Source organism: Homo sapiens, chromosome 10 (assembly GCF_000001405.40).
Source record: "Homo sapiens chromosome 10, GRCh38.p14 Primary Assembly".
NCBI classification, from domain to species: domain Eukaryota; kingdom Metazoa; phylum Chordata; class Mammalia; order Primates; family Hominidae; genus Homo; species Homo sapiens.
Window position 1 is genome coordinate 81,342,495 of NC_000010.11, and position 72,089 is coordinate 81,414,583.

Consider the following 72,089-nt stretch of genomic DNA (forward strand, 5'->3'; position numbering starts at 1 on the left):
CACTAATGTATATAAAATATTTATAAGAAAGCCTGATACATTATACTGATACAAAATAGGTGCTCAGTACATATTTGTTGAGTGAATACATGAGTGAATTTAAACAAAAGGGCATTATATGATTTTCTGAAGCTCCTGAATTAACCAACCCTGGAGCTGCCCTAACTCCGGCCATCTTATAAGGTAATAACTTCCTAATTGCTTGAGAAGTTGGTCAGTGTTTTATTTTACCTACAACTGAAAATACTCAAACTGATATAGAAGAATTTTGACTGGGACATATTGTTCTGATATTGGATTAATGCTTAATATGATTACAAAAACAAAAGTTTTAGAGCCTTAGATTTATCATAAGGCATGGGGAATAGAGACAAATTCCAGGTACATTTTACATGTAGAATTGACATGACATGCGGAAAGAATTAGGAGAGAGTGTTGCAAATAGTCATAATAAATGTATGACAATAAGTAAGATTTCAAAGCCTTGAAGTAGATAATTTAGCAAAAGAAGTAATTACACAAACTGGAAAGGTTGGACCTTGGAAAAATCTGAAATTTCTGATTGTTTAAGTAGGAAAAGACATCCTAGAATCTTTCCAGGAAGTCCCTTTTGTGATTCTACATCATTCAGAGAAATGAGACAACCTTTCTTTAAAAATATTTTTCAGTTTAGGTCCTAGTAGAAAGCAAGGCTAAACAAAAAGTTTAAAATGCATTGATGATTTTGCACTCATGCATTTCTAAAAAAATGTTAAATTTCCAACATCATAACTCAAAAGTACTAATTACATTAACAAAGAAATAATCATTTTTATGCAATTATACCACACCAGTGATGTTCCAATCAGATGCCACTTCTGGTAACAGATGTCACAGATGATATGATGAATTCTTGCAACTGTTTCTGATAAAATAGTTAAAACAATCTCCAATCAGGTCTTATCACATACAGCTATTTTTCATAATGCACAAAAGAGAATTTTCTTTACTTTACATGACAATAATAGCTATTTTCTAAACTGTTTTAAAGCACCTGAGAACCTAGAGCCACAGAAGTCGTTTGCTGTATTGATGATCACAGACCAATATTTTGGAAAGACTTGGAACCACATCTTGTTATCCGTGTACCTATACTCATACATATTCTATACTCTTAATAGAACTTTGTGCATTGTTTTATACCTTTTCTGCAAAATACGTAACCTGGAATATTTTTCTTTCTTTCTCTTTTTTTTTTTTCTTAGACAGAGTCTCATTCTGTCACCCAGGCTGGAGTGTAGTGGTGTGATTTTGGCTCATTGCAATCTCTGCCTCCAGGGTGCCAGCAATTCTCCCACCTTAGCCTCCCAAGTAGCTGGGACTACAGGCACAAAACATCACATCTGGTTACTTTTTGTATTTTTAGTAGAGATGGGGTTTCATCATGTTGGCCAAGCTGGTCATGTTGGCCAAGCTGGACTCTAACTCTTGACCTCAAGTGATGCACCCTCCTCGGCCTTCCAAAGTGCTGGAATTACAGGTGTGAGCCACCATGTCCGGCCAGTATTTTTCAATACTATGCGCTCCTATGTGCTATTTCCTAGTTAAGTCATGTAATAATTTGCTCCTCTTCTATTACCATAATATTGAGTAATTTTTCAATCTATATAAAGAGTGAAAGACTCCATCAAGTGTATTTAATTTCACCCATTACAAATAGTATGATCCAACTAGCTGAAGAATGGAAGAATCAGACAACCAGCATTTAAATTCAGAGCCCAGCACTACGCTAGCTACCATGAAAGATACAAAATATATAAATATCATCTCAGATATTTGAGCTTAATTCAGAAAATAAAACTCAGCATTATGGAAAGATGTAGTAAGCCTAAAAACCACAATAGTAAAGAATTGTGATGCAATTGTCAGAAAAATTATCACTGAAGTGATTTTAGATTGATTCTTAGTTTCTGTTCTTAATTCTAATTTATAAATATATGTTTTGTTATGTTGGAGCTTCAGAGCTAAAAGATAATTACAATGGGTCATTGAGATTAAGGATGTCAGTGCCTAGTATAGGATAAATTTTAATAACTAAACTTCTAAAATATTTATGGATAGAATACTTCAAGGAGATTAGAGGCATCAAGGTAGACTCTCTGAGGTGTGCGGTCATATGGTATCTGGATTCAAATAACGCTTTGAAATTTTCTGAGATACTGCAAAAGGATGTCAGATGGTGTATTTTAAAAGCACAAAACCAAAAGGGGTATTTGGAGAACTACTGAAAACTTTTACAGTGTCAGAGGGAATACAAAATATCTCATGTTTGCACATACCTGAATGTAGACTATGAACAGATTATGGAGTTACTTAATAAGAAAATAAATTTATTATTGACATATAAAATAATCCAAATTTTGTGATGTTGAGCAAGAAAAGTTTAGAAGAAAACTGGTGTTGAATAAATGATAATTATTAGAAAATACAAGGAAAGAAAGTGGATGAAAAGGATAAACCTGTAACACAATAATCTCAAATTAAAATGACAAAGGTTTTGATGTAGATGATGAAATGGAATCTAAGTACAATAAATTCATTGTCAATTCAATGGAAAAAGTCATTGAATAGAACCTGATAAATACACTGGCCAACAAACAATTCCAGTCACTGCTACATCCCATTTTAAATTATTAAATATAGCAATCATAAAGAAAAACCCAGAGAATAAGATTATGAACACCTGAATACCAATTACCTAGCTTTAAAAATTATTAATCCTTTTTTATATTCTCTTTATGTTTTTCAAAATAAAGTACTACATTTAAATTTTTTGTGGCCTATTGTAAATGAAGCTTAAAAAACTCCACTGAGATGGCAGAAAACTAACTCTTTTAAAAGACAAATCTACCACAAGAAGAAGAAAATTTGGGAAAGTGGGTCAATAAATGGTACCTAATATATCAGATAAGAAAGAATTGAGTGTTCCAGAAGTAGGCTCTAATAATCAAACTCAGTATAGCTACAGAAAATTTCAAACATTCGAGAATTGAACATAATGATACCCTAGAGGGAATCTTATAGCTTTATTTATCAAAAAGACATGCAAATAAATAAGAAAATATGGCCACATACAGAAAAAATAGCAGTCAATAGAAATTCCCCTTAAACAAACCCAGATGCTGGACTTACTGAACACGTCCTTAAATCAACTTCTTGAAGTATGTTCAAGGAACTAAAGGGAACCATGGCTAAAGACCCAAAAGAAAGTACAATAGTAAGTCTCAGTATGTGCAGAAAGTCAATAAGGAGATAACAATTATAAGAAGAAACAAAAAACTGGAGATTTTAAATACTAACATTTGGCAACCTTGGAAATTAGATTTTCCCTCTTCCTTAAGGTTTGGTGGTGGTGTTTGTTGTTGTTGACAGTTCATTGTGACTCCTGAAGTCTCTACTAGTTAGCTCAGTGGTCAGCTAATGATTTGATAGAGATTGATGTAAATGTCTGGAACAAAAAAGTCCTCATCCATACCGAGTGACTGTGTCTTGGGGCAGGAAGGAGTGGAGAGACAATGAAGCCTTATAGAGGCCAAGTATATATTCACCACTGAAATTAAATTGGTGTTAATCTGGACCAGATTGTTGTATGTTAAGATGTTAATTTAAATTCCCAGGTCAGCCACTAATTTAAAAAACTTAAAAAATAGAGCATATCAAATAACAATTGTATTTTTATATTGATCTTTTATCCTATGACCTTGCTGAACTCAGTTTTACAAGTTGTTGTTTTGTTGGTAATTCACTGGAATTATGTATCACGTCATCTGCAAAGAGAAAGTTTTATTTCTCATTTCCCAATGTGAATGTCTTTTATTTTGTCTTCTATTTAGTGTATATATATATACACACACACACACACACACACACACACACACACACACACATATATATTTAGTATATATACTAAATAGTATATATATAAAAGTATATATGTGTGTATACTAAAATATATATTATATAAATGACATTTGATATCATTTTTAAATATAATATATAGATTGTATTTTAGTATATACTATATATGTACGTATCCTAAAATATACTATATATTATATATGTACTAAATATACTAAATATATTTAACATATTTATTTATTTAGTAAATGTAGACTAAATATGTCTAGTATAATATTTAGTATATATACACATATATGTTGCTAAATATATGTTTATATACTATATTAATACACATACACACACACACACATACATGTATATACATATATATATAGAGAGAGAGAGAGAGAGACAGCAATAAGATCTCATTCTGTCACCCAGGCTTGAGTGCAGTGGCACAATCATAACTCACTGCAGCCTTCTGGGCTCAAGGGATCCTTTCACCACAACATCCAGAGTTAGCTTATAATTAAAAAGAATTTGAGTTATTAAATATTCTATTTTTCCTTCACTAGTTATGATATCTTTACATTTTTAAATAATTTTCCATTTCCTTCAGGCTTTTAACATTGTTGGCTTATATTGGAGAACTTAAACCAAGTAATCCTCTGTCCCTGTTACCCACTACTGGAAATAGGAATCATTTTTGATTCTGTGCTAAACAATTTTAGACTGACTTTTTTTAGACTAAACAAATTTAGACTGACTTTTTTTCCTATTTTTTAAAAATAACTAACACTGAGATCAGTAAAAAGTAAACTGCTTGCTGTAAGAAACACCTGCTGATGGAAAATAAGGTGTGAACAAATTAGCCAGAGTACCAAACTTATTAAGAGTAATAGCTCTCCTATCAAGAGTTGCTTTAGACTCTCACCTCACTGTACACACCAATAGCCAATCCAAAGCTATTATACCAATATACCACTCAATCCCAAATCATTCCCACCTTATAAGTCATACTCAGACTGTAAGTCAAAATTATTCAGCCCATGATCTAAAACCCTATAAATGCCTTTCTATGTTTTCTTTTCTAAAATTATTTTATTTCATATATTTTACATCTACAACATGATGTTCTGGTATATATATATATATATATATATATATATATATATATATATATATATATACACATACACATATACACAATGAAGTGGTTACTACAGTCAAATAAATTAACATATTCATTATCACACATGGTTAACTATTTTGTGATAAGGATATCTAAATTCTACTCTCAACAAATTTCAGTATATAGTAAAATATTAAATGTAGTTATCATGCTGTACACTAGATCCCTCAGCTTATTCATTAAGTCAATGAATTCCTCCATTTCTCCCATCCTCCCCACCCCTGATAACTACCTTTCTATTCTCTATTTCTATGTATTCAAGATAGTCACATTGGTGTATAGTTACAGAACTATAATAATAGGTAGATGTTGAGGCTATCATAAGATAGTCAACATCTTATCTATCAATGTGGTATTTAGTACTTAAACACTTTCTAATGCTGAAACATCTTTGCTTGTGTATGCATTTTTTTACATTGCTGAGTTTGATTTACTATTGCAAATATTTTATAGGTTAGATGAATCCATATTTTCAAAATTGGAAATTTCATTTTTAGAATTAGGTATCTAGTTTATATTAACCTCCTAAGTGTTTTAATTAGAATGTTGTTCATTATTCTCTGAAAGAGCTTGCATAACAGTTTATTTGTTCTTTGAAGATTTGCTCAAACTTGTGTATAAAGCCATCTAGTGGCCTTTTAGAAGGGATCATTCTGACACAAATTTGATGTCATTTTTAAATTCATTTACAACTTTTATTTTCTTAGTGTATTTCAGTACTATATCGCTTTAAAGCATATCAACATATTTTATTTTGCTATTCTTGTGTTATATTTAAAATCTTTACTTTTGACTGTAGTTATGTCCTTTGAATTAGTTCAAACTATCTGTGATGTTTCCCTGTTTCTTTATAAATATTGCCAGATATTGGTTTGTTGGAGTGAGAGGGAAAAGGGATGGCCTGGTCTCAAAGAATAAGTTCTTTTGGCTTTGTTCACCCTTTTTTTTTCTTGATTTCATTTTCTATTTTACACTTATTTTTACATCTTCCCTTTTACTTTTCTTAGTTTTGTTATATTACCCCTTTTATATAATTGTTTTATTAACACATGTACTTTAAAGTATTAACTTACTTCTAAATGCCACTGTGCAGAAGCTTTTTAGTTTGAAGCCCTTGAGTTTTCATGTGTGATAATTTGCTACCAATATAATGTGTATATTCTGTCGATTACATTGTATAATACACTTTAAGGTGTGAATAAATTGTGAATAACATGTGTTTATTGTATGCCTTTTATTTATATAGTTTTATTGTACACAAATTGTATGATATTGAATGAATTACGTGCAATTGCATTCCATTCAGTGCACTAGGTTTTATTACGTCAATGCTTGGAAATTTGTTCCATCGTGACATTGTCTCTAGACAATTTTATTTTTTGAATTCCATTTGATCATGAAATGAATGAGTTCAAATTATGTTATATATTTGCATATATATGAATACATATATATTGTAAATAAATTTATGCATATGCAGTATGGATAAATACATATACATGTATAAGTATATACACATATATAATTAAGCCTGGTTGAAATTATAATTGTTAATTATTTTAAAAATGGTTCTCTTTTAAACCACTTGTGGTATGATTGACATATAAACAGTTGTACATATATAAGTATATATCTAGATGAGTTTGGGAGTATGTATACAATCGTGAAACCATCACCATCATCCAGGCCATAATCATATCCATCACCTCCCAAAGTTTCTTTCTGCCCTCTTTAATACTTATTTTTTATTTTTTGTGTGTGAACATGTAACAGAAGGTCTACTCTCTTATGAATTTGAATTGTACACTACAGTATTGTTAGCTTACATGTACTATGCTTTATAGATCTCCAGAACTTTATCTGGCATTGCTGATAGTGAAACATTGTACCTTTTAACCATGACTTCTCCATTTCCTCCCCGCTCCAGCCCCTGGTAACCATCATTCTCTTCTTTGCTTCCATGTCTTTGACTTTTTTAGATTCCACGTCTAAGTGAGATCATACATTTGTTTGTATTTGCAGGGCTCCTTTCCCTCCAAGTCCATTTATGTTCTTCTAAATGATAGGATTTCCTTTTTTTCTAAGGTTGAATAATATTCCATTTTATATATATAATACATTTTCTGTATCCATTCATCTGTAATTGGGCATTTAGATTGATTCCATATCTTGGCTATGGTGAATAATGCTACAATAAACATGGAAGTGTTTCTTTATCTCTTCAGCATACTGATTTCATTTCCTTTATGTATACACCCAGTAATGACATTGCTGGATCATATGGTAGCTCTATTTTTAACATTTTGAAAAACTTCCATACTGTTTTTCAAAATAGCTGTATCAATTTATCTTCCTGCCAACAGTGTACAAAGGCTTCTTTTTCTCTACCTCCTCACGAACACTTATCTTTTTTTCAAAAAATACTAACCATCCTAACAGGTGTAAGGTAAAAGTATATCAGTGATTTCCATTTCATTGATGATTAGTTATATTGAGCACATTTTTATATACCTGTTGACAATTTTTATGTCTTTTTAAAGAAATATCTGATCAGGTCCTTTGCAATCATTTTTAAGATGGGTTATTTGTTTGATTTTTTTTTTTTTTTTTTGCTATTTAATTGTATAAATTCCTTGCATAGTTTGGATATTAACCCCTTATCAGATATATGATTTGCAAATATTTTCTCCCATTTTGTACGTTGACTTTTCATTTTATTGTTTTCCTTGCTGTGCAGAGGCTTTTTAGTTTGATGTAATCATACTTGTATGTTTTTGCTTTTGTTGTCTGTGCTTTTGGTGTCATATAAAAAAATACAAAAATCAATGTACAAAAATCACAAGCATTCTTATACACCAACAACAGACAAACAGAGAGCCAAATCATGAGTGAACTCCCATTCACAATTGCTTCAAAGAGAATAAAACACTTAGGAATCCAACTTACAAGGGATGTGAAGGACCTCTTCAAGGAGAACTACAAACCACTGCTCAATGAAATAAAAGAGGATATAAACAAATGGAAGAATATTCCATGCTCATGGGTAGGAAGAATCAATATCATGAAAATGGCCATACTGCCCAAGGTAATTTATAGATTCAATGCCATCCCCATCAAACTACCAATGACTTTCTTCACAGAATTGGAAAAAACTACTTTAAAGTTCATATGGAACCAAAAAAGAGCCCACATCGCCAAGTCAATCCTAAGCCAAAAGAACAAAGCTGGAGGCATCACGCTACCTGACTTCAAACCATACTACAAGGCTACAGTAACCAAAACATCATGGTACTGGTACCAAAACAGAGATATAGATCAATGGAACAGAACAGAGCCCTCAGAAATAACGCCACATATCTACAACTATCTGATCTTTGACAAACCTGAGAAAAACAAGCAATGGGGAAACGATTCCCTATTTAATAAACGGTGCTGGGAAAACTGGCTAGCCATATGTAGAAAGCTGAAACTGGATCCCTTCCTTACACCTTATACAAAAATTAATTCAAGATGGATTAAAGACTTAAACGTTAGACCTAAAACCATAAAAACCCTAGAAGAAAACCTAGGCAATACCATTCAGGACATAGACATGGGCAAGGACTTCATGTCTAAAACACCAAAAGCAATGGCAACAAAAGCCAAAATTGACAAATGGGATCTAATTAAACTAAAGAGCTTCTGCACAGCAAAAGAAACTACCATCAGAGTGAACAGGCAACCTACGAAATGGGAGAAAATTTTTGCAATCTACTCATCTGACAAAGGGCTAATATCCAGAATCTACAATGAACTCAAACAAATTTACAAGAAAAAAACAAACAACCCCATCAAAAAGTGGGCAAAGGATATGAACAGACACTTCTCAAAAGAAGACATTTATGCAGCCAAAAGACACATGAAAAAATGCTCATCATCACTGGCCATCAGAGAAGTGCAAATCAAAACCACAATGAGATACCATCTCACACCAGTTAGAATGGCAATCATTAAAAAGTCAGGAAACAACAAGTGCTGGAGAGGATGTGGAGAAATAGGAACACTTTTACACTGTTGGTGGGACCGTAAACTAGTTCAACCATTGTGGAAGTCAGTGTGGCGATTCCTCAGGGATCTAGAACTAGAAATACCATTTGACCCAGCCATCCCTTTACTGGGTGTATAACCAAAGGACTATAAATCATGCTGCTATAAAGACACATGCACACGTATGTTTATTGCGGCACTATTCACAATAGCAAAGACTTGGAACCAACCTAAATGTCCAACAATGATAGACTGGATTAAGAAAATGTGGCACATATACACCATGGAATACTATGCAGCCATAAAAAATGATGAGTTCATGTCCTTTGTAGGGACATGGATGAAATTGGAAATCATCATTCTCAGTAAACTATCGCAAGGACAAAAAACCAAACACCGCGTGTTCTCACTCATAAATGGGAATTGAACAGTGAGAACACTTGGACACAGGAAGGGGAACATCACACTCTGGGGACTGTTGTGGGGTGGGGGAGGGGGGAGGGATAGCATTAGGAGATATACGTAATGCTAAATGACGAGTTAATGGGTGCAGCACACCAGCATGGCACATGTATACATATGTAACTAACCTGCACATTGTGCACATGTACCCTAAAACTTAAAGTATAATAATAATAATAATAATATTGCCAAGGCCAATATCAAGGAGCTTATACTCTGTGTTTTCTTCTAGCAGTTTTACTGTTTCAGACCTTATGTTTAAATTCTCCAATCCATTTTGAGTCGATATTTGTGTATGGTATAATAAGTGTTCAGTTTAATTCTTTTGTATGTGGCTATCTGTTTTTAACACCATTTATTGACTATCTTTTCCCTATTATGTATTCTTGATGTCCATGTTGAAAATTAGTTTACTGTGTATGTCTGAGTTTATTTCTGGGCTCATCATTCTGTTTCATTGGTCTATGTGTCTGTTTTATGCTAATTCCATTTTTTTATTACTACAGCTTTGTTATATTATCTAAACTCAGGAATTGTGATGCTTTCAGCTTTGTTTCTTTTGCTCAAGATTACTTTGACTGTTTGGGGTCATTTGTGGTTCCACAAACATTTTAGGGTTGTATTTTTTTTTCCATTTCTGTAAAATCAAAACTAGAATTTTGATAGGAATTGCTCTGGAATTCCTATCCAGGAATTTCATCCCAAATTTTAGAGTTGTTTTTTCCGTGTCTGTTAAAAAAAAAAAAAAAACCATTGAAATTTTGATAGGAATTGAATCTGTAGAAGGTGTTGGGTGTAAGAATCGTTTAACATTCTTATATTTCCAATCTTTGAATAAAAATTTTTTTCTATTTATTTGTGTCTACTCCAATGTCTTTCATCAATATTTTATAGTTTCAATGTATAGATTTTTCACCCTCTTGGTTCAACTTATTTCTAAATGTTTTATTTTTTATGCTATTGTAAATGGGATTGTTTTCTCAATTTCTTTTTTGGAGAGTTTATTATTAGTGCATAGAAACGTGACTTATTTTTGTATGTGCAGTTTATAACTCACAACTTTACTGAATTCATGTATGAGTTCTAACCATTTTTTGGTGGGTTCTATAGGGTCTTCTATAAGGTTATGTTATCAAAAAACAGAGATAATTTTACTCCTTTTCTATTTGGTTGTCTTTTATTTCTTTTTCTTGCCTAATTTCTCTGGCTAGGACTTCTAGTACTATTTTGAATAGAAGTGGTGAGTGTGGGCATCTTTGTTTTGGTCCTAGTACTAGAGAAGAAGCTTTTACCGTTTCTGCCATTGAGTAGGATGTTAGTTGTGACCTTGCCATATACAGAATTTATTATGTTGTGGTACATTCTTTCCATACTTAATTAACTGAAAATTTTTATTATTAAAAGATGTTGAGAGGGCAGTTCCAAGATGGCCAAATAGGAACAGCTCCAGTCTTTGCAGGCACATGGATGAAGCTGGAAACCATCATTCTCAGCAAACTATCTCAAGGACAAAAAACCAAACACCACATGTTTTCACTCATAGGTGGGAATTGAACAATCAGAACACTTGGACACAGGAAGGGGAACATCACACACTGGGGCCTGTCGTGGGGTGGGGGAAAGGGAGAGGATAGCATTAGGAGATACACTTAATGTAAATGACTAGTTAATAGGTGCAGCACACCAACATGGCACATGTATACCTATGTAACAAACCTGCACGTTGTGCACATGTACCCTAGAACTTAAAGTATAATAAAAAAAAAGGAAAACAAAAGATGTTGAATATTTCAAATGTTTTTCTCCATCTATTTAAATAATCACATGATTTTTATTGCTCATTCTGTTAACATATGTCACATTATCAATTTAAATAAGTTGAAACAGCCTTGTATCCCAGGGATAAATCACACTTGTTTGTGGTGTGTAATCTTTTTAATGCAATATTGAATTCAATTTTCCTGTGTTTTTTAAAGGATTTTTGCATTTACGTTTGTCAGGGATACTAGCCTGTAATATCTTTCTTATAGTTTCCTTGTCTAACTTTGCTATCTAAGTAATGCTGGCCTCATAGAATAAATTTTGAAATGTCCTGTTCTCTTTAATATTTTGGAAGATTTTGAAAAGAATAGACATTAATTCTTTTTTAAACATTGTTATAATTCATCAGTGAAACCACTGGGCCATGGGCTTCTCTTTATTGGGAGGTGTTAGATTATTGATTCAATCTGCTTATGCGTTATTGGTCTGTTCATATGTTCTATTTTTTATGGTTCACTCTTGGTAGGTTGTATACGTTTCTCAGAATTTATCCATTTTTTTGTAGTTTATCTAATTTGTTGGCATATAACAATTCATAGTAGGCCTCATGTCCCTTTGTATTTCTATGCTACCATCAGGTGTTATGTCTACTCTTTCATTTACAATTTTATTTATTTGAGTCTTTTTTTTTCTTAGCCTACCTAAAAGTTCGAGAATTTTTAAAATATTTTCAAAAACGAACTACATTGGTCATTCCCCCACCCCCCCCCTTTTTTTTTGAGACAGGGTCTCACTGTGTCACCCAGAATGGAAAGCAGTGGCATGATCATGGCTCACTGCAGTCTTGACCTGCTGGGCTTAAGCATTCCTCTCATTTAAGTCATTAATCCATCTTGAATTAATTTTTGTATAAGGTGTAAGGAAGGGATCCAGTTTCAGCTTTCTACATATGGCTAGCCAGTTTTCTCAGCACCATTTTTTAAATAGACTTAAATGTCAGACCTAAAACCATAAAAACCCTAGAAGAAAACCTAGGCATTACCATTCAGGACATAGGCATGGGCAAGGACTTCATGTCTAAAACACCAAAAGCAACAGCAACAAAGGCCAAAATTGGGAAATGGGATCTAATTAAACTAAAGAGCTTCTGCACAGCAAAAGAAACTACCATCAGAGTGAATGGGCAACCTACAGAATGGGAGAAAATTTTTGCAATCTACTCATCTGACAAAGGGCTAATATCCAGAATCTACAAAGTACTTAAACAAATTTACAAGAAAAAATCAAACAACTCCATCAACAAGTAGGTGAAGGATATGAACAGACACTTCTCAAAAGAAGACATTTATGCAGCCAACAGACACATGAAAAAATGCTCATCATCACCGGCCATCAGAGAAATGCAAAGCAAAACCACAATGAGATACCAACTCACACCAGTTAGAATGGCATTCATTAAAAAGTCAGCAAACAACAGGTGCTGGAGAGGATATGGAGAGGATGTGAGATAGGAACACTTTTACACTGTTGGTGGGACTGAAAACCAGTTCAACCATTGTGGAAGACAGTGGTGATTCCTCAAGGATCTAGAACTAGAAATACCATTTGACCCAGCCATCCCATTACTGGGTATATACCCAAACGATTATAAATCATGCTACTATAAAGACACATGCACACGTATGTTTATTGCAGCACTATTCACAATAGCAAAGACTTGGAACCATCCCAAATGTCCATCAATGATAGATTGAATTAAGAAAATGTGGCACATATACACCATGGAATACTATGCAGCCATAAAAAAGGATGAGTTCATGTCCTTTGTAGGGACATGGATGTAGCTGGAAACCACCATTCTGAGCAAATTATCTCAAGGACAGAAAACCAAACACCGCATGTTCTCACTCATAGGTGGGAATTGAACAGTGAGAACACTTGGACACAGGGTGGGGAACACCACACACTGGGTCCTGTAGTGGGGTGGGAGGACGGGGGAGGGATAGCATTAGGAGATATACCTAATGTAAATGATGAGTTAATGGGTGCAGCACACCTACATGGCACTTGTACACATATGTAACAAACCTGCACGTTGTGCACATGTACCCTAGAACTTAAAGTATAATAATAAGAATAATGATAATAAAAAGCATCCCTCTCAACTCAGCCACCACAGTAGCTGGAACTACAGGTATGTACCACCATGCCTGGCTTATTTTGTTGACTTTTTGTAGAGACAAGGTCTAACTATGTTACCCACATTGGTCTCAAACTCCTGAGCTCAAGCAATCCTCCTGCCTAGACCTCCTAAAGTGCTAGGAGTACCGGAGTGCGCCACCTCACCCAGCTTCTATTGTTTTTATAATTTCTACTTTAATTACTGCTGCTCTAATCTTTATCTTCATTTAATAATTATCTTTTTCTTCTTTTTTTAGTTACTTCAGAATTCTTTTTTACAAAATCAAATCTTGTTTTCAATTTTATTCTTCTCCTTGAACATATTAAGTAGACATATGATATGGTTTGGTTCTGTGTCCCCACCCAAATCTCACCCTGAATCATAATCCTCATTATCACCATGTGTCGAGGGCAGGACCAGGTGGAGGTAACTCAATCATGGGGGCAGTTCCTTCATGCTGTTCTCACGATAATGAATGAGTTCTCACAAGATCTGACAATTTTATAAGCATTTGGCATTTCCTCCTGCCTCCCTGTGAAGAGGTGCTTTCTGCCATGATTGTAAGTTTCCTGAGGCCTCCCCAGCCATGTAGAAATGTGTCAATTAAACCTTATTTCTTTACAAATTACCCAGTCTTGGGCAGTTCTTTATATCAGCGTGAGAATGGACTAATACAACATAGGTTATTTTAATTGTGTATAAACTATTTATTTATCTTAATATTGCCTATTTTAAGTTTTTTAACTTTATTTTTATAATGCAAAATAATTTACTCTTTTTTATTGTCAATATTAAATAAAAGTTGCTCACACAATTTAAAATTTTTGTACTCTTCCATCTTCTAGCTCATCTCTTTTAAAGTTCATATTGTGTATTCCTTATTATTTCTACATTGAAGGTCTAGCAAAGCTATGTTACTTCTCCTGTATATCTACAAATGCTTTATTTTGCTTTCTTTCATTATTGATAGTATAACTGTGTATATAATTTTAGGTTGACAGTAATTTTCTTTCTGTGCTTTGTGGATGTTAACTACTATTGTTTCTTCTATTGTTGTTGATGAGAAGTCCATTGTCAGCTAATTACAAATTACTTTCTAACTGCCTAATTTTCTAATAGCTTTTAATATTTGTTCTTCTTAATATTTTACAGTTTTAATAAAATATAAGGGGATGTGGATATACTTTTTTTTCCAAAAAATTTCCTTGGTTTTCAAAGATCCCTTATAATAGAAAAGTGTGACATTTTTATTCTCAAGAATGTTCAACTATTATTGCCTTAAATATTACTTTTCCATTATTTTATTTATTATATTATTGTATCTTAGCAACTGTTTGATACTACTACACAAGTAAATGTTTAACTGAGCTTTTGAATCTGTTTGCCACATCTCTTAATGATATGTTTGTAATTTAGCAGTAAAAATCAACACATAGCTAGAATGTCAGGCCCATCCAGCCTTGACCTGCATGCCTAAGAGAAGTTTTCTAAGCCCTACTTCAATTAAGAGCAGTTGGGCTAAAGAATATTTTCTAAGGCTACCTATTTCTTAGGCAGATATGGCATTTCTGGCTCTGAAGCACAGACCTCTTTAGAGTGTGCATATGCCAGAAAAATGAAAGCAAAGGAGGAAGACTAGAGCCTACTCCTTCCTTTAATGCACTGTATAAATAAATAAATAGGACTTTAATTGTCCTCAGCCCAAAAATGTTTAGCATATAACCAATCTAATTTGGTTCCCCTCTCAACAGAGGGGCCATTAATGAACTTTATCTATGGGCAGATTTTTTTTTTTCTTTATCTGTGAGGCAAAACAGATAAAAGGAAAGAGGGAAGAGGGAGGGGAAATGATCCCTTTTCCATTAGTAGGCTTTAACAGGTATTGACTGTATCCCCACATCTTATCAGGCACGTCTACAAATATTCTGCTTATCCCACACAAACTATTTTGAGGCTGATTTTAGAATTAATTACATTGAAAGGATGAGAATCTGAAGTTTCAAATCATTAGACAGTTTCCAAAGTTCATAGCCATTAAGTTGAATAGATACGTTTGGAAACTGAGTTTATCTGCTTTCAAAGCCAATACAATTCTTCCCACATTGTTTTTCCTCCCAAGGGAGGAAGAAGTCTTGAACTCAGTCTGAAGGCAGAAATGAAATAAAATAAAAAGAGAGGCTTATAAATAGAGTTCATTACAAATCTGTGTTAGTATCACAGTAGGACCAACAAGTGTAGACTATGGTAAGAAAACCATCCTGATAGATAAAGTTAGTAAGAATGGATTGTGGGTTAAAATGAGAATTAGTTTGAGAAGAGAGGTAATATTTTAAAAATTTAAATTGTTAAGGAAAATTATCTTTGATTTCCAAGAAATATTTATGGAAAACACACATCTGGAAGAAGCTATACTGGTTCTGAGGGTATAACTGTAAAATAGATAAATATAATAACTAATGACCACTCTTCATGGGAATTTCATTCTGAGGGGAAAGTTAAGCATTGAAAAAGTAATCATCAACTGATAAATTAGACAAAGAAAAATAGAAGGTGCTATAAGACTATATGGCAAAGGAAATTAATTCATTAGTGAGTATCAGTAAGAGCTTTCCAGAGTAAGTGATGATTGAACTCTCAAGTTAAAAAGTAAGTAAATATTAGCTAAAAGTAAAGCTTGGAAACAGTGTTTGTAGATCAAAGGGGAGTGAATTAGTTGAGGAACATAGATCAGGTTATTAGGTTTTCTTGATGTGGAGGGCCCGGATTCGAGTTTTGATCTTAGACTTTTATCAGTACTCATCTTCTATTTCTAGTATTGTCTCCAATAACTCTTTTTCTTTTTCTTTTTTTTGAGATAGAGTTTCACTCTGTTGCACAGGCTAGAGTGCAATGGCACAATCTCGGCTCTCTGCAACTTTTGCCTCCCAGGTTCAAGCGATTCTCCTGCCTCAGCCTTCCAAGTACTGGGATTACAGTCATGTGCCACCACACCTGGCTAAATTTTTGTATTTCAGTAGAGACGGGGTTTCACCATGTTGGTCGGTCTGGTCTGGAACTCCTGACCTCAGGTGAACCACCTGCTTCGGCCTCCCAAAGTGCTGGGATTACAGGTGTGAGCCACTGTGCCCCGCCTCCATTAATTCTTAAATGGTCAATTGTGGCTGGAGAGAAGGGTGGTGTGATATTCCTCAAATGTTACAATTCTATGCTCCAAGGAAAGACAATGAAATAAGCAAGTTTAGGGATTTTTAAAGAAAGGATTGAAATAACCCAAGAGTTTAATCTGTAGAGAAAAAGAAGTGAAGACAAGGTAGTTATTAATAAGAATATAATGGAGTCAATGAGAAGATGATACCAAGGAGGTAGAAGAAAATATGGGGTTAATTAAAATGATACATGTTGTAGTTAGAGAGGATTGTTTTAATGAGAATTTCTGAGGTGGAAACGTTCTATCAGATGGAAATCCAGGATGTGGACAGAAGATTTGGTAGCAGGAGTGGAGTGCTTCTGAAGTTAATGGGAATGAAGAAGTCTGAAAAAAAAGAAGTCCAAATGAGAAAGACTGAAAGTTTTGGCAATTTATTCTGTTTTCCAGGTTGAGGTTGACCTTACTCTGCTATACCAGGATGTGAGGAGAGGGTATAGCAGGAAGCTAGGATGCAAAGTTGATGTATTGCAGAAAAGGTGGGCTAAAGAATAATATAGTCACACAGAATTAACCTCAGAGGAATGCAAAGATGTCTTTATAAAAGAAAGATAATTATTTCATTAAACAGATACATCTTGTACATCTACAGAGAAATAATTTGATTAAAGACAAATGAGAAAATACTTTTTGATAGAGAACATGAAAGAAGCTAATACTGTAATGATTTAATATAACAGAAGGCCAGGTGCAGTGGCTCACGCCTGTAATTCCAGAACTTTGGGAGGCTGAGGCGGGCGGATCATGAGATCAGGAGTTCGAGACCAGCCTGACCAACATGGTGAAACCCCGTCTCTACGAAAAACACAAAAATTAGCCAGGCGTGGTGGCACGTGCCTGTAATCCCAGCTACTCGGGAGTCTGGAGCAGGATAAACATTTGAACCTGGGAGGTGGAGGTTGCAGTAAGCCGAGATCACACCACTGCACTCCAGCCTAGGCAAGAGAGTGAGACTCCATCTCAAAAAAAAAAAAAAAAAAAAAAATTATATATATATATATATATATATATATATATATATATATATATATAAAATAAATAAAATGATGTGACTTGTTAAGTCAAATGTAATATAAGAGGAATGATCTTCTAATGGTAACATCAGGCAAGGAAATAAGAAAAGGAAATATAAATCTTTCAGTCTTGTTTTACAGGGCATGAGAAAATACACAAGACACATTTGAGGGGACTGGAGGGAAATGGTGTCTTCAAGAGAAACAAACAGGTGATGAAGTCACCAGTAAGTAGGCTAAGAACATAGAGTACTGTGATGATCATTAAAGAGAAACTCTAAACAGAAGGGTTCAGGAAGGAGTAAATTAGTGGGAGGTTTGGCTTAGAGAGTGTAGAAGTTTGTGCTGGACATAAATCATGAAATACAAAGATAAAGAGCTTATCAGATTTAGTTGACAGGTAGGGTTTACAATAATAAATGAGTAATCAATGTGAACTCTAAGGATTCCACTATATTCTGCAAAACATTCATAGAAGTTGTGTTGTTGATAGGATAATGCTTTTTTCTTTAGGACTTTGGAGTAAGAAAGGGCATAGGACTGTATGGGAGGGAGAAACCTAAGTAGCAAGTTGGGGTGGATGCATCATTTAGTGCCTCTCAATCTGATAGACAGATGCAAAAGGGTGAAAGACGTAAGTTGTGTTCATTTATTCAGTAGACATTACTGAACACCTACTGCAGGGTAGGCCCTGTATAAGCATTGAAAATACAACTGTCAGCAAAACCAACAGAAGATCATTGTCCTTTCATCCTGGAGAGGAAGGATAGTCAAAATATATTATAAAGATGGAAATATGTGTTATGAAGACATGTTAAAACACTAAAGAGGAGAGATATTGACAGCGTTGGTAGAAAGTTGTGAGAAAGCCAGGTGGCAGGGGTCCCTAGAAAAACTCCAACTGGCCTGCACACTGGGAGAAATGCTACCAGGCTGGAGCCACAGAGGTTTGTGCCCTTTGCGGTGGGGAGGAGCCTGGCCCCTCCTCTTCCTGCGTGGAACCTGGAATTCAAGCTGTGAGGCAGGAGGAACTCTAGCAGAGAACTCTGGCCTTGCAGAGAGTGCTTGTTCCCCCCTTTTCTTCCCTTTTACCAAATAAAACCCCACTTTACTCACGCTTCAAATTGTCTGCAAGCCTATACTTTCATGGCCGTGGGACAAGGACCCCGTGTTTAGCTGAACTAAGGAAAAGTCCTTCAACAGCTGGTTTCTTATGATGTGATCCTATAAAGCACTCCACCCCTTCCTGACCACCACCGCCACATACATGTTCATAAAGTGACATCTGAACCCAGAAAGACTTAATGCAGGTGACAGGGAAATCACAATGATATCTAGAAGAGTGGCCCAAGCAGGTCAAACATCAAGTGCACATTTCCAGGGATTAAAGGATATTTGGAGTGTTCCCAAACTGGAGTCCCATGTAGCTGAAGAGTGTGTGAAAGAGGAAGTGGGAGAAGTTGAGGTCACAGAAGTAGGAGAATAACATGAAATAATAAGGGGATGTTAGATCAATATAATGACTTTAGCTTTTACACTAAGGTTGGAAATTGCTGGAGTATTTTGACCAGGTAAGTAGCAGCACCGTTTTGTTGTTGTTGTTTTGTATTTTTATGACAGAGTCTCACTGTGTCACCCAGGCTGGAGTGCAGTGGCGTGATCTTGGCTCAGTGCAACCTCTGCCTTCCGGGTTCCAGATATTCTTGCGCCGCAGCCCCCCTCACCCCCGCCCTACCCCCTAGTAGCTGGGATTACAGGCGCCCACCACCATGCCCAGCTAATTTTTTTTATTTTTAGTAGAGACGGGGTTTCACCATGTTGGTCAGGCTGGTCTTGAACTCCCTACCTCAGGTGATCCACCCACCTCGGCCTCCCAAAGTGCTAGGATGACAGGCATGAGCCGCTGCGCTTGGCCAGCACCATTTTGTTTTAATAGGAAGGTTCTGGGTCTGTGGTGGTATCAGGCTCTTGGGCAGCAACGGGAGGAGCAGGGATGCTAATGACAACAATAAGCCGGGAGAGAGGAGGGAACTTAGTTGAAGGTGAAGTGGTGAAAGCAGTTTGAAGTGTTTGGAGCCTGAATGTATTGTGAAAGCACAGCCAACAAGATATGCTGATGTTCTGCATGTGAGAAAAAAAGAAAGGATTTAGGAAAGATACCAAGGTTTTGGTGTAAGCCATTTGGCAAGAACAGCTTACTTTATGTTAGGCTATTCTTGGAATCTCTTTTGTATAATTCTTTTGTGATGCCTTGGTGTTCTTTTGGAATGAACACTGTTTTCCATATCTGATCTAAATGTCCTCAGTCCTGATAAGAAGTTGTTAATTGACTGTCTAATTATAATTATAGAGAGATAGTGGTAGATACAAAAACTAATAATTAAGTATAAGTGAAACTCAAATTGAGTAAATATTAATTTCGACCACATCCCCTAAACATTATAACTTTCTCTATTTGAAAAATCAGATCGAATTCCCACATCTACACAATGATGAACTTGAGAACTATGAAATTAGAGCCATGGATATATTGCTGGTAACAAGTGGGGCTGTTACTACCAGAACTACATCATCCTGTTTTTTAGCCTGGTGACCCTTCCAATTTACCATGTCAGTTGATTTACTATAGAACATTTTGTTACTCTGAATAAGACTGAAAGTTGCTGAAGTATTTTGACCAGGTGAATACCGCCATTTTGTTTCAAAAAGATGGCTCTGGCTTTGTCATGCAGACTCCAAATTGTGTATTTTCATCCATTTTTGTTTGACTTGTTTCTTTCATTACTTATATTTTTATTTTCAGAGAGCCTAGTGTTTGTAATCTTACAACACAGGAATTTGTAGGATTCTGAAGCTTGTGCAACACAGAACTTAAGCTTTTCTCATCTCTCAAATCAGTCTTCTTAATTTTTCTTAATATTATAAGAATCTTCATAAGCCTGAAAGATGATTTAATAGATCATTTGCTTTGAAATTATCATATAGTGCTCCTGCTAAAGGTACTAAGATCACCAAAGACCAAAACACTACCGGTCTTTGATCACCTGTGCTAAAGGACAGGTACTCTGCAAACTGTTTCAGAGAAATTCTGTTCCAGGATCAAAGTGACTGTGTATATTGCTGTGAGTAAACCCTGGGTACTTTCAGGTGCTATGGAAACTGTTGTATCTGGGGGATTCTCTGCGACTTACCAAGCAACCTGCACCAAGTCCTGAGCAGTTGGTCTCATCGATCTTGAAACCTGGAGGTCCAGACTTAGGAAAAATCACCCTCTAGGGTTTTTTTGGATCCCCTGGCATAATTGCAGATTAGTTACAGATGCTCTATTCCAGCCACCAATTTGGAGCTCACAGGGAAAGGTGAAGACAATGGAAAGAATCAGAATTTCTGGCTGTTGTGTAGTCCTCAAGCTTCTACCACAGCTGCTATAATTAGGCCAGATGAAAGGGTTTGGAAATGAGATTTCCAGTTTTCTACCTGACATTTCTTCCTTGTTCACAATATTAGCTCATATGCCAATCCTGTATCTCCAAGTATTTTCCTGTATCTCCAAATATTTTCATAAGAGTTGCTATTATTTTGGCAATTTGATTTTTTCCAATTTTATTGAGATATATAAATATACACTTTGGAAATTTGATATATATATAAATATTTGATATATAAATATTTTTTTGGCAATTTGATTTTTTTCCAATTTTATTGAGGTATATTGACAAATAGGGATTGTATTTAGGTGTACAACAAGATGTTTTGATATATGTATATAGTGTGAAATGATTACCACCATCAGGCTAATTAACACATATATCACCTCACATAGTTACTATTTGTGTGTGTGAGAGAGAGGACAAACTTCAGATCTTTCTTTGAAAATTTCAAGCATAAAATGCACCGTCGTTATCATGTTGTACACTAGGTCTCCAGAACTTATAACTGAAATTTTGCTCTCTTAGACCAACATCTTTCCATTTTCCTCACCCCACAGTCCCTGCTAACCACACCTCTATTCTCTGTTGCTACAAGTTTCGCCGTTTCCACATTTCATTTACATGTGGAATCTATTTATAATAAATGAAATCACACAGTATTTGTATTTCTGTGTCCGGCTTATTTCACTTAGTGTAATGTCTCTCAGGTTCGTCTGTGTTATTGAAAATGACAGGATTTCCTTTCTTAAGGCTGAATAATATTCCATTGTATGTGCCTGTGTGTATGTATGTGTGTGTGTGGAGAGAGAGAGAGAGAGAGAGGAATTTGAGAAAGATTGGTATTAATTATTTAAATGTTTGGTAGAATTTACCAGTGTAGCCATAGATCCTGAGATTTACTTTGTTGGGGAATTTTTGATTACTGATTCAATCTCCTTACTCATTATTAATCTTTTCAGATTCTCTATTTCCTTTTGATTTTGTGTTGCTAGGTTTTATCTTGCTAAGAATTTACCCATTTCTACTTTAACCAATTTGTTGGTATATAGTTGTTCATAATAGTCTTTTGTATTTGTGTGGTATCAGTTCTAATGTCTTTCATTTATGTTTCATTTATTTGAGTCTTTTCCCTTTTTTTCTTAGTCTAGCTAAAGGTAACCATTTTTATGAAACAAACAAACAAAACAAAACAAAAAAACCCTACATTTTTCCATTTCTTCACTTTCAGCTGATATGTGCCTTAAAGCTAAAGTGTGTCTCCCACAGGTAGCATGTAGTTGGATCTTTATTTTTCATACATTCAGATCATTTGTCTTTTAATTGGATAATTTAATTCATTTACAATAAAAGTAATTATTCATAGGTAAAGACTTACTGTTGCCGTCTTATTGTTTTCTGCCTTTTTGGTGGGTCTTTTTTTTCTCTCTTTCTCTTGTTTCTTCCTTTGTGATTTGACAATTTCTTTTGTAGTGGTATGCTTTTATTCCTTTCTTTTTATGTTTTGTGTATCTACCACAGGATTCTTCTTTGTGACCATAGTGAGGCTTACATAAGACATATTACTGTTATAAAAGTCTATTTTAAGCTGGTAACATCTTAACCTCAATCATAATAAAAAAGTCTCCACTTTTACTTCACCCTCTTCCCATATTTTATGTATCGATGTCAAAATTTGCATCTTTTAATATTGCATATCCATTAACAAGTTATTGTAATTGTAGTTACTAACTTTTATTCTAAAGTTCACTATGATTTACTTAGCACCATTACATATTAGAATATTCAAAATTTGAATATGTACTTAAGTTTATTGTGAGTTTTATACCTTTATATGTTCTCATATTGCTACTTAGCATCCTTTTATTTAAACTTGAAGAATATCTCTTAGCATTTCTTATAAGGCAGGTCTAGTGGTGATGAACTACCTCAGATTTTGTTTTTCAGAGAAAGTTTTTATCTTCCATTCATTTTTGAAGGACAGATTTGTCAGGTATAGTATTCTTGACTGGCACTTTTTCTTTCAGCATTTTCAATGTATCATCCCATTCTCATCTTGCCTGCAAGGTTTCTCGGAAAAATTTTGATCACCTGATTGATAGAGATTTCCTTGTATGTAATGAGCCTCTTTTCCCTTGCTGCTTTCAAAATTCTCTTCAGTTCCTGATTTTTGACAATTTAATTATAATGCGTTTGGTAAAATCTGCTTTAGGTTGGACCTGCTTGGAGACCTTTGTGCTTCATTTACCTGAATAACTATACCTTTTGGCAGATTTAGGAAGTTTTCAGCCATTATTTTTTAAAATAACCTTTCTGCTCTTTTCTATCTTGTGTCCCCTTAGTGAAATCCTATAATGTGGAATAGCCTCTCCCAGCCACTCAGTTGCATTGGTCGCTTCAGTAATCTGGATGAGGCAAGAAAGAATTGGTTCTTCTGGGAAACATTCCACAAGGCTGGGGAACTGGTGATCATTCACTATGCTGTTACTTTCCTCTGTGGGTGAAATTTCAGGCTGGAATGTTCTCTCTTGGCACTGACCTGTGCCACCTTGGAAAGGGGTGACACAGGTAAGGTACTTTTTTTACCCTCTTCAATGTAGCTATTCCAAGAATTTTTGTTTCAACAGTGTGTTGGAAGCTTTCCACTGTACCCTCAGATTCCCACAAAAGTACTCTTGTCAATAGATAGTTGCCAGAATCTATGCTTCTGCTGGGGAATGATGGTAGAGAGTGCTTACTCTGACATCTTGCTAATAACATTTCCTTATTTTAGCATTTTGAAGTCGGTAATCCTGCACTAGGATTCAAGCATGCATATAAATCTACAGCACTTTTATTTGTAGGCAGACAGGAAATATTTATTTTATCACAATGTTAATTAATATTTAGTGGTTTCAAATAATACAGTAAGCTGATAATATAGCTTTATATTCCTATTATCAGAAAAGGGCCTATCACAACAAATCATTGTTCTTATTTAAAAATAGATCTTTGGAGTTTTACATCTTATAACTATTCAGTCTCCTAACTGACAAAATGACAGTTTTCAGGTGGACATTAAAATTTAACATAATAAAGTGCTATCATATGCTCTGATCTTTAAAATACTGATAATTAGAAGCATGATGTTCTTAATGAAGTTGGAATGCAATCTTTTAAATGTACAAACAAAACAAAAGTTGTTTGATGCACAAGAGTCTATCTCAGTTTTAAATGTTTATTTTTTTTCCTCTACATTTAAAAAATGTTAGGATTACATTTCAGAAACTTTGAGTAACTGGTCCAAGATTACACAACAAGTGAGAGATCTAGGATTCAAGATGAAGAACTCCTGGGTCTAAGAAGCCCAGAATGCTTCCTTATCCTACCCTGTCTCTCAGCTCCTTAGCTGGGGATTTGTAGCACATGTGTTACAAACACTTCTTGCCTCTTGCCCAAAACACAGTACAAATCCAAAGTGTGCCTTATATCACTCATTCATGCAGCCACTAACTACATTATTGATTTTTTTGACTCAAAAGACATGCAACTATTAATGTTCATCTACCAATTATAATCAAAGAAAGAAATGTCAGGAAGGATAGAGAAGATATGCCTTTGGTACCCATGCAAAATAAATATGCAAGGAGATTTCCTGGAACTCACTGACACATTAATAGTTATGTTGGATGTGTGGAGAGATTACTGGAACGACTCCCTGCTGCTCCTAGCTAACCTTTGAACAATTGCTGGCATTCTGACACGGGAAGAATGAAGCTGGAGATACTGGCTGCTGATCTTTCTGGCTATCCTAATCAGTCTGATACCATTAGAAATAAGAACAAATACATTGATAATTTAATGCATAATATGAATTTAAACTAGGGCTTAATACTTTAAAAAATTTTGTTTTTTGTATCATTTCAGATGATATTAAAATGAAAGCATCACATCAACCCAAACCTTTGAACCAGAAATGGCCATCAATATTATGAGGCAAATATTATTTGAGGCGTATATGTATGCAGATAAGTAGACAGGAAGACAGATAAAGGTAAGTTAGGAAAAGTATAATAAGTTTAGCTTTACTCCAATTGAGAGGAACAAATTGCTGAAGTAAAACTAATCACTAAACTTAGATGTCACCTAAAAGAAATGTGTCATTAAATGATGTTCTAAAGGTAATGAAGAAAAAATGATTTTTTAGAACATTATTATTTTAATCATATGGTTTGACTTTAGAGAATATCTATTATCTATCTTTTATAAAATATCAAGAAATTAGCAATTATGTTACCTTTCACCTTCTCTAAACTGTCATTCAAAATATTATTTTTATATATTTTAAAATATTATTATAAGTAAGTCATTATCCTTTCATTGCCAAGATTTATAACATATAAATTCTGTTTTGTAAACATACTTTCTTGGTTGTTTAGCCTTACTTCTATATTCACATAAACTAAATGCTAACCTTCTATTGATTTACTAATGTCTTGAATCCTGATTTTTTGAAAATTTTCTCATAAAGTATTTTTTCCTCATGAAGTACTAATATGTGCAGTTAGCCTTATTTTACTTTATTTTTTGGAATGCTTGAGAACATAAGTCAAAAAAGCATACGCAAAAGAAAACTTTACTGTAATTTTTTTTTATTCAAAACATTTCATTTTCTATTACCTTTGGGGGTATTTTAAAGGGTTCTACAGGTTTTAGAATTCTCTTTTATTAACATAGAGAAAGTTTATAGTTATTGATGAGTTCCCATAAGTCATTTGGCATTTTGAATGAATGTATATATTAAAGTTATAAATATATAACTTATTATGTAAATAACGAAGTCACACTTCTTTGCCTCCAAATTTGGAAGGCACACTTCTTTGGGTCACAATTCTTTGCCTGGGTCATACTTCTTTGCCTCCAAATTTTGTGGGCATGGTAACATTTTACAATTGTTTTCTGGGACTGAATGTTGGTGGAGAACTCATGCTAGCTTGACTTGGTTCTCTCAGTAAATGACCATTTTTTCCTCACTATTTGCATCTTATGTTAGTATTTGCATTTCAATAACCTAAGTAGGATATATTTTCTTGTTCACGATTCTCAATTTTTTTCCTGAAACAAATTATATTCTTGAATTACAGGGTCAGTTCTCTTTTAATAATATACTATTATGTATTTCCTTTTTCTTTTATATATTTTATGAACTTTAAAAAATTTTAGGGTTAATTATTCTAAAATTTGATAGTCTTATTCTCCACTTCTTTTATGTTATCTCTTACTGGTTTCAAATTGTTATTTTTCTCAGCATTCAGTATAAGTATCTCGAGTCATTTATTATTGCTGTAATTCAATTTTCAATGAGATTCCATTTGAATTTTCTTTTTTAAAAACATTCAATAGCATTTTATATTTTTAGTCTTTATATTTTCTCATAGTTGAGATTATAATGTTTTAAAATTTTTTACTTCTCCTTTTACTCAAAATTGTCATAAATATTTTCCATGTTATTCAATATTCTATGCCATTTTTTAAAATTTAATTTAAAAATATTTCTAGACTTAATAGAAAAATTGAAGAGATAATACAGAGCTCCTATATACCCTACATCTATTTTCACTTATTATTATTTTTTCCAATGTTTATTTTAAGTTTAGAGTTACATGTGCAGGATGCGCAGGTTTATTACATAGGTAAATGTTTGCCATGGTGGTTTGCTGCACAGATCATCCCATCACCCAGGTGTTAAGCCCAGCATCCACTAGCTATTCTTCCTGATCCTCTCCCTCCTCCAACCCTCCACCCTCTGACAGCCAACAGTGTGTGTTGTTCCCCACCATGTGTCCATATGTTCTCATAATTTAGATTTAGCTCCCACTTATAAGTGAGAACATGTGGCATTTGGTTTTCTGTTCCTGTGTTAGTTTGCTAGGAATAATGATTTCCAAACTCCATCTGTGTCCCTGCAAAGAACATGATCTTGTTCCTTTTTATAGCTGCATAGTATTCCATGGTGTATATGTACCACATTTTTTTATCCAGTCTATCATTGATGGTATGCCATTACTTTTAATGACTGCATGATATTTCATCATATGCAATGAACCAAGATTTACCCATCCACCCCTGATTGTTGATATTTAGATTGCAAAAAGTCAATCCTCATTCCCATTAAATTTTGTTTGTTCACTTTTTCCAGTCAAGTTATTTTCTTTCTTTTTTTTTTTTTAAGAACTCATTTTTTTTTGGTTATTTTTATGGTTTCAGGACTTAGGTCACCAGGTCATCTGTTTGCTTGGGCTGAGGTTGCTTAGTCTTTTCATACCGTTTCTCTTTCTTATCGAAAGTGGAGCGTCACTGAGAGAGAACTTTACTACTCTATTTAGAGCTCTCTCCACTCCAAGTAGTCTCCATATATTACCCATGTATTTTTCATTTATTTATATGACAATATCAGTCACTTTTTTATTTTAGATTATATTATTGTCAGCAAATATATACTTTTTAATTTCAATAGGTTTTTGGGGAACTGGTGGTGTTTAGTTACACGAATATATTCTTTAGTGGTGATTTCTGAGATATTGGTGCACCCATTACCCAAGCAGTGTACATTGTACCCAATGTGTAGTATTTTATCCCTCACTGGCCCCACCCTTTCCCCCAAGTCCACAAAGTCCATTGTATCATTCTTATGCTTTTGCATCCTGATAGCTTAGCTCCCACTTATAAGTAAGAACACACAATGTTTGGTTTTCCATTCCTGAGTTGCTTCACCTAGAATAGTGTTCTCCAATTCCATTCAGGTTGCTGCAAATGCCATTATTTTGTTCGTTTTTATGGTTGAGTAGTATTTCATGATATAGATATATATATATATACACACACACACACACTATATGCTATACACACTATATGCATATATGTGTATATATACTATATACTATATATGTATATTGTATATACTATATATAGTATACATATATATACTATACTATATACTATATATAGTATACATATATAGTATATAGTATATATTATACTGTATATATATTATACTATATATTATATTGTATATACTATATATACTTTATATAGTATATACAATATAATATATAGTATATATATACTATATATAGAGTATATATATACTCTATATATAGTGTATATATGTATATAGTATACATATACTTTTTATGGTTGAGTAGTATTTCATGATATAGATAGATATATATATACACACACACACTATATGCTATATATACACACTATATACATATATGTGTATATATACTATATACTATATATTATATAGTATATACTATATATAGTATATACTATATAATATATAGTATATTATATATTATATATAATATACTATATGTATATAGTATATACTATATATAGTATATACAATATAATATATAGTATATAGTATATATTATACTGTATATATATTATACTATATATTATATTGTATATACTATATAGTATATACAATATATATAGTATATATATAGTATATATATACTATATAGTATACATATACTTTTTATGGTTGAGTAGTATTTCATGATATAGATATATATATATACACACACACTATATGCTATATATACACACTATATACATATGTGTATATATACTATATATACTATATACACATATATGTATATATAATATATATAGTATATACTATATATAGTATATAGTATATCCTATATATAGTATATACTATATACATGTATATATATACTGTATACATGTATATATATACTATATATACATGTTCTTTATCCACTCACTAATTGATGGTCATTTGGGCTGGTTCCATATTTTTGAAATTGCAGACTGTGCTGCTATACACATGTGTATGAAAGTATATTTTTCATATATTTTCATATATTTTTCATATAATGACTTCTTGTCCTCTGGGAAGATACCTAGGAGTGAGATTGCTGGATCAAATGGTAGATCTGCTTTTAATTCTTTGAGGAATCTCCACGCTGTTTTTCATAGTGATTATACTAGTTTACAGTCCTACTAACAGTGTAAAAGTGTTCCCTTTTAACTGCATCCATGCCAACATCTATTATTTTTTTTATTATGGCCATTCCTGAAGAAGTAAGGTGGTATCACATTGTGATTTTGATTTGCATTTCCCTGATGATTAGTGATGTTGACTGTTTTTTCATATGTTTGTTGACCATTTCTATATCTTCTTTTGAGACTTGTCTATTCATGTCATAGCCCACTTTCTGATAGAATTGTTTGGTTTTTCTTGCTGATGCCTTTGAGTTCCTTGTAGATTCCAGATATATTAGTTCTTTGTTGGATGTATAGATTGCGAAGATTTTCTCCCACTCTGTGGGTTGTCTGTTTACTCTACTGATTATTTCGCTTGCTGTGCAGAAGTTTTGTAGTTTAATTAAGTCCCATCTGTTTATCTTTGTTTTTGTTGTGTTTGCTTTTGGGTTCTTGGTCATGAAGTCTTTGCCTCAGCCAATGTGTAGAAGGGTTTTCTCCAATGTTGTCTTCTAGAATTTTTACGGTTTTAGGTCTTAGATTTAAGCCTTTGATCCATCCTGAGATGATTTTCATATAAGGTGAGAGATGAGGATCCAGTTTCATTCTTCTAAATGTGGCATGCCAATTATCCCAGAACCATTTGTTGAATGGGGTGTCTTTCCCCACTTTCTGTTGTTGTTTGCTTTCTTGAAGATCAGTTGACTCTAACTATTTGGCTTTGTTTCTGGGCTCTCTATTCTGTTTCATTGGTCTATATGCCTGTTTTTATACCAGTACCATGCTGTTTTGGTGACTATGGCATTAGAGTATAGTTTGAAGTTTGGTAATATAATGCCTTCAGATTTGTTCTCTTTGCTTACTCTTGCTTTTGCTATGCAGGCTCTTTTTTGGTTCCATATGAATTTTACAGTTGTTTTCTAGTTCTGTGAAGAATGATGGTGGTATTTTGATAGGAATTGCATTGAATTTGTAGATTGATTTTGGCAGCATGGTCATTTTCAAAATATTGATTCTACCCATCCGTGAACATGGGATGTGTTTCCATTAGTTTGTGTCATCTATGATTTCCTTCAGTGGTGTTTCATAGTTTTCCTTGTAGAGGTCTTTTACCTTGTTGGTTAAGTATATTCCTAAGTATTTAATTTTTCTGTAGCTATTGTAAAAGGGGTTGAGTTCTTGATTTGATTCTCATCTTGGTTGCTCTTTGTGTATGGCAGGGCTAATGATTTGTGTACATTAATTTTGTATCCCTAAACTTTGCTGAATTCATTTACCAGTTCTAGGAGGTTTTTGGATGAGTCTTTAGGGTTTTCTAGGTATACAATAATATCATTGGTGAACAGTGACAGTTTGACTTCCTTGTTACTGATTTGGGTGCCCTTTATTTCTTTCTCTTCCTGATTGCTCTGGCTAAAAGTTCCCCTACTATGTTGAACAGAAAAAGTGAAAGTGGGCATCCTTGTCTTGTTCTAGTTCTCAGTGGGAATGTTTTCAACTTTTTCCCATTCAGTATAATGTTGGCTGTGGGTTTGTCATATATGGCTTTTATTACCTTAAGGTATTTTGCTTCTATGCCAATTTTGTTGAGGATTTTAATCATAAATGGATGTTGGATTTTGTCAAATTCTTTTTCTGTGTCTATTGAGATGATCATGTGATTTTCATTTTTAATTCTGTTTATGTGGTGTGTCACATTTATTGACTTGCATATGTTAAATCAGCCCTGCATTCCTGATATGAAGCCTACTTGTTCTTTGTTGACTATCTTTTAAATATGCTGTTGGATTCAGTTAGCTAGTATTTTGTTGAGGATTTTTGCATCTAGGTTCATCAGGGATATTGATCTGTAGTTTTCTTTGTTGTTATTTCCCTTCCTGGTTTTGGTATTAGGGTGTTGCTGGCTTCATAGAATGATTTAGGGAGGATTCCCTCTTTCTCTATCTTTTGGAATAGTGTCAATAGGATTGGTACCAATTCTTCTTCAAATGTCTGATAGAATTCAGCTGTTAATTTGTCTGGTACTGGACTTTTTTTGGTGGTAACTTTTTAGTTACCATTTCAATCTCACTGCTTGTTATTATTGGTCGTTCAGAGTTTCTACTTCTCCCCAGTTTAATCTAGGAGGGTTGTATATTTCCAGGAATTTACTCATCTCCTTTAGGTTTTCTAGTTTATGTGTGTAAAGTTGTTCATAGTAACCTTGAATTATCTTTTGTATTTCTGTGGTATCAGTCATAATATCTCCCATTTTGTTTCTAATTGAGCTATTTAAATTTTCTCTCTGCTTTTCTTGGTTAATTTCCCTAATGGTCTATCGATTTTATGTGTCTTTTCTAAGAATCAGCTCTTTGTTTCAATTATCTTTTGTATTTTTTGTTTCAATTATCTTTTGTATTTTTTGTTTCAATTATCTTTTGTATTTTTTGTTTCAATTTAATTTAGTTCTGCTCTGATCTTGATTATTTATTTTCTTCTGCTGGGTTTGGATTTGGTTAGTTATTGTTTCTCTAGCTTTTTATGGTGTGACCTTAGATTGTCTATTTGTACTCTTTCAGACTTTTGGATGTAGGCGTTTAATGCTATGAACTTTCCTCTTAGCAGCACCCTTGCTGTATCCCAGAGGTTATGGTAAGTTTTGATAAGTTCTTTGTTTAGTTCAAAGAAGTTTTAAATTTTGGTTTAGATTTTATTGTTCACTCAATGATCATTCAGGAGCAGGTTATTTAGCTTCCATGTATTTGCATGGTTTTGAGGATTCCTTTTAGAGTTGATTTCCAATTTTATTCCACTGCGGTCTGAGAGAGTACTTGCTATAATTTAGATTTTCTTAAATTTGTTGAGACTTGTTTTGTGGCCTATCACGTGGTCTATCTTGGAGGATGCTCCATGTGCTGATGAATAGAATGTATATTCTTCAGTTGTTGGGTAGAATGTTCTGTAAATACCCGTTAAATCCATTTGTTCTAGAGATAGTTTAAGTCCTTTGTTTCTTTGTTGACTTTCTGTCTACTCCTGCTTGCTTTTGTGTCCACATCTTCTTCCGCCCCTTTAGCTTAAGTTTTTGTGAGTCTTTATGTGTCAGGTGAGTCTACTGAATACAGCAGATACTTGGTTGGTGAATTCTTATCCATTCTGCCATTCTGTATCTTTTAAGTGGAGCATTTACATTGAGCGTTAGTATTGAGATGTGAGGTACTATTCTATTCATGGTGCTATTTGTTGCCTGCATACCTTGGTTTCATTCATTGTGTTATTGTTTTATAGGTCCTGTGAGACTTATGCTTTAAGGAGATTCTATTTTGGTGTATTTTGAGTATTTATTTCAAGATTTAGAGCTTCTTTTAGCATTTCTCATAGTGCTGGCTTGGTAGTGGCAAATTCTCTCAGTGTATGTCTGAAAAAGACTGTATCTTTCCTTCGTTTATGAATTTTAGTTTCAATGGATACCAAGTTGATAATTGTTTTATTTAAGGATGCTAAATATAGGACACCAATCCTTTCTAGCTTGTAGGGTTTTTGCTGAGAAATCTGCTGTTAATCTGATAGGTTTTCCTTAATAGGTTGCTTGATGCTTTTGGCTCACAGCTCTTAAGACTCTTTCCTTTGTCTTGACTTTGGATAACCTGGTGACTATGTGCCTAGGTGATGATCTTTTTGCAATGAATATCCCAGGTGTACTTTGAGCTTCTTGTATTTGGATGTAAGGGTTTGACTCTTCTCATTGACAGATGTCTAGATCTCTAGCCAGGCCAGGGAAGTTTTCCATGATTATTTCCACAAATATGTTTTCCAAACTTTTAGATTTTTTTTCTTCCTCGGGAACACCAATTAATTTTAGGTGTGGTCATTTAACATAGTCTCAAATTTCCTGATGGCTTTGTTAATTTTTTAAAAAATTATTACCCATTTATTTTTGTTATACTTCTCAATACCTCTCAGTACATGAGCTGTCATTGAAAAATGAATTAATTAGTACACTTATTACCTTTCTTTCCTCCTCACCACTGTCGCCTTTAATATTTAAGGTTAAATTCGTTAGTGGAATAACTTCTTTTACCAGTGACTTGCACAAAATAGGTGCTTAATAATTTTGGTGTTAGTAAATTGTTGACAGAAATCCTATACAAGTAAAGGAAATGTAGAATCTTCTAGAAATTGAATATTATATTCGAAAGTCTGCTTTTTCATCCAATTTGCCAATCTTTACGCTTACCTTATGTGTCAAATATCATTCTAAACCTATTAGCTAGAGTCTAAAACATTTGTCCAAATTCACGTAACTAAGAAATGTTATATTAGTGATTCAAAATAACACCTGTGTAATTCAAAAGTCCTGATTTCTGTTTATCTCACATCAGTAAGCTACCAATATTTATAGATAAGGAGAAAGAATAATAAAATATTTTAAGATGACTTTTGCATTTTATATTAAGTCAATTTCTTATAATTGTCCTAAGGGGAAGATATTGTTCAGAGTCTCTAATTCTACTTTTTATAGTTGGATAATGCAATAAGTAAAGCATAAAAAACAAAATTAAAAATTGACTTTTAAGAATAATTAATTATAATTAATATTTACCAAATACATGAACTAGTATATGAGAAACCTTCAGAAACTGGAAAATATAAACACCTTAATGAAGACATTTCAAAGAAATGATATTTAAAGAAGTTTTTTAAAAAAGAAATAAAAATGGTCAATTATCATGTAAAAAGTTTTTTAAGCTCAATGATATGAAAGAGATGAAAACTGAAATAATTTTTTCTACCACATTAGTAGATTAGTAAATAATGATAATACTCAATGATTGTTTGGATGTGAATAAACTAGCAGGAATATATGCTTCCACTTGGAATGTAAACTACAACATTTCCGTAAAGAAATTAGCAATATATCTTAAAATTTTAATTATGAAAAAATGATATCGCCCTTTATTTCTGCTGGAAATTTTTCCCAACCAATAATTAAACAAATCGCCAAATATGTATGGTGTGTGGTGTGTGTGTGTGTGTGTGTGTGTGTGTGTGTGTGTGTGTGTTTAAAATCTGGCCACTGCAATGTTTTTCTAATCTGCCAATTTATAATGGAGTTTTTTTTTCTTGTTGACTTGTTTGAGCATCTTGTAGATTCTGGATATTAATGTTTTGTTGGAGACATATTTGTAAATATATTCCACCATTCTGTAGGTTATCTGTTTATTCTGTTGGTTATTTCCTGTCATGTGTAGAAGCTTTTTAGTTTAAGTCCTATTTGTCTATTTTTGTTTTCGTTGCAACTGCTTTTGGGGTCTTTGTCATATGTTTTTTATATAGGCTAATGTCCAGAGTTTATCCCAGGTTTTCTTTGAGGATTTTTGTAGTTCTAGGTCTTACATTTAGGTGTGTAATCCATCTTGAGTTAATTTTTATATGGTGAGAGACAGAAGTCCAGTTTCATTCTTCTGCATATGGCTAGCTAGTTTTTCCAGCACCAATTATTGAATAGAGTGTCGTTTTTCCACTGTTTATTTTTGTTAACTTGTTAAAAAATCAGTTCGTTGAAAGTATGTGGCTTTATTTCTGGGTTCTCTATTCTGTTTTGCTGATCTATATGTCTATTTTTGTACCAGTTCCATGTTATTTCAGCTATTATAGTGTTGTAGTATAATTTGAAGCCAAGCAATATGATGTCTCCAGATTTTCGTTTGTTTGTTTGTTTTTTTAGTTTTTTATTGCTTTGGCTATTCAGGCTTTTGGGTGAGGGGGCTTCCATAGAAACTTTAAGATTGTTTTTTCTAATTCTGTGAAAAATGACATTGGTAGTTTGATAGGAATTGCTTTGAATCTGTAGATTGCTTTGGTTAATATGTTCATTTTAATGATAATCTATTCTTTTTATCCATGAGCGTGGGATATTTTTCCATTTACTGGTGTTGTCTACAATTTCTTTCATCAGTGTTTTGTAATTCTCCTTGTAGAGATCATTCACCTCTTTGGTTAAATGTATTCTAGGTATTTTTTTGTGGCTATTGTAAATGGAGTTATTAATTTGGTTCTATGCTTGAACTTTACTGGTGTATAGAAATGCTACTGATTTTTGTATGTTGATTTTGTATCCTGAGACTTTACCAAAGTCACTAACGAGGTCTAGCAGTCTTCTAGATTAGTTTTTAGGGTTTTCTAGATATATAATCATGTTGTCAGCAGATAATTTGGTTTCTTCTTTTCCAATTTGGATGCCTTTCATTTTTTTTTTCTCTTACCTGATTCCTCTGGCTAGGACTTCTAGTATTATGTTGAATTGGAGTAGTGAAAGTGGGCATCCTTGTCTTGTTACAGTTCTTAGGGGAAATATTTTCAACTTTTCTTCATTCAGTATGATGTTGGCTCTTGGTTTTTCATATGTGTCTCTTATTATTTTGAGGTACATTCCATCTGTGGCTTGTTGGTTGAGGGTTTTTATCATGAAAGGGTGTTGGGTTTTATTGAGTGATTTTTCTGCATCTACTTAGATGGTCATATGGTTTCAAAATATCTTAAATACAATAAAGTATGAATTCAGGCTTATTTAATTTTAGGAATAATTTTACACTGTTGGTGGGAATGTTAACTAGTTCAACCATTGTGGAAGACAGTATGGCAATTCCTCAAGGATCTAGAACCAGAAATACCATTTGACCAAGCAATCCCATTACTGGGTATATACCCAAAGGAATATAAATTATTCTACTCTAAAGACACATGCACACATATGTTTAATGCAGCACTATTTACAATAGCAAAGACATGGAACCAACCCAAATGCCCATCAGTGATAGACTGGATAGAGAAAATGTGGTACTTATACACCATGGAATACTATGCAGCTGTAAAAAGGCTGAGTTCATTTTCTTTGCAGGGACATGGATGAAGCTGGAAGCCATCATCCTGAGCAAACTAACACAGGAACAGAAAACCAAAAACCGCATGTTCTCACTGGCAAGTGGGAGTTGAACACTGAGAACACATGGACACAGAGAGGGGAACAACACACAGCAGGGCCTGTTGGGGGATGGGAGGTGAGGAGAGGGAACTTAGAGTGCAGCAAACCACCATGGCACATGTATACATATGTAACAAACCTGCAAGTTCTGCACATGTATCCAATTTTTTTTAGAACAAGTAAAGGGAAAATAATAATAAAATAAAATAAAGTAAAATAAAATACAAAATAGAATGTAGTCTATCAATGACATTTTATGTAGCTATTCAATATTGTTTTATATATTGATCTAGGGAAATATTAATAACTCTATACTATGACATTATTTAAAGAGCATGGGACAAAACTTGTAAATTCTTAATATTTTTGTCAGAAATGTGATGTTAGCTTTTTCTTATATCCAGTGTTAAATTTTTCTAGGAAGGCTATGTATTTTGCAATAAGAAAAAATATGTATATGTTTCAATTTTCTTTCCACCAGTTGAAACCTTAGACTTTCAAATGTTTCTCAAAATTTATTTTAAATTGAATTAATCCTTGCCTCTTATGACATGCATTTACTTATGTGCTTATTTTTACCTTTTGAAGTCATTTATCTTTACATCTTTCATTAGGATAAGTGACTCAGTTTATATGTTCTCACCGTCCATTAAAGTGTAAATTAAAAAAATAATAATTGTGGCAACAAGCCTCTTTATATAAATTCATAAATTTTTACATGATAAGATTTTGATTTTTAAAAATTTATTTTATAGGTTATATTTTTAATATGTTTAGTGTGGAGTTTGCTTTTAGCTAACTGTATTTTTGCTACAGTATTCATGTTGAAGGAGGCAGACAAAATTAGTTTAAAGCATTTAAACTAATTTTGCATTTTGCATTGCTTTTCCTTAAGCTGTTGTTTTCTGTATTCCTCATTCTCCATTAATAACCTTCTCTGTTTCATCAGATGCAAAGCATTTTCCTTCTGTGGCCTAAAAACATTTTCAAATACACACTAACATTATGCCACAAAAGCATTTTATAATGAATAGCCCATGTTTTACAAGGTTTAACATTTTCTTCTGTTGTGTATTTACAATGGCTACAGTAATGTACAAAGATTTCTCAAAGACATCTGTGAAAACTGCTTTGTTAATGTATATCCACATTGCAAGCAATTTCCTCTCTATCATGTCAGTATTGTTGAAAACATGTGTTAGAGGTTGGCTCACAGGACATCACTTACTCTGTTGGACTGTGGAGAACAGAAAGAATGGCAAGACTGTGAGTCCATAATATAAGAGGGACTGTGGTTGGCATCAACCTAAAGTCGCTTAAAGTATAGTTTTTAAAAGTTAAAAAGAAAAACTGTTGAGCTGTTTTCCAGAATGGCTGTATCATTTTACAGTCTCATTGGCAATGTATGAGTGATCAGTTTCTTTACATTCTCTCCAACATTGTGTTTTCTATATTTTATTTTAGCCATTTTGATTGGTGTGTGGTTTGGCAGTTACATGAATATTTATTGCAGCTTTATTTGTAAGAGCCAAAACTCAGAAACAAACTGGAGGCCCATTAACAGGTAAGCGGTTAAACAAATTGTGATACCTGCACTGCATGGAATACTACTCAGCAATAAAAAGGAGTGTACTATTGCTATGTGCACCCACTTGAATGAACCGCAGGGGATTAGACTAAGTCAGAAAAGCTATCTACTATATGATTCTATATGACTGTATGATTCCATTTAAATACATTCTTGAAATGGCAAAATTATGAAAATGGAGAACAGATTAGTGGTTGCTAGAGGTTAAAGGAGAAGATAGGCATGGGAGGAAAGTGAGTGTCATTTAAAAACGGCAGCATAAAGAGTCCTTATGATGATGGAAATATTCTATATTATGAGTATGTTGTTAAACATATAAACATATACATGTGATAAAATTTTATAGAACTAAATACCTGTGCAGATACACACAACAAGTAAAACTGGCAAAATCTGAACAAGATCAGAATATAGTATCATTGTATCAATGTCCATATCCTCATTATGGTACTATACTATAGTTTCACTATTATCACTGGATAAAGTATACATGAGATCTCTCTGTATTGTGCCTTATAATTATGTGAATCTATAATAATTTTAATATAATTTATTTAATTTTTTAAAAAGTTCCAAAGAGAGTGACCACTCAATCATACATAAGTAGCTTATAAGAAGATGGTACATCAGTTTTCAGGTTTCCGTCCTATAGGTGGTGGACTCTACATTTTCCAGGGCTCAGTCATGACTTTGGACATTATCTTTCCCAGAATGGTAAGTTTTAAATTCTTAGTGAAGCTTAAGGTAAACTATGATGTAGAGGTTCTGTTCTGCCTACCATTTTCCTTACTTATATAGACTTGTGTTTGCTATTCAATTTTCTATTCATTCCGTTAACATACAGGATTCAGTTAGAGAAAATAATAAAATAAAGCTCCTATTTTTTTATTTACTAAAGAGAATTAGTTATGTAAAGACATTGGAAGGAAATAAGGGGGAAAAAGAGTTTTGGAGGAGAAGAAATAAACAAGAGAGCTATCTAGAGATTAGTAACTTCAGGAAGCCACTGCCATTCTTAGAACTGGGAAAGGTGAGTAAAGAAAGGAGATGGTGTTAGTAGGACCCCAGACATTTGGTTCTGCGCTGCTGGGGTTCTGCCCAGTTAGTCCTAGAATTGGAAAGGAAGGGCCCACCTTCAATCATAGTAGAGCTCCATATATGATCCACCAGACAGGAAGTTCTGGTTGAAATTGGGAACACAGAAGGAGATAACTACTTTTATAGGTGCCTCTAGAAGCAAGAAAAGGAAGGAGAAACTAGCTTTTCTTCTCGTCCTATTTTCTGGTCTACTGTGTTTTTTCCTACTGGCAAAGTCTGGTAACTAGCTGTAAGGTGAGAATGGGCAATGTAGTTTGCAGACTATCAGACTTAGTGTTACAGACAAATCTTAGTTAAGATCAGTGCATGTCAAGCTGAGAAAGAACAGGAGAAAATAGACAAGATTATCTTTTACATTTATTTATATGTAAATAAATATTGATAAAATATTAAAATATTTAACTAATTATACAAAAATCAGAAAGAGGACATGTCATCTTTTAGGGTCTATGAATTTGAACACTACTAATACCAACATGGGGCTATGTACACATGTGTATTCATATTGTTGAGCATAACTTACGTATAGCTCCTTTACTGAATAAAGATATATCTTCAGCAGTTGTCTTCAAACATTGGGATGTTAGCCCTTAGGGAAACACTAACGTGTTGTAAGGGGCATATAAGCATTGATTGTTTCAACATTTTCAATTTACAAATCTTCAATTTCAATATGTAGCTTTTCTTAAAATTGAGATGTTCCAGAGTGCTCATTTTGGAAATGTCTCAGGCTAGCTCTCCCTTATCACTCTTTTCACCTCATGCTTTTAGCAATATACAAAACAAAGGCAAGCCTTATCTAATTTGTATTGTAGTGCATTGCATTGCCTTGGAGGTTATAAATTCATATTCATGCTTACGTGGATGCAAGTATACTAGTCTCTTTAAACATTTGCCAATTTCTTTCTTTATGCTTCCCAAGCCCTTCCTTGGTTAGTGAGACTATTTTAAAGATATTACTATAAATAACAGCAACCATTAATACACCTTTAGTAAGCCCCACACTAAGGACTCAAAGCCTTATTTGCTCTCTGCTATTAATTTACACAAAATAAGTTTCCGTCCTAAAAGCAGAATATATGCATAAAAGCATCTATAGTATCAGAATATTTCTAATATTCCACCTGGAATTTATAGTCCAGAAATTTAGAAAGCAACTGCATCTATTTAGGATTAGCTTATATAAGGTTTTATTTTTTATTGCAAATATTATTTTCAACTGTGAATTAAAATTATTAACATATATGTAATTATTATTAGGTGTCACATTTGTCACTTCTTGTTACATCTGTTTTAAACAATTTTAGTTTACTTACAAAATTAAAACTGGGCAGAAACTATGATATTTCTAATATCAAACAGTTATTTTGGTCCCAAATTCACCTAGTTTCAGTTCCATTTATAAGGTTTCTCTAAGTGAAAAATTATACTTCTTTGATAAGTCTCGCTTAATCCACAATGTATTAATTTCTAGAAACTGACAAAAATGATTTATGACTGTGTCACAAACATTTCTTCAAGACCTATAATTTTCAATACTTTGCTTTCAGCAAATTGAGTAGTTGGAGAGCACCTAATTGAGTTATCAGCTGATTAAAATCTTTTTGATGATATATCTTTATGCAATATGTAATTATAACTCAGAAGAACTTTAGAGAACTGAGTGACACTGTATTGTCAAATGCCATCTAACCCAACCATACATATAAATGTTCTCAGTTTTAAAATATATAAAAAAAGGAATAATTGTTACTTAACTTTATACCATTGTAGAAGTACTTTTAAATTGTTTTAATTTTACACTGATACAGAACAAAATATTTATTGCCCGTGTTCACAGAAAATTATTTAAAATTTTTCAGTTCAAAAAGATTTTGTTGATTTCTATGATGGGCAGATCAACAAAAAGCTTTCAAGAATAAAAATATTTTGTCTTAGTATACAATTCCAATAACGTCAATCTCCACCAAACCTTCAGGCTTATGGGTGGTGATAACTCTGCTGAGACTAGTTTCCAGTTCATGAGTTAACACGGAAGGTCTCCCAATACCACCCATACTTTTATAATTAAAATTTGGTAAATATGCTATCCTTAAATCCTAATGGATTATGCCTTAGGTTTCAAATTTGGGATTCTGATTTACATGGTATGAAACTGGAACTATGTGAGAGACTAATACTTTTTCAGTATTCATTAATAATAAATAAATAAAATAGACAAAAACAAAATAAAAAATAATAGACAAAAACAAAGTTGCTAGAATAAATGCTTTGAAAATAAATATGTAATAGAATAATAGATATGGAAAGGGATTTAGGGAGTACCTACTCTACCAACTGCTACTTCCTCTATAATACTGCATGAAATGTTTTCTTTATTTAAAATTTATATTCAACACTAAGAAACTGAATTAGGACACATTGTCTAACTGCCATCAATGGAAATTGCACTTTTTGCATAATCAATTCAAGAAAAAATTCTTTACCTCAATTAAATCTAAGTTGTGAAAATTTAAAACAATAAAATTAAAACACTGTATAAAATGACAATATTTAAAACTTTTAAGATATTATATACCTGTATGTATTAAACTGGACAGAGGAAAGATCAGGTTTCTGTTGAGACTAGATGACACAGTGCCCTCTCATCCTTTGAATTCATTCAAAGCATCCCCTGAACCTCTACCCTTCTTTTATGTAAGGAGAGGAATAAAGAGATGGTTTCTGAACTTTTTTTTTTTAATCCTAGTAACTCCTTTAGAAATCTAATGCTATCTTTAAATTGTTGGAGCCCTTGTCATGTATGTGTTTCAACTATGAGACTTCAGCTGCATGAAAGTATGATTAAGGAGGAAACATACTTTTTTGGCATTCTGTTACATGTATGAATTGTACACTGCTGTTTTTGCATAGAGAACGGATTTATAAGCAGGAACACATCAATCCTACTCTTACTGTTAAATATAAAATCTCAAATTTAAGTGATTTAACTTTCTGAAAAACTACCCTAACACCTATGAGAGAGAAAGGTGAATAAGCAAAATGGTCATATGAACAGTATAAATGTTCTACATTGTGTTTAAGACAAATGACAAAAAGGGGGAGACTTTATGTAACAGATTTATTGAGATACAATTTATATGCATTTGATCCTTGAACAACCCGGGTTTGAATTGCACAGGCCCACTTATACACCGGATTTATTTTTAACCAAACGGAGATTAAAAATACAGCATTAGGGATGGCCATGATGACTTATGCCTGTAATCCCAGCACTTTGCATAGTGGAAGGATCCCATGAGTCCAGTTATTTGAGCCCAGCCTGGACAACATAGTGAGACACTGTCTCTACAAAATATAAAAAATTAGCTGGGTGTATGGTGTAGTCCTTGCTACTCCGAAGGTTGAGGATAGAGGATGGCTTGAGCCCCAGTAGTTCAAGGCTATAGTGAGCTGAGATCACGCCACTGCACTCCAGCCAGGACAACAGAGTGAGAGCCTGCATGCATGCTCTGAAAGCATGCATGCAAGCAAGCAAGCAAGAAAGAAATTACAGCATTTGCAGGATGTGAAATCTACATATAATATGGAGGACCAACTTTTTGTCTTTGCAGGTTGAGGATGCGTGGATTTTGGCATACACAGGTTGGGTAGGGTTTCCTTTTAGTGAAGGTAATTTTTCTCTGGTGATAGGATTTAGTTTCTCACTTTATATTTCGTGTGCATTAATTATATGGTTTTTGGTTTGAGGTTACTATGAGGCTTGCAAATCTTATTTTATAATCTATTATTTTAAGCTGATAACAACTTAACACTGTTTGCACAAGCAAGCAAGCAAGCAAGCAAAAAGAAAGCTTATATTCTATGCCTTAACTTCATCCCTTTGTGTTTTAACCTTTTATTGTTTCTTTTCATATCTTATTGTACTTGTCTATGTCTTGAAGATATGTTGTAGTAGTTATGTTTGATTGATACATCATTTAATCTTTCTACTTAAGAGTAGTTGATACATTACAATCACAGTGCTATAAATTCTTTTTTTTTTTCTGTGTACCTACTATTACCGGTAAGTTTTACACCTGCAGATGATTTCTTGTTGCTCTTTAACATCCTTTTCTTTCTGATTGAAGTACTCCCTAAAGCATTTCTTATAGGACAGGTCTGGTGTTGATGAAATCCCTCAGCTTTTTTAGTCTGGGAAATATTTCTCTTTCATGTTTGAAGGATATTTTTGCCAGATGTACTATTCTATGTTAAAAGTTTTTTTTCTCCCCATCAGCACTTTCCTCTCTCCTGATTTGTAAAGTTTCACCAAAAGTCTGCTACCAGACATATTGGAGCTCCATTGCATGTTACTCGTTTCTTTTCTCTTGTTGCTTTTGGGATCCTTTCTTTATCCTTGACCTTTGGAAGTTTGATTATTAAGTGTCTTAAGGTGGTCTTTGTGTTAAATCTTAGTGTTCTATAATGTTCTTGTTCTTGGACATTGATATCTTTCTCTAAGTTTGGGAATGTCTGTTGTTATTTCTTAGCATTAACTTTCCACCTCTATCTCTTTCTCTACCTCCTCTTGAAGGCCAATAACTCTTAGATTTGCCCTTTTGAGGCTATTTCTAGATCTTGTAGGCATGCTTCATTGCTTTTTATTCTTTATTATTTTCTCCTCTCTGTGTATTTTCAAATAGCCTGCCTTCAAGCTGACTAATTCTTCCTTCTTCTTGATGAATTCTGCTATTAAAAGACTCTGATGTGGCCAGGTGTGGTAGCTCACACCTGTAATCCCAGCACTTTGGGAGGCCGAGGTGGGTGGATCACCTTAGGTTAGGAGTTCAAGGCCAGCCTGGCCAACATGGTGAAACCCTGTCTCTACTAAAAATACAAAAAAATTAGCTGGGTGTGGTGGCAGGCACCTGTAATCCCAGCTACTCAGGAAGCTGAGGCAGGAGAATCACTTGAACCCAGGAGGCAGAGGTTGCAGTGAGCTGAGATCGTGTCATTGCACTCCAGCCTGGGTGACAGAGAGAGACTCTATCTGAAAAAAAGAAAAAAGAAAAAAGAAAAGACTCTGATATTCTTCAATATGCCCATTGCATTTTTTCAGCTTCAGAATTTCAGCTTATTTTTAATTATTTCAATCTCTGTTAAATTTATCTGATTGAATTCTGAATTTCTTCTCTGTGTTATGTTGAATTTCTTTGACTTTCCCCAAAACCGCTATTTTGAATTCTCTATCTGAATGGATACATATCTCTATTTCTCCAGGATTGGTCCCTGGTGCTTTATTTAGTTCATTTGGTGAACATTATGTTTTCCTGGATGGTCGTGACACTTGCAGATGTTTATCTGTGCCCAGGTATTAAAGAATTAGGTATTTATTGTTGTCTTCTCAGTCTGGGCTTTTGTGCAACCCTCTTTCTTGGGAAGGCTTTCCAGATATTTGAAAGAATGTGGGTGTTGTGATCTAAGCTGTATCTGCTTTAGGAGAGAATCCCAAGCCTAGTAATACTGTGTGTGGTTCTTGCAAACTCATAGAGTCACCTCCTTGATGGTCTTGGACAAGATCCAGAAGAAATATCTGGATTATGAGGCAGAGACTCTTACTCTCTTCCCTTACTTTCTCCCACGTGAATGGAGTCTCTCTGTCTGTTCTGAGCAACCTGGAGCTGGGGGTGGAGTGGCACAAGTACTCCTCTGGTTGCCAAGACTAGGACTGTGTTGGGTTGGATCTGAAGCCAGCACAGCACTGACTCTTGCCCAAGACCTGCTGTAAGCACTCCCTGGCTACAGCCTATGTTCACGCAAGGTCCTGCGGCTCTACCATTGGCAGGTGGCAAAGCCAGCCAAGCTTGTGTCCCTCCCTTTAGTGTGGCAAGTTCTCCCAGGCCCCAGGCATGTTCAGAGATGCCATCCTGAAGCTAGGGACTAGATTCAAAAACCTTGGAAATCTACCTGATGTTCTATTATACTGCAGCTGAGCTGGCACTCAACAATACTTAGTCCTTCCCACTCTTCTTTCCTACTTCCAAAGGCAGAGGATCCTCACCCCATGGCCACTGACACCACAGGTCAATAGGGTATACTGCCAGACTATGACTAATATTCCCTTAAGGTCCAAGGGCTGTTCAGTCAGCTTGTGGTGAATGCTGCCTGACCTGGGACTCAGTTTTCAGGGCAGCGGGTTCCCCTCTGGCCCAGAGAAGGTCCAGAAATGCCATCCAGGAGCCAAGTCATGGAACTGGGGACCCCAAGAGCCTGCTTGGTGCTCTACCCGCCTGTGGCTGAGCTGGTACCTAAGGTACAAGACAAAGGCCCCTTTACTTTTCCCTCTGCTTTTCTCAAGCAGAAGGAGTCTCACCCCATAGCCATCACAGCTGGGAATGTGCTGAGTCTTATCTGAAGCCAGCAAGGGCAATTACCTATAAGTGGAAATAATGAATAACTCTAGGTTTGACTTTTTGAGAATTTAGAATAGTGTTTTCCAAAGCCACTATACTTTATGTTCCTACCAGATTATGTCTCTTATTGTATTAATATTATTTATTTTACTGTTTGATTCAATATGCTACATCAACTTTTTTTTTTTTTGAGCTGTAGCCAAGGAGTGGTTACAGCAGGTCTTGGGCAAGACTCAGTGCTGTGCTGGCTTCAGATCCAACCCAACACAGTCCTAGTGGTGGCGGCCACAGGAGTGCTTGTGCACTCTAGCTCTGTTGCCCAGGCTAGAGTGCAGTGGTGTGATCTCGTTTCACTGCAACCTCCGCCTCCCGAGTTCAAGTGATTCTCCTGCCTCAGCCTCTTGAGTAGCTGGGATTACAGGCGCCTGCCACCGCACCCGGCTAATTTTTGTATTTTTAGTAGAGACAGGGTTTCACCATGTTGGCCAGGCTGGTCTAGAACTCCTGACCTCAGGTGATCCACCCGCCTTAGCCTCCCAAAGTGCTGGGATTACAGGTATGAGCCACTGCCCCCGGCCATCAACTCTTTTTTCCTGGAATAAATCCCACTTTTCCAGGGTGAATAATTCTTTTTACATGTTACTGGATTTGGCGTGTAGTATTTTGCAACTTAAGAATTTTTGCATTAGTGTTTATAAGATAGATTTTTAGACGTTTCGTTATGGCCTTATCTGATTTTGATGTCAGGGTAATAGTGGTTTCGTAGAGTGAGTTGAGACTGGCTGCTTCTCTTCCATATTTTTGGAAGAGTTTGTGAACAAATGATATTAATTTATCTTTAAATGATTATAAAATTTCACCAGTGAAGCTATCTAGACCTTGTTTTATTTGTACAGGAGCTTTCAAATTACTAATATAATTGGTTTACTACTTGTGCATCTATTCAGAGTCTATATTTCTTTTAAAGTAAGGTTTAGTAGTTTGTGTCTATTTGTGAATTTCTCCATTTCATCTAAGTTATCTAATTATTGACATATATTTGTTCATACTACTTTGTTTTTTTGTCTATTTTATTATTTATTTTGTTTTTATCTGTCTATTTTATTTATTATTAATGAATACTGAAAAAGTATTAGTCTTGCACATAGTGCCAGTTTCATATCATCTAAATCAGAATCCCAAATTTGAAACCTAAGGCATAATCCATTAGGATTTAAGGATAGCATATTTACCAAATTTTAATTATAAAATATGGGTGGTATTGGGAGACCTCCCGTGTTAACTCATGAACTTGGAACTAGTCTCAGCAGAGTTATCACCACCCATAAGCCTGAAGGTTTGGTGGAGATTGAAGTTACTGGAATTGTATACTAAGACAAAATATTTTTCTTCTTGAAAGCTTTTTTGTTGATCTGCCCATCATAGAAATCAACAAAATCTTTTTGAACTGAAAAATTTTAAATAATTTTCTGTGAACATGGACAATAAGTAGCATGGTGGAACCCTGTCTCTCCTAAAAAAAGAATGCTTTCCATTTCTCTAAGATCAGTAGTGATGGCTTCTTAATTTCAGTGATTGAAGTTTTCTTTGTTTTTTAAAAATCTGTGTAGCTAAAGATTTGCTGATTTTTTTCTTTTCATAGAACTTTTTGGTTTTATATTTTGCATTGTTTTTCTCTTGTCTATGACATTGATTTCCACTCTAATCTTTACCATTTCCTCCCTTCTGCTGATTTTAGTTTCAATTTGTCCTTTCAGTGTGTTGAAGTAGAAGAGTCCATTATTGATGTGAGATCTATCTTCTTTTTAAATATAGGTTTATAGCTCTAAATTTCACTACAGTCACTTAACTGCATTCCATATGTTTTGGTGTGATGTGTTTTATTTTCATTTATCTTAAAGCAATTTAATGTGATTTACCTTGTGATTTCTTCGTTGACCCATTGGTTATTTAGAAATGTATTATTTACTTTTCATGTATTTTTGATCTCTGAAAATTCAAACCACTCCTTAGTGAGTGGTAATTACATTTTATTTTGAGTGAAGAACATATTTCATATTAATTCAATGCCTTTAATTTTACTGAGGCTTTTCTATGGCCTAGCATATGGCCTACACTGGAGAATATTCCATGTGTACTTGAGAAGCATATGTGTTCTGTTTTTTTTGTTTGTATGTTTGTTTATTTGTTTTGATTGTATGCTCAATTCATGCCTGTTTCAGGCCTTTTATTTTCTTGTTCATCTTTTGTCTAGTTGTCCTATCCACTACCTAGAGTGGAGTATGAAGTCTTTATTATTGTTGAATTGTCTATATCTCCCTTTAGTTTTACTTCATAGTTGGGAGTCTATTGTTAGGTGCATATTTTTAGAATTGTTATATATTCTTGATGGATTGAATCTTTTTATCAATATAGAATGTGTTTCTTTAGTAATTATTTAAACATCCATTTTGTCTAATGTTAATTTAGCCACACCATCCCTGTTATGGTTGCAGTTTACATAATGTATATTTTCCATCCATTTATCTTCAACTCATTTGTTTCTTTGAACCTAAAGTGTGTCTCCTGAGGACACCAAATAGGTAAATGTTATTTTTTTTACTACGATCTGACAATCTCTGCATTTTGACTGAACTGATTAATCCATTATTATTTAATGTTATTATTGTACAGTTAGATTTACCTCTGCTGTTTTCTTTCTGTATATGTTTCATGTCTATTCCATCTTTATTTCTTTTTATTAATTAATAGACTATTTCATTTTAATACTTTTAATAATTTTTTTACTGTGGGTTTTTTTGGTTATTTTATTAGAGATTTCTCTAGGGCTTACTATATGTATGTGTGTGTCTATGTATATATAGACACACACACATATATACATATATACACACATATATATTATATTAGATATTATATATATATATTAGAACCTACTTCAGACTTATACTAACTTAATTCCAATGAGATAGAAACTTTCCTCATACGTGCTGTATATATAACCTCCTCCCTTTTCTGTGCTATTTTATACATTTTACTTCTGCACACATATATAATACGTATGCGATACACTGATTTCATATAATTGTATGCCTTTTAAAGAAGCTAGGGAAAAAAGAAGAACATGTATGTATTTTCAGTATATATTTATAGGTTTATATTAGCCATATCATTGTTTCTGGTTCTCTTTATTTGTTTCTTTGGATTCAAGTTACTATCTGGAGTTATTTGTTTTTCTCCACGGAACATTGCTTACAAATGACCCTTTCTTATGGCGTTGTCAAACATATTGTATTTCTATATGCAAAAGTGTCAACAATGCAAGTATAGATATATATTTTATACATTTGCTTTTTTAATCAAGTAAGGGAAGTAAAGTAGAAATATGCAGTTATACATTTCTCTATAATTACCCATATAAGTACCTTTACTGGCACTCTTGGTTTTTTTTGTGGCTTCAAATTACTCTCTGGGGTAACCTTCTCTCAACCTGAGGATCTTTCTTTAGTAGTATCTGGTAAAGTGGCTCTGACAGCAAATAAATTCTCTCAGGTTTTTGTTTTTGCTTGGTTGGGATTTTGTGTGTGTGTGTGTGTGCATCTGTAAATGTCTGTATTTCAGCTACTTTCCTCTGAATATAGAATTCTTTGTTGGCAGACTTTTTCTTTCAGCTCTTTGCATATATTATTACCTGTCTTTGGTTTCCAGGGTTTCTGATGAGAAGTTGGTTTTTATTATCATCAGGGGTCCTTATAATGTGATGAGTCATTTTCCTTTTACTACTTTCAAAACCCTGTCTTTGTGTTTCAGAGATTTTATTATGATGTGTCTGGGTTTAATTCTCTTTGCATTTATCCTACTTGGAGTTTGTTTGGCTTTTTGGATGTGTAGACTATTTTTTTTTATCACATATGAGAAATTCCCAGCCATTATTTCTTCAACTATTTGTTTATGTTACTTTCTGGTACTCCTATTATGCATATTTTGGTGTGCTTAATGATGTTCCATATTTCTCTGAGTCTCTGCTCATTTTTCTCCATTGTTTTTTTTCCGTTCTTCAGAATGTATCATTTTTATTGAACTATTCTAAAGCTGACTGTTTCTTTTGCCAGCTTAAATCTACTGTTGAGCTCCTCTAGTGAATAAATTGTTTTATCCACTCTAACAATCTCTGTGTTTTAATAGGTGTTTTTAGACTATTCACATTTTAAATGTTATAAAAATGTTATACAGTCATTGAAATGGATTATTATCTACCACTTTTATCACTGTTTTATATTCACTGCATTTGTTAATCATTACTTTTTCCCACATTTTGTCTGTCTTTTGGATCTTAATTGAGCATCTTATGTGACTAGTGTATCTACTCTCTTATTAAAAGTGCCTTAAACTTTTTTTCATATTTAGCTTAGACTGTGCAATATACATTTTTCAAAACATGTTATTTGTTAAAAACAGTTTAGGTCAATATCAAAATTGAGAGGAAGGTAACAACATTTTCCCATATAATCCTAGCCTTCACACATGCATTGCCTCCATATAACCAAAATCCACCATTAGGGTGGTACATTCGTTATAATTGATGAGCCTATATTGATGTGTCATTATCAGCCAGAGTCCAAGGTTTACATTAGTGTTCACTCTTGCTGCTGTACGTTCTATGAGTTTGGACAAAGTGTAATGACATATGTCCATCATTATAATATAATATAGAGTATTTTCACTGCCCTAAAAATCCTGTGTTCTGCCTTTTCAGCCCTCCCTCACCCAACCCTGAGCAACCACTGATCTTTTAACTTTAGCCATAGTTTTGTCTTTTTCTGAATGTCATGTAGCAAACTCACATAGTATGTAGCCCTTTAGGTGATCTTATTGCACTTAGTGCTAGACATTCAAGTTTCTGCTATGTCTTTTCATGGCTTGATAGCCCTTTTTTTTTTTTTAGCACTGAATAATGTTCCATTGTCTACATCTACCACAGTTTATTCAGTCACTTTTTGAAGGACATGTTGGTTGCTCCCAAGTTTGGAAAATTATGAATAAAACTGCAGTAAAAATCTGTGTACAGGTTTTTGTTTAGATGTCAATTTTATTTAATTTTTAAAAATTTTTGTGAGACACAGTCTCACCCTGTCTCCCAGGCTACAGTGCAGTGGTGTGATCTCAGCTCACTGCAACCTCTGCCTCCTGAGTTCGAGCGGATTCTCCTGCCTCAGCCTCCTGAGTAGCTTGGATTACAGGCACCTGTCACTAGGCCTGGCTAATTTTTTTTTTTTTTTTTTTTGAAGGAGAGACAGGGTTCCACCATGTTGGTCAGGCTGGTCTCAGATCTCAAACTCCTGATCTCAAATGATCCGCCCACCTCGGCCTCCAAAGTGCTGAGATTACAGGAGTGAGCCACCGTGCCCAGTTGGACATCAATTTTAAACTCTTTTGGGTGAATACCAAGGAGTGCAATTGCTGTACTATATGGTAAAAACAAATACAGCTGGAAAAAAAAATCTGTCACACTGTCTTCCATAGTGGCTGCATCATTTTGTATTCCCACTAGCAATAAATGAACATTTTTGTTGCTCCACATTGTAACCAGTATTTGGTGTTACCAGTGATCCAGATTGTGGTCATGCTACTAGGTGTATAGAAGTATCTAATTTCTATTCTAATTTGCATTTCCCTTATAACATATGTAGAAATTTTTTAAATATACTTACATGCCATCTCTATGTCTTCTTTGAGGAATTGTCTGTTAAGATATGTAGCCTATTTTTTATTGGGTTACTTCTGAGATCCCTATTCTGGGCTATTCATCTATCTATTCAAATATCTCACTGTTCTGATTACTGCACTTTCTTAAAAAGTCTTAGAATCAGGTAGTGTCAGTCCTCCAACTTTGTTCTTTAATATTGTCTTGTCAATTCTGTGTCTTTTGCCTTTCCATATCAATTTTATAGTTTGTTGATATTGAAAAAAATAACTTGTTAGGATTTTGAATGGAATTGCATTGAATCTACAGAATCTACAGATCACATTGGGAAGAACTGATATCTTGACAATATTGATTCTTCTTTTTGATAAACACGAAATATCTCTCCATTTATTTAGTTTTCCTTTGGCTTTATTCAATACAGTTTTGTGGTTTTCTGCCTATAGATCCTGTACACATTTTATTAGATTTATAACCAAGTATTTCATTTTTTTGGGTTCTCATGTAAGTAATATTGTGTTTCTAATTTCAAATTGTCCATTTTCATTGCTGCTGTACAGGAAAGCAATTGACTTCTGCATACAATCTTGTATCCTGCAGCCTTACTGTAATTCCTTAATAGCTCCAGGAGGTTTTCTGTCAGCTCTTTCAGATTTTCTACAAAGATGATCATGATGATGTCATCTGTAAACAATGAGGTTTTATTTCTTCCTTCCCAATATGAATATATTTTATTTCCTTTACTTTTTTATTGCATTAGCATGAACTTTAGTATGATGAAGAAGAGCAATGGTGAGAGGAGACATCCTTGCCTTATTCTTGATCTTAGCAGGAAAGCTTCTACTTTTCATCATTAAAGATGATGTTAGTTACAGGGTTTTGCAGACATTGTTTATCACGTTGTGGAAATCCCCTCTTACTTGCTTACTGGGAGTTTTATTATAAATGAATATTGGATTTTGTCAAATTCTTTTTCTCCATGGTATAATTGATTTAGGTATGTGATATAGTTATGTGATTTTTGATATAGTTATGTGATTTTTCTTCATTAGCCTGTTTGTACACTGATAGATTTAAGTTGCTAATATTTCACTGAAGATTTTTAAACCTATTTTGATGAGAGATATCAGTCTGTCATTTTCTTTTTTTGTGATGTGTTTATGTGTTTGAGGTATTTTGGTAATGCTGGCTTACTAGAAGGAGTTAGTCTCTGTTTTTATCTTCTAGAAGAGATTGTAGAAAATTTCTTTTCTAAAGGTTTTGTAGAATTCATAGTGAATCCATTCAGGCCTCGTGCTTTCTGTTTTGGAAGATTATTAATTGTTGATTCCATTAATTTAATAGATATGGGCCTATTTAGATTATTTATTTATTTTTGTGTGAGTTTTCACTGATTGCAAGGATTTGATCCATTTTATATAACTTATCAAATCTGTGGGCCTAGAGATGTTCCCAGTACCTTTTATTATCCTCTTAATGTCCACGAGGTCTTTAGTTATGTCCTCACTTTCATTTCTGATATTAATAATTTGTGTCTTCTGTGGTTTTTTTTGTTGTTGTTATCTGGACTTGAGGCTTGTTGGTTTTATTGATTTTTATTAATAATTTCAAATAAATAGTTTTTTGTTTTGATTTCCTGTATTGATTTTCTGTTTTCAATTGTATTTATACTCTACTTGTTATTATTTATTTTCTGCTTACATTGGATTTTATTTGCTCTTCTTCTAGTTTCCTAAAGTAAAAGCTTAAATGACTATTTTTAGATCTTTCTTCTTTTCTAATATATGCATTCAATGTTATAAATTTCTCTCTAAGCACTAATTTTACTGCATTCCCCAAAAGTTATATTTTTGTTTTTTCTTAGATCAAAGTTTTTAAAAATCTTGAGATTTCTTCTTTGATCCATGTGTTATTTAGAAGTGTGTTGTTTAATCTTCAGTATTTTAGAACTTTTGATCTCTTTTTTGTTATTAAATTTTAGTATAATTTTATTGTGGTCTGAGAACAGATGTTGTATAATTCCTATTCTTAAAATGTTAAAGTATGTCTTATGTTTAGAATGTGGTCTGTCTTGGTAAATGTTCCATGCGAGCTTGAGAAGACATATTCTTCTGTTGTTGGATAGTATTTTAAATCTAGTTGTTTATGAGTGCTATTGAATTCAATCATGTCCTTAACAGGTTTTCTGCCTGCTGAATCTGTCTACGTCTGTTAGAAGGGTGCTGAAATCTGCAACAACAATAGTGGATTTATTTATTTCTCTTTGCTGTTCTATCAGTTTTTGCCTTATATATTTTGATGCTCTGTTGTTAAGTGCATATACATTAAGGATTATTATGTCTTTTTGGAGAACTGACTCCTTTATCATTATTATGCACCACTTAATCTGATAAATTTCCTTACTTTGATTATTTTCTGTTTAGAATGTTTATAGTTACTTTCACTTTCTTTTGATCAGTGGTTGCATGATGTATAATTCTCCATCCATTTGCCTTTAATTTACATGTGTCTTCATATTTAAAGTGGGCTTCTTGTAGACAATAAGCAGTTAGGTTAGGTCTTTTTTCTTTTTTTTTTTTTTGAGACAGAGTCTCGCTCTGTCACCCAAGATGGAGTGCAGTGGCGCGATCTTGGCTCACTGAAAGCTCTGCTGCCCAGGTTCACGCCATTCTCCTGCCTCAGCCTCTGGAGTAGCTAGGACTACAGGCACCCACCACCACCCCAGCTAAATTTTTACATTTTTAGTAGAGACGGGGTTTCACTGTGTTAGCCAGGATGGTCTCGATCTCCTGACCTCATGATCTGCACGCTTTGGCCTCCCAAAGTGGTTAGGTCTTTTTTTTTTTTTTTTTTTTTTGATGGAGTCTTGCTCTGTTGCCCAGGCTGGAGTGCAATGGTGCAATCTCGGCTAACTGTAAGCTCCACCTCCTGGGTTGACCCCATTCTCCTGCTTCAGCCTCCCCAGTAGCTGGGACTACAGGTGCCTGCCACCACGCCTGGCTAATTTTTGTATTTTTAGTAGAGACGGGATTTCACCTTGTTAGCCAGGATGGTCTCCATCTCCTGGCCTCGTGATCCACCCGCCTCAGCCTCCCAAAGTGCTGGGATTATAGGCGTGAGCCACCATGCCTGGCCAGGTCTTTTTTTTAATTCACTGTGACAATCTTTCTTTCAACTGGTGAATTTAGACATTTTATTTGCAAAATTATTATTGTATGAGTGTATCGACAATGATCAATTTGTATCAGTGTATCGACAATGTAGTTGGATTAATATCTACCATATTTATTATTATTTTTTGTATATTGGCTTTGTTCATTGTTCTTACCTTTGTCTTCCCTCTTTTTCTACCTTTTGTTGTTTATTTGAGCATTTTACATATTTTTTCTCTATTTCTTAGTGTATAGTCATACTTTTTTTCTATTTTCCTTTTTTTTTGTAGTTGCACTAGAGTTAACAATATACAACTAAGTCCACTGTCAACTAAAACTGTCTTGCATCTTATAATAAAGAATATGTAAGAATTTTCCTGTGATTGTTATCCTTGTTTCTCTAGGTAAGGTAATTTTTTTCTTTTTTTTAACATTCTTTTTTTTTAAAGTTTGAATATGATATGCTGGTTTTTGCAGCTATAATTTTTTTATTAGTACTGCTTTTGCTGCATTGCATAAGTTTTTGTATGTTGTGATTTCATTTACATTTGTTTCAAGATATACTAAGTTTTCCTTGTGGTTTCTTCTCTGAACTATTGGTTTTTAAAGAGTATGTGGTTTAATTTCTGGATTTTCTAGTTTTCCTTCTGCTATTGATTTCTGGTTTCACTCCATTGAGATCAGAAAAGATGCTGTGTGAATTCAAGTGTTTTCGAAATTTATTAAGACTTATTTGTGACTAATATATGGCCTATCCCGTAAAATGTTCAATGTACTTTTGAAAAAAATGTATAATCTGTCATTGTTGGTTGGAGTGTTCTGTATAACTTTATTGTTCTTTGTCTGATTGTTTAAAGTGGGGTATTGAAGTGGGGTATTAAATGTTTTATAATTACTTGTACTGTTATTTTCCAGCTGTCTATTTCTTCCTTCCATGTTGTCAATGTTTGTTTCATATAGTTAGAAGCTCAGTGGTTGTCACATAGATTAATATTTTATCATTGTTATATCTTCGTGGTAAATTCACTTTTTGTCTTATACAATGTATCTGGCAACCATGTTTAACTGAAAGCCCACTTTATATAATATTTATAGTATTAGTATAGCCACCCTGCTTTTTTTTGGTAACTATTTGCATAGAATATCTTTTTCTATCCTTTCACTTTTAACCTATGTGTGTTCTTATATCTAAAGTGAGTCTTTGGTAGACAGCATATAGTTGTATCCTTTAAAAAATGTATTTTTCCAATCCATGTCTTTTGACTGGAAAGTTTAATCCATTTGCATTTAAAGAAATTACTGGTGGGGATGGACTTACTATTGCCATTTTGTTATTTCTTTTCTCCTTGTCTTATAGCTTCTCCTCCTCCATTTCCTCCCTTACTGCCTTCCTTTGAGTTTAGTTGATTTCTTTGTAGAGACCTTTTTCGATTACCCAATCAGTTTATTTTTGTTATTCTATAGATATTTTCAATGTGGTTATTATGGGAATTACATTAAAAAAATCCTGAAGTTATAACAATTTCTTTTATATTGATACTAATTTAGCTTCAGTTCCATACAGGAACTCTACTTCTTTACAGTTCAATCTCCCTTTATTTTATTGGTGTCACAATTACATGTTTATGTTTTATGTCCCCATAAACATAAATTTATACTATGTAATGCCTTTTAACTCCTGTAGGAAATTTCAAAATGGAGTGACAAACTAAATTACACTGACTGTTCTTGCCTCGATGGGTTGATAGCAGCAACATTTGTTTGAGAGATAGCTATCCCTGTACCTCAGAAAATGGTCAAAAAAAAAATGGTTATTTCATGGAAAAGTAGAAATTAAAGGTTTTGAAACAAGATAAGGCAGAAGTTGTAGAAGATTGTAGAGTTGATAGCTATAACATGGAACCTGTAAGTATACTTGAGAGAAGAAAATATTTAGGGTATATTTTGAAGGCCTATTATAAAAATAAAGCAACCCTTTGATTTAGAAATATGGAATTAGACTCATTTCTATTTTTATTGTTTAACCATATACAATATGATATTGTTTTTAATAGTCTAAACATTTTTCAGATCTTATATATAACTTTATTATGTGGATATCTAGTATTAATCTGTTAGTATATAATGTCAGCTATTAAAATATTTTGCAAATGTCTGTTATTATTGTTAGTTATTATACAATACAAATGGCTCAATGGCATTGAAAGTAAAAGGTCTTAGGCCACATAAAAATGTATCACTAAGTGATTAAATATATAACAAAAGCAGGATGCATTGAAGCATTTCACATTCAACAAGTCTAAAGGTAATAATTCCAATCAAAGATGAAATGAAAAAGTTTTCTGATGAAAAAAAATTACTGGTTCATATTTTTGTTGTACCCTTATAGACTCTTAGATGGAAACATGTTTTTCTCTCTGCTACATTACAGACATAAACAAAATAAACTTAAATATTAATAAGGAAATATGAAATATGATATAAATGTAAGAATGGGAAATAACTTGTATATCAGAAAATTACAACCAGAAATAGAGTTTTCTGAATTTCTAGTTCAAGAGATAAAATCAGAAAATATTTAGCTATGCACTCTAATTTCTACAAATTAGAAAATGTTTAGCTATGTTTAATTTAATCTAATTAACATGAGATATAATATGTACACACGGGTATGTGCATACATACCTCTTGAGAAATGGGAGAAGGGTGGTTTTTCATCATTAGAGAAGATATCTTACAATTATATGAAAAAAAGCATAGGCTAATACTATAAAATAAACAAGGATAGAGGAAGCCAGACCCAGCACATACTCCAGAGGAAGGCTGTAGGTGATGTGGGACAGTGTTTTCTAGCTGCAGAGAGGTTCCAAACTCTGTGTCCACAAGTCCAGAAAACAGCAAGTACCACAAGTAAGCAGCTACAGAGATTAATCAAGGGAATATACACGGAACAATTTGGTCAAACCTCCTTTTCCAAGTTCTTTCCCAGCCCTTCAGCCTCCTACACAAAGAAATTAGAATCTGTGGTATTTGCACTTCATCCAAAACCAGATATTTTTCTTAAGTAGATGATCTTCCTTGGGAGATTTAGAACTCCCAGAAGTTGTATGTGACAGAAGATCTGTCACATACAAGAAAGCATTTCTTATTTCAGCGTGTTGTAGAGTCATCTGCTTGTCTATTCCTGGTCATGATATCCCCAAGTAAGTTTGTCAAGACAATGAGCACTCTAGAATATATTCCCCCTTATACAATTTTCAAATCTAAAATACAGAGAAAGTGATAAAGATTTTTTTCTTTTTCGGAATGACATAACAGATTGTCAACAAAGAACCAGATTGATGTTTGACTACTCATCAGTAAAAATTACCGCAAGATGGTGGGTCAATGACATCACAATTCTCAGGGAATGTTATTTTAAACTACATTTTACACTAAATGCCAGACTATTTAAGTATTTAGAAAAATAGGTTTTATGTCATGAAGGGAGTTAACTCCTAATAAACTCTTTCTGAAGTCTACTACGTATCTTACACCAAAACAAAGCAAAGTTAAAATCAAAAGAAAAAAATTTGATGATGGACTTCAAGAAACAAAAAAGTGAAATCCAAGAAAGAAACAGCATAAGATCCAAGAAAAAGTGGGAAGAAAAGGGAGGAAGGAGCTGACCTAGAAAACAATTCAGACATCTAGAACGGGAAGACCAGAGGAATCAATTCAGTTCCAGAAGACAATTGATGTACAGTAAGAATAATGTAACTGATTAATTTGACAAATATTGAGAGATTATTGTAACAAGCACTGCTCTTGGTTTTGGGGACAGAGCAGTGAACAGGCAGAAAAGACATTGGCTCCTTTGAAAGTATTTTAAGTATGGCATTTTTTTTGACACCCACTCCAACTGGTTTATTGCAATTCAGTTCTGGCGCTAGCCTCCCAAAATTAGCACAGATGCCACAAGTTAAAAGACACAGTCCTCAACAAGTCTTTCCTTAATTTAGATGCCATCCACAAATGAAGTCCCCAAACCACCCACTCATCTGACCAATTGGCTACAAATCCAGGGGGTTCCCATGATCCTCTTCAAGTTAGATAATTCACTAAAATGACTCACAGAACTCAGGAAAGTGCTACATTTATTATTACAGTTTTATTATAGAAAATACAAAGTCAAGAATGGCCAAAGAGATATACATAGGGTGAGATCTGGGAGGGTTCCAAACGCAGAGCTGCATGACCTCTCCCTGTGGAATCTGGGTATGTTACCCCCCGGTACATCAATGTATTCATCAACCAGGAAGCTCCACCAAGCTTTGGTGCCCAGAAGTTTTATTGGTATCTCATTGCCTATTTCTCAACCATATCACATAGGGAAAGTTTAACTCATAATTAATATCCAAATACAATGTTACTTTTACTCTGAAAACTTTTACATAGGCATCCAGTCATTTAAGATTTTTCTTCCCCTAAAGAATTTATTATAGTGGATGCTGTGTTGTGCTTCCCAGACCCTTACTTTAAGGTTGAGCTACTCATTTCCTTAGATGGTTGCAGTGTTCCCTGCTGACAGCAACAAATACTTCCCTTTAAGAGAATTGTCCTCTGCTTTAGGTTGCTGTCTTGCTCAAGGTTAAAGAGTTTCTCTGAAACAACCATCATCCAATGACTGGCGATGTTTCAATAAAATGTCTTGGACCTTTGATTTAATTAGGAACAATTTTAAAGGGACAGCCCTGCTCCAATTATCTTGGAGGGATCAGCTAACATCTCTGTTGCAACTATAGTCATGCATCACTTAACGATGGGGATACATATGTTCTGAGAAATTTATAATTAGGCAATTTCATAATTGTGTAAACATCAGCGAGTGTACTTATACAAACCTAGATACATAGCCTACTACACACCTAGACTATATGGTATGGCCTGTTGCACCGAGGCTACATCTTTTACAGAATATTGCTGTACTGAATACTGCAGGCAATTTTAACATAGTATCTAAACATAGAAATGGTACAGTAAAAATACAATATAAAATATTTTTCAAAATAGCACACCTGTATAGGGAATTTACCAATAATAGAGCTTGCTGAACAAAGTTACTTTGGATGACATAGTGAGAGAGTGGTAAGTGAATGTGAAGGCCTAGGAGATTACTGCACACAAACACTACACACTTAGGCTATGCTAAATTTATTAAAATATTTTTCTTTAATAATACATTAGCTTTCACTTACTGTTTTTACTTTATAAAGCTTTTAATTTCTTAAACTTTTTGAGTTTTTTGTAATAGCACTTAGCTTAAAACCCAAATTGTACAGCCATACAAAAATATTTTCTTTCTTTATACTCTTATTCTACAAGTTTTTTTTCTATTTGTAATTTTCTTAAAATTTTTACTTAAAAATTTTTTTTTAAAAGCTAAGACACAAATACACACATTAGCTTAGGCCTGTAAAGGGTCTGGATCTTCAATAGCACAGTCTTCTACCTTTTTACATCTTGTCCCATTGGAAGGTCTTCGTGGGCAACAACACACGTGGAGCTGTCATCTCCTGTGAAACAATGCATTCATAGTAGCTACCAATAGACATCCCCTTCTCTAGTCCTTATATTGACTACTTATCCTGTAGTTCTCAAATGACTGAGATATTGCATCAACCAATGCAATCTCTTTAATAAATAACTCAACCTAATTTACCACCAGATACATTTTAACAATTGTCTTGCTTCAGTTATGGTAGAGACTATCAGTATTCTACCTACCAGAAACCCTGGGGTTTGCTGGAAAGAGATGTTTTAGGTTGATATATTTATAAACAGATCTTGAAGTGCAGATTTTTGTGCAGGAAGATTATTAGGGAGTACACTCAAGAACAATCCTTGTGTGAAAGAAAAAATGAACACAGAGAGAAATTGAACTGTAACATAAAATCTTGTGTCACATTATAACATTTTGGTCAACAATAAACCACATATAGGATGGTGGTCCCTTAAGATTATAATGAAACTAAAAAATTCCTATCATCTAGAGGTGTCCTAGCCATTATAGTGTCATAGTACATTGCATTACTTACGAGTTTGTGGTGATGCTGGTGTAAACAAACCCACTGTGCTGACAGTCATATAAAAAGTATAGCACATACAATTATGTACAGTACATAATACTTGGTAATGATAAGTGATGCTACTGGTTTATGTATGTACTATACTATACATTTTATTCTTATTTTAGGGTATACTCCTACTTGTTAAAAAAATGTTAACTGTGAAACAACTTCATGATGGTCCCTCAGAAGTTATCCGAAAGAAGGCATTTGTTTCTTTCCATTTATCAAACTTCATAAATTGATGAATCTTCAGTTTGCTGATTCTTTCTTCTACAAACTCATATCTGCTGCTGATTTTCTCTAGTGAATTTTTAAATTTCAGTTATTGTACTTTTCAACACCAGAATTTCTATTTGGTTTGTTTTTACAATTCTTTATTTTTATTTATACAGTTATGTGTCACTTAATGATAGGGATACATTCTGAAAAATGTATTGTTAGGTAATTTCATCATTGTGCAAACATCATAGAGTGTATTTACACAAACTTACATGGCATAGCCTACTACATACTTAGGCTATATGGTATAGCTTATTGCTCCTAGGGTACAAACCTATACAGTAGGTTACCATACTGAATACTTCAGGAAATTTTAACACAATGGTGAGTCTATTTTGAGACATAGAAACGTACTGTTACAATGTGGTATTATATTCTTATGAGGCCACCATTGTATATGTAGTCTATCATTAACTGAAACTTCGATATGCAGCAGCACATGACTGTATTCTCTATTTGGTGAGACATTCTTCTCATGCTTTCCTTTAGTTTTTGGAAATTTTTTTTAGATTTTTAAGTATATTTAAAATAGCTGATTTTAATTATTTGTCTAGCCAGTCCAGTGTCTCTGCTTCCGCAGGGACAGTCTCTATTGACTGCTTTATTTTTGTGCAGAGCTTCAAGATCAGTCAAAGGTGAGTGGTTGAGGCATTTGAGTGACTCACATGCATTCATGTCACCACCCTAGGCAAGTGTGTGGCCTTCTGTATTCCCGGGAATATGCTCAATATTTTCCAAGCTTTTACTCGACAAAGCATTTCATTCATCAGTTCTTCCTCCCAAGCTGATTGGTTAGTCTGTAGCCTGCACCAGGTGCTATCTATTGCCTCAGACATTAGTAACTAAAACATTTGTCTGTACAAACTTTTGATAAATGCCTCTCAGGTAGCAGCTTTAGCACTGGGTGAGTTGTGAGTTAGTAGACATAAAGGTAAGTGTTTGACCCAGTCTTATAGGGTGCCACCAGACAGATAATTAATAATACAGTAAGTACAATTCTTTGTAAATCATGTAAACTTTGTTTCCTCCAACACCAGAAGTGTGGGCTATTATTTTCAAAGTATGGGTGAACTGGGCTGAGTAGGTAGGCAGGGAGTGAGGCTAGAGTTAAGTTAAAATGCCACAAAACTTGCTACTTTTAGTGAAATTCAGTTAATTTTCTTGAATAAACACTCTACTGGCTGTTAGCAGCTTGTGTTAGTTTCCAGATTTCTGTAAAGTTGGTCTTAACAGTGTTTGCCACTTTTTCATTGCTTTTATGAATGAGAAGTTGGTGTTTCTTACTCTACCATTTTTTATTGATGTTTTTATAAGCATTTTTACTGTAGGTTCTACAGTTAAACGGAATACACAATGTCCACAAGGCAATGAATATTGAACTATTTTCTGAAAAAAAAAAACAGCATCATGACTTATTTGCATTTTTAAACAATATACACTTGTAAAATTAGACAATAAAATTTGAATAGGCAAAGAAAGATGAAGTGGTTTATATAGTTTATATTATAATGAGGGTGTTGTATTTCACAATAGTGTGGTTTACACAGTTGTGTATATTGGAATGAGGATGTTGTAAAGAGGGTGATGAACAATGTATTGTCTGAGATTTTCGTCAAAGACATTTGCCTTTTATGGCACATATATCAGTAAGGACACTGAAGAACAGATAGTTCCATAGGACATTTATGTTAGGCTTTTATGGTTTTTAAAAATGTTATCTGATTAACATTTGGAATTAATTGTACATTGATATTGATTCAAAAATATAATCTGTCTGTTTAAAATGATAAATTCAAGGCCATGTTTCAAAGAACAATGTTGGGAAGAATAATACCTTGTAGAAAAATAAATAAATACAATGTTAATCCTTATGTTTAATGCTTCCATTCATCAAGGAGTTAGGTTAGGCTTGAGAAAAGCATGTCTAAAAGAAAGAGCTTTTTAGCCATCAGTAAGAACACCTTTGAAGATCCTGAATCACTGTACAAGAGGGACTCCTGGACACCAAACTTTCATTCCTCCTGTTTTACATATTTTATTCTTATAAATGAAACAACATCAGTCCAAACTCAAAGGTATGTTTTATTAATAGAACAAAAGGCTATGCCACCCCTTAGCCAGTCTGTCCTCACACGTAACCCTGCACTCTATCACAGGGAGCAATATTTTCCAAATCTTTTGCAAGTGGCCTACCATTTATGGATTAAAATTATCTCTATGTTTCCATAGTTACTATTTCAGGTGACTTTTAGAATCACATTGTCAATTTCTAACAAAATTCCACTTTGGGACTTGATTGTTGTTGAATTTATAGGTGCTTTTTTTGAAAATTGATGACTTTATAATATTAAGTATGCCATTCACATATGTGATTTATCTTCTCATTTCTTTATTTTATTTTAAGGTCTCTAGTAGAGTTTTATAATTTTATCCATTCTGTTTTTTCACATATTTCGTTTGGTACTTTGTAGTTCTTTTGTTCTCTCTTTCCTTCCCCCTCTCTCGCCACCTCTCTCTCTCTCTGCTTTTCTTAATATAACCTTCTTTCTTCCATTTTCTAAATTTATAGATAGCGATTATTATGCTTTATTATATCTGACAGATTGTAGCTCTTTTATGTTAGTTTTAATAATTTGTCAATTATTTACTTACAGTTTCTGTGAAGATAATGACATCATCTATAAAAAATTTTTGCCTCTTTCTCATTCCTATTATCCTCTCTTCCTCATTGTTTTATTTCTTTTCAACCTTCAATATGTTATTGAATGAAATAGTGACATTATGCTGGACATTCTTGTCTTATTTCTGATTTTATAGAGAAAGCATCTAAATTTTAAAACACTGTAATTTTCATTAAACCTTTCATATATATGTGTGTTATATATATATATATATATAATACACACACATATATATTTCTGATATAAACATAGTTTCTTTTTTTTTTTTTTTTTGTTTTTGGAGACAGAGTCTCACTCTATCGCCCAGGCTGGAGTGCAGTGGTGTGATCTTGGCTCACGGCAACCTCTGCCTCCCAGGTTCAAGCAATTCTCCTGCCTCAGCCTCCCGAGTAGCTGGGATTACAGGTGTGAACCACCATGCCTGGCTAATTTTTGTATTTTTAGTAGAGACGGAGTTTCACTACGTTGGCCAGGCTAGTCTCGAACTCCTGACTTCAAGTGATCTGCCCACCTTGGCCTCCCAAATTGCTGGAATTACAGGCATGAGCCACCATGTCCGGCCTATAAATACATTTTCAATCAAGATAAACACTTCTACTCTTTTGTGTTTTCAATATTATTAAACATGAATTTTAAACCATCTTTAAAATTCCACATAAATTCATTATTCATCATAATTCACAATTAAATATATACATTTTAAAATATATTTCTCACATTCACTGAAATATATTGATAGATATTGTGTTCTTGACCTATTCTTATTCTCTTAAATAAATCTTAATGGTCATAAAATTATATATTTTAATATATCTCTGTATTGAATCTGCTTATTTTTAATGTTATTGAATTTTTGCTCATAGGTGAAATTGGTCCATCATTTCTTATTCCTGTGTGTCCTTGAGCAATTTGAGCACCAGGGTTACTTGAGCTCTGGAAAAAGAATGGAATGATATCCCACAGCTGGAAAGAAGGTTCAGCGGCGCCTGCAGTGACTTTCTCCTCTGGCTCCTCGGCTGTCCTTCTCGTGAGTGGCTCTCTTGGTTGCTCTAGAGCTCCTTCTTCCTCCTATTTACAACTTGCTTGTTGAAAGCCAGTGTTTTTCTTTTCTCATAGTTTTCAACAGTCCACTGAATATGCATTTTGTTGAAATTCCTAGAATCTATTTGACACATCTATTACTTTGTTTTTCAAGGAGCCATCATAATTTCTGGTACATCATGTTTCCTCATTTTCATTTTCAAAGAGTTTTGCAGTCATGCATTCAGAATATGTTCTCCATCATTTATGAGCATTTACTTTTGAAAAGATTTTTATCACATTTAAAATAAAACTGAATCCTCAATGGGCTTCAGGGCCTTATGTCATTTGACTCTGTCTAGATTTCCAACCTCATTTCCAAATCTTTCTCCTTTTTCACTCATTCAGCTCTTCCCACACTGTCCTCTTTTCTATTTCTTAACAGCTAAACAAGGTTCATTTGAGAGCATCTGCATTGTGAATGTCTCTGCCTGGAATGTTCTTTTCCTCTATCTTTTTTATTGTCTTGCCTTAAAGGTCACCTTCTCCAAGGGTACCACCCCTAAAAAGTCTATCTAAAAAAAACCCCACTTATCATTCTCTTTTTTCCTACTGTTCAATCATTCTTTATTGGACTTATCATCAGCAAACACTCTGAAATATACATATATTAATTTTCTTAATTTCCATCTACTTTACTAAAAGGTAAGAATTAAGGCAGGACACTTGTTTGTTCTGTTCATTCATTTATGTTTGCTCTGTTCACTGTGTACCCATTCACAAGCTCAGCTACATTATGGAACCATGAAGGAGCTCAAAATAGACTACATGAATTCAGGGAAGATAGGGTGAGACAATAATAGAAGATAAAGAAATACAATGAGATAGTATATTGCATATAGCAAACACTAAATATATTTGGTAAATAAAGAAAAGAAAAGCTTTAGTTTGTGCGTAGGTTATATCTTACATCAAAATTTTTTTAATTTTAATTTTATTTTATTTCATTTTTTTTGAGATGGAGTCTCTCTCTGTCGCCCAGGCTGGAGTGCAGTGGCACGATCTTGGCTCACTGCAAGCTCCGCCTCCTGGGGGGTCACGCCATTCTCCTGCCTCAGCCTCCTGAGTAGCTGGGACTACAGGCGCCTGCCACCACGCCCGGCTAATTTTTTGTATTTTTTAGTAGAGACAGGGTTTCACCGTGTTAGCCAGGATAGTCTCAATCTCCTGACCTCATGATCCTCCCACCTCGGCCTCCCAAAGTGTTGCGATTACAGGCATGAGCCACCGCACCCGGCCTCTTACAACAAAATTTTTAAAATTCAACACTGTGACAGTTAACTCAAAGAGCAATAATTTACACTTCAAAATTATTGGGCATAGGAGGTAAAAAATACATTACTATCAAATGGCTCTGGAAGTTCAATTGTTATCTTAAATATGTAAAGTAGGAAAACTGAGAATGCATCTGTTGTCTAAAAGCATTAAAATCACTTATTAATTATACTCTTTAAACTTTCTGCTGACACCAATAGTATTTCATTTAGATTGGACCTCTACGCTGTTAGTTTGTCATACCTATTGAGCTCTTTTGTATAGCACTTCTACCATTCATACTATTGTTACCATTACTTCATTTCCTTTGCTATTACCAATCCTACTATTATTACAAATATTACTGCTACTGCTATGGCTTGTTTGGCATAATATAAAGGGCATGCAAGAAATAATCACTTTTATTATTTATTTTCTATCACTTATTCCAATTATTTTAGCGTTCATGACATAATTATATAAACAGACATAGTATAACTTATGAAGACAAATAAAGCTAGTTTATATGTGTGTAAAGTTTTTAAATGCATATAGACATGCTTATGAAATTATTACAAGCAAGATAATGACTATATCCATTACCCACAAATTATTTCTAATTTTCTGTTTTAAAAGCTCCCTCCAAAACCTCTCTCTGCCCAGGATCCCAAGGCAACCACTATTTGCTTTCTGTCATTATTGATTAGTTTGTTTTTTTCTGGAATTCTATGTAAATGATATGATACACTCTGCATTCTATTCTTCTTCTAATTTCTTTCACTTAATACGGTTAATTTGATATCCATCTATGATATCACTTTTATCAATAATTCGCTCCTTTTTATTGCTCAGTAGCGTTTCCTTTTATGGAAACACATTTTATTATGCACTAATCTCTTGATATGAATTTGATTTTATTTTGGTTTTTTGCTATTGCAAATAAAGCTGCTATGAATGTGGGAAGAAATATTTGTGCAAACATATGCTTTTATTATTCTTGGGTAATACCTAGGAATGAACTGGCTGGATCATATAGTAAATGTACATTTAACTTCGTAGAAAACTTTCACACTGGCTTTCTAGGTTATTGTATCTTTTCACTTTTCTGCCAGCAGTGTGTGAGAATTCCTGTTTTTCTGTATCTTTGCCAACCTTTGATTTTTTTTTTAGTCTCTTTAATTTTACTCATTCTAATAGGCATGTCGTGGTAGCTCACTGTAGTTTTATAAGTATTTTTTATTAACGAGTAATGATGTTGACATGTTTTCAAGTACCCATTTGACATCTGTGTGTAACTTTTGGTGACGTTTTTGTCCAAATTGCTCGTTTTAAGAATTGAATTACTTGCTTTCTTATTATCAAATCTTGAGAATTTAAAAAATATTCTGTATGTAAGTCTTTATTCAGATATGTGATTTGCAAGTATTATCTCCCAGTTATTCTTATTGCATCTTTTGAAAATTAGGTATTCTTAGCTTTGATGAAAGTCAATTTATTATTTTTTCTTTGTGTGAATGGTGAGTTGCCTAATTCAAGGTCATGAAAGTTTTCTCTTATGCATTCTAGCAATATTATAATTTTTGACTTTTTATTTAGGTCTATTCTAGACTTTTAGTTTTTTTATATATGTATATGAATATTCAATTGTTGCAGCGCTCTTTGTTGAAGAGACTATCATTTTCCCACTGTAATGCTTTGGCACATTTGTCAAAAATCAATCAATAAAACATGTGTGAGTCTATTTCTGAATTCTCTATTCTGTTTCATTGATCTATATGTCTATCCTAAAAAGTACCACGTTTTCTGATTAGTGTATCTTTATAGTACTTTGAAATTGGAAGTAAGTCCTCCAACTTAGTTCTTACAAAATTATTTAGAGTATTCTTTGTTCTTTAAAGTTTTATATAAGTTTTAGGATCTGTTTTTCCATTTCCCCAAACAACCCTTCAGAGATTTCCTCAAATATTTGTTGACTTTCATGTGGGGGTTCATCTTGGAATTTACAATTAATTCTGTGAGTGCTAACCCCATTTCAGGGTCTGTGGGAGAAATGCAAGACTTCTGCCTGGCTAGTGCCAGTACTTTGGGCATGGGAATTTCAAACGTAGGTCACTGCTCTGCTTCTCTGAACCAAGAGGACAATCTGACATCTCCTGTTTCCATGTGTCCATGGAGTAGTTGGGGTCTGGTGTCTCACATATTGTAAGCATCAACAGAAAATGTTTTACATACCTGGCTTAACTCCACCATACACTCTGTTGTTTGCCAATTTTTACCTCTATGTTTCTGTTTTAAATTTTCATGCAGTTCTTTCTGTAAGATCATTCTACAGTATTTTGGCATGTGCTGTCTGTCTTTTGGAAACTACTGATATGTTTTCATCCTTGCTTATTTTATATTTCAGTATAATCTGAAATTAATTATTAAATATTTTTCCTTTCATTTCTAGAGAGTTGAGAATGAAGAAAGAGGCTCCAGTATGTGATCAAGCTGTCATTTTGGTCTGATTCACCTACACATTATTCTTCACATTAGCACATCCATTAACATGTCAATAGAAAAATGAATGCTTTTAGTTTTACATTGGTTTTGTGTAAATGTGATCATATTCTTTTCTTTTGCTCTTCTTTTCTTGTTGTGTTTGTTCTTTGTATTTAATTGTTAACAATGAGTCTTGAAGACCATTCCATGTCGGCATATTTACATCTACATTATTTCTAACTGCTAAAGTATTCCATGTTGTGAAAATAATATCATTTACTTAACCAATGCCGCATTGCTGAACATTTACATCACTTTATTTCCTTCGCATAGTATGAACAATTTTGTAATTTGAATATGAAGTTGTACATATTTGTGTCTATGAAATAGCATTTATGTAGACTACATATTAAGAAAATGAAACAACTTGGTCAAATGTTTGTTCATTATAATTTTGGCAAATATTTCTAAATTATTTCAAAAAATATTCTACTATAGCAATTTTCTTCTTCTGGCAAGACTGTATGAGAGTATACACTATTCCATAGTCTTATCAATAGTTTTTTTAATCCATTCAAACGTAGATTTAGTGAATATTTTTATAATTCAGACACTATGCTAAGCCCTGACAATTAACTGTCAGAGAAGACAGCTATTAATCATAGTATTGCTTATAAATATAAAATTGCTATTTCAATAATAATGCAATGTAAAGACTCAAGATTCCCTAGGGCATGAATGAGGAGGAATCAATCCAATAAGAAAGGATAATTCAGGCTTTCCTAAAATTGCATATTGTCTCTACTTTTAAATTGCTAATAAGAATTATATTTTATTTTTAATTCCTATTTTTTACGTGGATCATAAGGTTAACATCCTTTCATAAATTTATAAGCTATTTCTATTTCCCACTGTGAAATGCCCACTAATATATTTAGCTGTAATTCTAATGAGCTATATGTAATTTTAATATATTTAAAATTTTTTACACTATATTTACTGTATATCAATGGCTTTTTGTAAGTTGCAAGATTTATCTTGATTAGTTTGAAATGTTTATGGTAGTTATTTTAAAAGGTTAATATTTAACAAAGCAAAATATGTCTTTTAAAGTCATCTTATATATTAGAAATATGTTTTGTTTTTCTCTAATATATTTTATTTTCATGTTTCATTTTGTCTGTTGTGTAAAATTGAGACCTAAACATGCTTTTGCCAAATATACATAATTTTTCCAAAGACTAATTGAATAATGTATTGTTTTACTACTGTATTCACTTTGCCATCTTTAAAATGGAAAATTAAACTCTCGGGATATTTTACCCATCTGAGCTCTAGTCATACTCCTCATTAAAAAAAATAAATCTTCAACTACTTGTTTTTGGAGTCTCTAGTAGTGAATTCTGCAGTAGGGAAAATTTCTAGGAATAGCCCCAAAATTCCACATCTCGAATCCCTGGAACCTGTGAATGTCATGAGATATCACTCCTGTGATTGTGTTATATTATATGCCACAATTGACCTTAAGGCATATGAGCCTAATGTAATACTACAAACCCCTTACAAGTGGAAAATTCTGACTTGTAGCAAGAGGAATGTGAAGAGGAAGGCAGAAATGGAAGACAGAAGGGGAAGACAGAAGAGAAATTTAGTGATCCTAACACAAGGAGGACTTGAGGCACCATGGCTGATTTGGAGATGGAGATGGCCATAGAAAGAATAGAGGTGGCTTACAGGGTTAGAGGGCATTCTGTGGCCAGCAACAAGTGTGGAAATCTGAACGTCAGTTCTATCATGATATGGAACTGAATTCTGTCAACAACCGAATAAGCTTGGAGGTTGATTTTCCCACTGAATGGATTCTCTAGCATTGTGAAATCCTGAGCAGAGAACCCAGTTGAGTCGCTTCGAATTCTGACTTTCAGAATTTTTAAATTGTGAGTTTTTTGTTTTGTTTTGTTTTGTTTTGTTTTAAATAAGCTTATTGAGGCATAATACACAAATAGGAATTATATATTTAAAGTGTACCATTTGATGTTTTAATATATGTACATAATATACATTGCCGAATGATCACCTCAGTCAAGCTAATTAACATATCCATCACCTCATAGTGTTACCTTCTTTATGGTGAGAATGCTTAATATCTACCCTCTAAATTTCAAGTATACCATACAGTATTGTTAACTATAGTCACCATGCTGTACAGTAGATCTCCACAATTTATTCATTTTCCTTAACTGAAAACTTTATATCCTATGACCAACATCTCCCGTTTTGTGAATAATACTACAGTGAATATGGGAGTGCAGATATTTCTTAGAGCTCCAGATTTTATTTTCTTTGGATATATACTCAGAAATGAGTATGTGTTTGTTCTGTGTTTAATTTAATTTAATCTAATAGCCATCCTAACAAATGTGAGGTGATGTATTACTGTGATTTTGATTTGCAATTCCCTGATCATTAATGTTTTCACGTACCTGTTGGCCATTTGTATATCTACTATTGAGAAATGCCTATTCATGTTCCTTGTCCATTTTTTAATTGAGTTATCTTGTTTTTGTTGTTTTGCTATTGAGTTGTTTTATTTTCTTATGTATTTTGTATATTAACCTCTTACTAGACATACAATTTGCAAAAATTTTTCTCTCATTCCATAGGTTGCCTTTTCACTCTTGATTGTTTTCTTTGCTGTGCAGAAGCTTTTTATGGATGGAGTTGTACTTGTCTGTATTTACCTTTGCAGTCTGTGCTATTGGTATAATAATAAAAAAATAGTTGACAAGATCAATATCGAGAAGGTTTTCCACACATTAATTAGTGTGTAGTAAATTATTTACCTAGAGTTAGAAAACTAATATGAGGTTGGTATTTCTAAATGATGTATTTTATTAACACCTACTCAGTTATCTATTTCAGATATTTTTGGTTAATATTCTAATATTATGATGATAAGATTTAATATATTTCTATCACTATCAACATATTGTCCTCCTTCTTCCCAATGTAGACAAGTATTAGTTTCCTTATCCCTACTGGTCAACTCTTCAAGTGGTTACAGCATGTATAGACATCCATTCTTTGTTCCGTCACTCACAGGGAGAGTGTTATTCGCTGAAAATTTTTAGTTTATCTTACTATTTTCTCTAGCTTTCTTTCATTTCTTGTTTCTCTCCTGTCATGTGTTAGGAGGTTAACATTTACTGTCTATTTTACAACCATAATTAAATCTTTTGCTTCTTTTTTGGTAGATTATAAAATTTGAAAAGCAATAAAATAGTTTATTTCTCTCTGAAACATATTTACTGCACAGCCAAGAAGTTTATTTGTATATAATTCCTTTTTTGAGGACCCAAATGCCATGATTTGTGAGTACTAAAGGAAAAATATTCCCATATTCAACTGTGAATCCATACTACTTTGCCATCTACCAGGTTCCTCTCTCTCTTTCTCTCTCGCTCCATGTATACATATATGTATTACTATGCCTCAAATTTCTCCCAAGGTCTATTTTGAATGTTCCATTAGTGCCCCTTGTTTGTGAAAAATTGTTCTCTTTTCTTCTCTGTCTGCCTGAATCAATCTGAACAGCCTGTTCTCTAAGCCTGTTGTGTAGCTATTTCTAGTTACAGACCATTTCTTAACTACTTAAATGAATAAGCTATTTTCTGCATATATATTTTCATTTGTTGTTCATCCAGATTCACTGTCCATTAATATCTATCTCATTGTGGGTCCTGGGAGACTGACTTTTGTGGACAACTTTACAAATTCCCTTGCCCTTGATCTTCCTGCTGAATTGGCCAGGAGGAGGCAGCAGCAGTAGTATTTAGCACTAGCAGGCGAATTCTTCAAGCTGGGAGGCAGGCTCAAGTGTTTCACCAACTCAGCATAGGCAAAGCTGTGACTGATAGGGCTTTACAATCCATATGGATGCACTATTTTTTTTTCTCCTAAGGAGAATTGTGCCATGATTTTGAAGTCAGAGGGAAAGTTGTGGGCTTTATTTCTGGTCACTCAATTTTGTATCTATATAAAATTTTGAAGATTGTTTAACTATATATATTATTTGTTAACCAGTGATGGGAAAATCTTCTTTGTATGGCTTCTGTAAAGAGAAAATGAGATCACACTTTAAGCATCTTTGTTGA